Source organism: Podarcis erhardii (assembly GCF_964252035.2).
Source record: "Podarcis erhardii genome assembly, chromosome: 10".
Taxonomy (NCBI): domain Eukaryota; kingdom Metazoa; phylum Chordata; class Lepidosauria; order Squamata; family Lacertidae; genus Podarcis; species Podarcis erhardii.
Genome location: NC_138500.1, coordinates 5,810,253 through 5,868,842, shown reverse-complemented (window position 1 = coordinate 5,868,842; position 58,590 = coordinate 5,810,253). Strand labels below are relative to the sequence as shown.

Genomic DNA, 58,590 nt, shown 5'->3' with positions numbered 1-58,590 from the left:
CAGGCCTTTCCTAGGAGAGAATCTGCCCAGATTTCCAGTATGCTGTTTTCCAGGTGCAGCTCATCCCACAAGCTTTCCCCATGGACAAAGAGGATTCCATTAGATGTCCTAGGAGACACAGTCTTCCCTGGACACTCTCCATCCCTACCATTTAAAGCACTAAATTGTAGAATTGTCTCTGCCACATCAGTTGCATTTGTTGACCCCATACGGATATCGCACTTTGGCCTTGTTTCCGTTCTTCAGCTTTCCCCATATGGCATTGTCATAAAATAGCCCTGGAGCAGTCTCCCCCAATCTGGTGCCCTCCAGATGTTTCGGAACCATCGCTCCCATCATTCCTGACCACTGGCCAAGTCAGCTGGGGCTGATTGGAGCAGAAAGCCCCCAAACATTTGGGGAACATCAGCGTCTATTTCTTCTCAAGTTGTGACTGCAACTGTCAACTCTACAAGCTAGTTGTATCCCTGGTGGCGTTTAAACCCCTGTCTGCATTCATAAGCCCCTGGAAGCAACATTACAGCATCTCAGTTTCGCCCTGTACAAGGGATCTCAAATCTTAGAAGCAATGATCTCTCTAGGGGTTCCATGTGGCACACATGGGTTCCAGTCACATATATTTTTCTTCACCTCCAATTTGAAAAGCTGCCCTTTAGGGCTTTTCTTTTTATACAGATTTTTAAAAGAGCTCTATTTTTATATGAAACGAACTTTGCAAGGTTACAAAAAGTGACCACCAACCCCCGTAGCAACTAATGAGTTTGGCATTCATCAGCCACCTGGCTCTCTCTGGCGTTTTTCCTGCCCTTGCAGTTTCATCCTTGCCTTAGCTTTAACAATAGCCTGGAATTGCTCCTCCTCTGTAGACTGGGGGATGTTAAGATAGGCACGAGAGCGTTTCACTCCTCGGCTGTTTGTTGGACGTCATCTGCAATATCCTTAAGCTATTGTGGACATCTTGCTGAGCAGTTCTCCCATTTGATTTTTGTTCCTTTTGAGCGATCATCTTGAGCACTTGTAAAACTGATTGTCTGAGGGCAGCTGCTATTAAATAGGGTGGGGTCCAAGAATTGGGGGTGAATATTCTGTCTGACGTCTGGGTCAATCTGCAGTGTTGGCAAAGCCCTTCAGCTAAGCTTGTTTGCCTTACGTAACCAAGTCACAGAAGTCTTCTGTGCTTCCTCTTCCCCGTATTTATCCTGAACCCTGCCTTGCCTGGCAGTGATTTCCTGACCATTTGAAATGAGTTGTATTTAAATATCATGTATTTATTATAAATGGCGAGACCGATGGTTGGTTGATGTTAGCCCTTGGCATATGTGTTGCTCCCTCTTGGTCTGCGGTGATCGTCTCTTTTTTGCACAGTAGACTGATTGAGCTTTGTAGTGTTTTCCCTTTCCGTCTGCTTTTTTATTGGCTGGCAGTTCTTAGTCCTTTGTAAAACAAAAAGCTGAAGCCTATGGACACTGCCTGCTGCCTAAGGAATTCTGGAAATGGTACAAGTGAGCTAAGCATTCCAAGTAAACCTTTGCCAAAGTGCAATGTTCAGGATTCCTTGGGGAAACGCAGGAAGGCAAACTGGTTTGAGACCAAGTAAGTGTTTTTACAAGAAATGCAGGTACTACGTCTTTTTTCTTAAACCCAAATACCATTTTGTGCAACTGCATCAAGAGTCTGTTTAGTCAACAAACTACATGATTCCCCATTTCCACTGAGCATTAAATCAGAACCTCAGTTTCATCAAGCAGATGTTCCTTCAGTGTTGGATGCTTGTGTGTCTTTTTGTCCCAGTTTTGTTTCCGTTCCCCCAAGACTTGAGCTTTCTGGCCCTGGACTTTCAAATGCCATCTTGTGCATCAGAAAGGCAATCACATTCTGAATCCCGCAGTCTGAAGAGGAGCCTCTCTGAATCCTTGGCACTGGAAGAAGAGCAGCTCAACATTGATTTGATCCTCTTATTGGCTTTGTGGATTTTGTATATTTTGCCCATTAGGTTAATTATGTCAAACGGTTTGGCCGGTCCTGCTTTTTATGACGGGTGGATCAGATATTTCTGTGTATAGTTTTGCCTCTTACTTTGTTTTCCGCTCAATAAAATAAGAACCGTCCGCCATATCTACAAGATTCTTGCATGGGCTACCAGTCAAGTCACTGCAGGAGATTCACTGCAGAAATCATTTGAGTTGTTGTAGTCGTTGGCATCTGTCTCGGGAGAGAATGAAGTGTGTGCCTCCGGGAGTGAAGTCAAACCACCATGGTAGCAGCACCAAAGTGACCTTCCCAGGGTGTAAGCCTAGGCAGTGTGTATGGAGGTCCTGGGCTGCCCAGATGACAAGACAGGCCCCCCCCCCATTTCGCTGATGTGGTCCAAAATGTCTCTTGAGATGCATTTGTGTTTGGTAATATACAAAAAAAAAAATTAAAAATTGTCCAGTAGCACCTTAAGGTAAAGGTACCCCTGACCATTAAGTCCAGTCGTGGCCGACTCTGGGGTTGCGGCGCTCATCTCACTTTATTGGCCGGGGGAGCCGGCATACAGCTTCCGGGTCATGTGGCCAGCATGACTAAGCCGCTTCTGGAGAACCAGAGCAGCTCATGGAAACGCCGTTTACCTTCCCGCTGGAGCAGTACCTATTTATCTACTTGCACTTTGACGTGCTTTCGAACTGATAGGTTGACAGGAGCAGGGACCGAGCAACGGGAGCTCACCCCATTGCAGGGATTCGAACCGCCGACCTTCTGATCGGCAAGTCCTAGGCTCTGTGGTTTAACCCACAGTGCCACCCGCATCCCTAGTAGCACCTTAGAGACCAACTAAGTTTGTTCTTAGTATAAGCTTTCGTGTGCATGCACACTTCTTTAGATACACACTTCTTCAGATCTGAAGAGGTGTGCATGCACACGAAAGCTTATACAGTAGTACCTCGGGTAAAGAACTTAATTCGTTCTGGAGGTCCATTCTTAACCTGAAACTGTTCTTAACCTGAAGCACCACTTTAGCTAATGGGGCCTCCCGCTGCCACTGTGCGATTTCTGTTCTCATCCCGAAGCAAAGTTCTTAACCCAAGGTACTATTTCTGGGTTAGCGGAGTCTGTAACCTGAAGCATCTGTAACCTGAAGTGCCTGTAACCCAAGGTACCACTGTACCAAGAACAAACTTAGTTGGTCTCTAAGGTGCTACTGGACAATTTTTCTATTTTAATTTTTTATATATATTTCAACTGTGTCAGACCAACATGGCTATCTACCTTGTGTTTGGTAAAATAGGGATAGGGGTCCTCTTTGAATGACACCCACTTCTACACAAGCTGATAACCAAATGGTGCCTAAGTGTTGAGTGTTTGCAGACAGAAAACACCCCCCCCCCATTTGCAAGTTTTCCCAACAGTGACCATACACAGGTGGTCATGTAAAGGACTCCTGAGCCACTAGCCTGAAGTGGAACATCCTTTGGAGTTATCCAAGGCTTCTCTGAGTGAGGAGCTTTGCTTGCGAGCACAATAGCAAAGAAACTCTTTCATGGAAAAGTTTGAAAGGACATTCCTTTCTTGGCTATGATTCCTGCGTTGCAGGGAGTTGAACTAGATAGATGACTCTGGGTCCCTTCCAGCTGTACGATTCTATGATCACTCAAATTCTTTTGATTGAGAAAACTGAGAATTCAGAGCATGTGTGTAAATTGGAAGGGATTATTTGTGAGAGAAGGCTGATCGCCGAAGAATTGATGCTTTTGAATTATGGTGCTGGAGGAGACTCTTGAGAGTCCCATGGACTGCAAGAAGATCAAACCTCTCCATTCTGGAGGAAATCAGCCCTGAGTGCTCACTGGAAGGACAGATCCTGAAGCTGAGGCTCCAAGACTTTGGTCACCTCATGAGAAGAGAAGACTACCCTGATGTTGGGAAAGATGGAGGGCACAAGGAGATGGGGACGACAGAGGACGAGATGGTGGGACAGTGTTCTCGAAGTTACCAGCATGAGTCTGACCAAACTGCGGGAGGCAGTGGAAGACAGGAGGGCCTGGCGTGCTCTGGTCCAGGGGGTCACGAAGAGTCAGACATGACTAAACGACTAAACAACAACAACAAGGCAATGGAAAAGCTACTTCTGTACTCATTGCAAGTGTTTATTACATATTACCAAGGAGGCACCTGTGTGTTGGTTGCAAAGTTGTCTCCTGAGACAACAGCCTCCTACTTTTGATTCTAATAGGGATGATCTCGTGTGTGTTCCATGATGACCATCAGGGCCAGCCATGTCTCCTCAGCGGTGGGGATGATTTGGCTGGCAGGGAGCATGAACCCGTAACGGCCCGTGTCTCGCAGCTCAAAGGTGTAAGAGTATTTGATGCCTTGTTCGTAGGTCCAGTCGATGGTTCCACCACTTGCTTGGTCTAGATCAAGGAAATGGGTACACAAAAGAAAAACAGCCAGATCACATCTCTTCTATACAACTCTTGCTACTCTTCCCGTCTGGAATAGTTTAATTTCCGTCCTGTGCATGCTTTGAAACTCAGTGTTAGGGTTCTGGTTGAAAGTAAAGGGTAGACTCTGTTAATCCTCTTTAATAGGCAGCTTGGCATCCAAGCAGTTCACAGCAGACCTAAGGCTTGGACCCAGTTCAACACACCTGCTTAGAGGGGGGGACTCTGGGTTGTTTGCTATCCCATGTAGGAATACATTTGACTTCAGAAATAATAAAAGCACGATGCCTTCAGAAGCACGTTCAACATTCTAAAAAGCAAGTGGGTTTCTTGTCCCCATGGTTATGAAGCAAACCTGGATTGTGTACAAGAGACACTTAAGAGAAGCTCTTCAAAACCAGAGAAAGATGTTTCTGGTATCCAGAGGATGGGAATTTCTCTCTTGGGTCTTCTGTAATCCATCTCTCCCAACCAATTTCCCTGCACACACTCCTTCTAACCTCTTTTCTCCTAGCAAAATGTCAGCAAATTAAGCGTTACACAGGAATCTCTAGTTTTTCCACCTGTACAGAGAACCTGTCAGTCACATATGAATCTTGCAGGCATAGCCTAAATGAATGCTGTTGCATTTGGCCTAAAAAAAAAAAATTGTAGAAAAGACTTATGCCCAGGAAAGCCATATTTTGTGAATAGACCGTACTGTGTACTGTAAATACCAGATCTGTCCTGATTCCTGCCCATCCATGCTCAGCAACTGCTGCATCTACAACTGGCCCTGCCAGTCTTCAAGTAGCACAGCATATTATGGGTTCGATGGTATATCACCTGGATAGCTCAGTTGGTTAGAGCATGGTGCTGCTAATGGCAAGGTCGCAGGTTCGATTCCTGTAAGGGACAGCTGCCTATTCCTGCATTGCAGGGGGTTGAACTAGATGATTTTCAGGGTCCCTTCCAATTCTATGATTCTATGATGTGCATTGGAGCATCCCCAGTGCTGCAACCTCCATAGAAAACTATACTCTTAGAGAAGGTAGAGTTCAATTCAAAATAGTTGACTGCCCCCTGGCAGCTTGGAGGACCACATTTGTTTTCACAAGTTGGGTCACTTACAGATGGTGGTGATGATGCTACCATATCTGTATTTGGTTCCATGGAGAGAAGTAAGGGCTTCGACTGCCTTCTGAGCAAGAGCGTCCTGGAAGGGAACAAGGGGCAGAAGGAAAGGAAGAAAAAGTGAGATCTAGAAAGGTCAAGCGCATGGGATGAGAACTGCTACATAACAAAGGTGACCTAAGAGATGCAGGCTTGTAGGGAGAGAATTTACCGTCTTCAGCAGGTGGCGCTGTGGTCTAAACCACAGAGCCTAGTGCTTGCCGGTTAGAAGGTCGGTGGTTCGAATCCCCGCAACGGGGTGAGCTCCCGTCACTCAGTCCCTGCTCCTGCCAACCTAACAATTTGAAAGCACATCAAAGTGCATGTAGATAAATAGGTACCACTCCGGCGGGAAGGTAAACAGCATTTCCATGAGCTGCTCTGGTTTGCCAGAAGCGGCTTAGTCATGCTGGCCGCATGACCTGGAAGCTGTACGCCGGCTCCCTTGGCCAGTAAAATGAGATGAGCGCCGCAACCCCAGAGTCGTCTGCGACTGGGCCTAACGGTCAGGGGTCCCTTTACCTTTACAGCGGTACCTCAGTTTACATACGCTTCAGGTTACAGACGCTTCAGGTTACAGACTCCGCTAACCTCGAAATAGTACCTCAGGTTAATAACTTTGATTCAGGATGAGAACAAAAATCGTGCTCCGGCGGCGTGGTGGCAGCAGGAGGCCCCATTAGCTAAAGTGATGCTTCAGGTTAAGAACAGTTTCAGGTTAAGAACGGACCTCCGGAACAAATTAAGTTCTTAACCCGAGATACCACTGTATTTTAATTTCTGCACTTGTCGCTTTTTCCGTACACAGTTTTCTCCTGTCTCTGCTAGGCCAGCTCCTATTTCCCTACAGGAAATGTTTTCATGCTCGTGATCCCTATCTTTGTATGTCCTCCTGCTTTGGTGGTACTTCGCAAGAAAAAACACACCTTATATGCTGTCTCCCAGGTGTGCTTCTCTTTCTTCTTACCCCTCTTGTTCTAAAGAGGTCGCTCTAGAGATAGCCCCATCCCTTTGGGTTTCATTCACCTGCTGTCAAAAGTGACGGCTTTTTAGTAGTTCAGAATGGCCAGCTGAGGTTTTATCAGTGATGGGAGACGGTTCCCTGATAGCTTGGGATTCATTCTCCAGCTTTTGGAACGGGAAGTCCATCGGAGGACGTGGGGCAGTGACACACCTCCAGCTGAGTGGTGAGGTGGAGGAGTGATTTGATCTTACAAAGGCCGAGGGTTTGGGGTTGGGGTGTGGAGTTAGCTGAAATGGGGATTCAGCAGGAGCTGCACAGGTTGCCCCTTCTGGGGGCCTACTGCTGGTTCCTTACACACAGACACCGGGTCCCTAAGGGAGGGGACTGAGCCATGGAGTCCTACCAGCTCCGCCTGATCAGCAGCTTTCTTGCTGGTGTAGCCATAAGGATAAAGGAGAAGCTGAGAGTAGCTGTGGATGGAGACAAAGGCTTTGATGTTGCCGTGACTCTTCACAAAGTCCACGATGGCTTTCACTTCGGGCTCAGAGTTAGGGTAGGGTCCACGGTAGGTCTCGGTGCAAGGATTCCCGCTGGACCCAGCCTCTGTAATGCACAAAAACTGTTTCATTGGTTGCTGTAGATCAGGAACAATTCAGATAAGGCACTTTGGTGATGCAACCCTTCCATAACCTGCTGGTTTGGACATTAAAAACTCATGAATTGATAAGGGCAGGTCTATGCGATAAAGTTATATGCTGGTTTGAGACAATATCATGGCTCACTCATCCCCTCAGTGCTTTTTTTCTTATGAAATGTTTAGGGGGTACTCTCATTTTGACTCAAGAAAATCACCATTTTATAGTTCAAATCGGGAGAAAGAAATACAGTAAATGGACAAAAGTACAAAGATTCACAAAATGTTTAGGGCAGTCTTTCTTAGCCTATGGGTCCCCAGATGTTGTTGAACTACAACTCCCGTCACCCCTAGCTAGCAAGGCCAGAGCTCAGGGATGATGGGAGTTGTAGTCCAACAACATCTGGGGACCCACAGATTGAGAACCACTGGTTTAGGGGTCTGCGTACCCCCAGAAAAAAGCTCTGCATCCTCCCAATCACGCACACTTCAATTTTTGGTGGAGAATCATAGAACTACAGAGTTTGAAGGGACCCTGAGGGTCATCTAGTCCAACCCCCTGCAATGCAGGAATCTCAACTGAAACCTCCATGACAGATGACCACAAAGCTGGAGAACTCTAGCTCCAGTCTAGGAGTCTGGGGCTGGAAGTGTTGCATTTTGCCATAATGAGTTGACAGGAAACTGACTATGGTGAATGGTTGGACACAGAAGAATGGTGGAAGGAACCAACTGGGGAATCCCCAAGGGTGTTGGGTCATGCTTGAGGTTTTCCAGCAGGCATCTCAGTGGCTTCCATGAGAACAGGGTGCTGGACTAGATGGGCACTTGGCCTGATCCCACAAACTCTTCCTGTGTTCTTAACTGGAGGCTGGAATTGAAACGATGACCTTTGTGTGCCCCACCTCCAAGTGATAGCGCTCCACCCTACATCAGCATCCCCAATTAGGCACACATAATGATGTATGGAAGTGAGAGCTGGACCATAAAGAAGGCTGATCGCTGAAGAATGGATGCTTTTGAATTCTGGTGCTGGAGGAGACTCTTGAGAGTCCCATGGACTGCAAGAAGATCAAACGTATCCATTCTTAAGGAAATCAGTGCTGAGTGCTCACTGCAAGGACAGATCGTGAAGCTGAGGCTCCAATACTTTGGCCACCTCATGAGAAGAGAAGACTCCCTGGAAAAGACCCTGATGTTGGGAAAGATGGAGGGCACAAGGAGAAGGGGACGACAGAGGACGAGATGGTTGGACAGCATCATCGAAGCTACCAGCATGAGTCTGACCAAACTGCGGGAGGCAGTGGAAGACAGAAGTGCCTGGCGTGCTCTGGTCCATGGGGTCACGAAGAGTCGGACACGACTAAACGACTAAACAACAACAACAATGATGTAGGGAAGTGAGAGCTGGACCATAAAGAAGGCTGATCGCTGAAGAATGGATGCTTTAGAATTATGGTGCTGGAGGAGACTCTTGAGAGTCTCATGGACTGCAAGAAGATCAAACGTATCCATTCTTAAGGAAATCAGTGCTGAGTGCTCACTGGAAGGACAGATCGTGAAGCTGAGGCTCCAATACTTTGGCCACCTCATGAGAAGAGAAGACTCCCTGGAAAAGACCCTGATGTTGGAAAAGATGGAGGGCACAAGGAGAAGGGGACGACGGAGGACAAGATGGATGGACAGTGTTCTCGAAGCTACCAGCATGAGTTTTACCAAACCGCGGGAGGCAGTGGAAGACAGGAGGGCCTGGCGTGCTCTGGTCCAGGGGGGTCATGAAGAGTCGGACACGATTAAACAAAAACAAATCCTGTGCCATAGTGAATTGGATCCCTTCAGACAATCATATTCCGCTCGACCTCACAAAGGTACACGCCCCCCCCATCGGGGTGGGGGATGAGGAAGCAAAACCTTTTACCTCCAAATCCTGCGTCCCAATTCCTGTTGGGATCCACTCCGATGCAGGATGACCCGCTGTTCTTGGACCTTGTCTTCCTCCACATGCGGTTCTGCAACAGCCAGGAAAGGCCCATAAACAAAGTTCAGAACTTCCAGACCTGCTTCTGAAGCTAAATGCGTAATTCAATCTACCAGCTTCATTCTGAACACAGAGTCTTGAAAGGGAAAGAAATACCTTGGAGTGGGTGAAGGCAAACCCATCTGGGTTTGTGACAATTTCTAGGAAGATGTCGAAGTTGTCCAGGATGGAGGTCAGGGAGGCATCCTTGCCGTAGCCATCAAGGATCTGAACAGGATGAAAGAGAAGGGCTTAAGGACAGAGCCTTGGAGTCCGTCATCATTCGTAGACAGAGCTGTGTCTGGCTTCTTCAGACAAAAGCAAAGACACACTTCGTTTCCATCCTTCCTTCCATCTTTCCTTTATTTCATTAATAACCCACCATTTTTTCCTCCAAGGAGCTCAAGGTGGCACCACCATCTCATTTAATCCCAACAAGAGCCCTGTGAGGTTGGTTAGGCTGAGAGGCAGCGACTGGCCCAAGGTCATCCAATGAGCATCATAGCCGAGTGGGGAAATTTGAACCCTGGTCTCCCAGTTCCCAGGCCAGTGCTCTAACCATAGCTGTCAACCGTCCCTTATTTGTCGGGAAACTCCCTTATCCCAGCGCCGTGTCCCGCTGCTGCCCCTTATTGATGATGTCCCTTAAATTTCCCGCGTTTCAAAGGAAGCAGCTCCTCTCCCTCCCTCCCTCCCTCCCTCCCTGCCGGCCAGGGAGGAGGGAGGCTCCAACTGTGTTGCTTGGCTGCGTTGCTCACCCAATAAGGAGTCTAAGAACGACTGGGGGGTGGAGCTTGCATGCCTTGTGCCGATCAAACCGGCCGCGTTGCCTGGGGACTCGCCTTTGCTCAGCGCTTCCCAGCGGAGAGGGGACGGTGGTTTCCCTTCCTGTGTCCCCTTTGCCAGGTTGCTGCACTGTGGGAACCACCGCTTGAGGCTTCGTTTGGCTGCTGGCTGGGCTTTCTGCCTTTGGCTCGGAGGGGCTCAGAAGTTGAACCTACCTGTGCCCAGAAAATCCCTTATTTTGGCTGCTGATCCCTTATTTTCGAGGCTGCTGGTCCCTTATTTTCAAATCTGTAAGTTGACAGCTATGGCTCTAACCACTACACCACATTGGCCTTTGACACCTGACAGGTGCATTTTCAGGACCCACCCTATTCTTGAGACTGTTCTGGGGCTGTTTTTAATTCTGAATTTTACATTCTTGCGACCCACCCTGGGACCTGAGCAGGTAATAAATGTGGTAATTATAATAACAATAAGAATAAATAATATATTTTTCAATTTAGTCTGTGTTTGCTAAATAGTGAGCATCTCCTCTAGACAAGAAATGTGTTTGTTATGGTTAGGAGAAGGAAAACACAACGGCAGATGAGATCAATTTCTCCAGAAGACCTTTGATTTATTATTTTGATACTGCTTTTTTGACAGCACCACTAAGCTCAAAGGAGCTCAGAATGATAAGAGGGCATTAAAATTAGCAATCAGCATTCCCATAAATATAATCCTATCAATAAACACCACAGCATGCAAGTAAATCAAACCAAGCTGTTCAAGTAGTTCAATACAAACACATAATACTATTTTCATTATATGTTGCCTACGTATGTCAGTTGATGTCCTGGGCTCCTTCAGGAGGAAGAATGGGATATAAATTGAATGATTAAATAAATACAACTAATAATTTATCAGAGATCAAACAGGTCTGGAAGCCTTGAATCCTGTGATTGGCATAAATATAAACCAACCAAGATGTATTTGCACTTTTGGATAGCTAGCTTCACTCTAGATTCCCATGGGAAGGGACCGAGGCAATGCAAGACATGGAAGTTGCACTCCTTCTCTCTCAGAATCCTGGTGCCCCTCTCTGAGATTCCACACCAAGTCTAACTCAGCAGCTTTGAGGACTACAAACTTCTAGCAGAAAATAAACAATGACATTCTGAGGATGTTGGGTTCTGTGCCCCTAGTACATGGACACATTTGGGTGCATACACACCATTTAAAACCCACCCACCCCCAAGAATCTTGGGAACTGTAGTTTATGATGGTGCCAGGAATTGTAGCTCTAAGCGGGAGACTACAGTTCCCATGATTCTTTGGGAAGGGTGCTTTCAGTGGTGAATATGCAGCCATGAAGTTGTGAAATCCTTACAGCGTTGGCATCTCTGAACATGGGCGGTTCATTCTTGGCCGGCGGTTGCCGATGGAGCTCTGAGCCCTTCCTCCTGCGTGTGAAATGTGTGCCTCTGAGACTAAATTGCAGCCAATACCTTCTTTGCAAGGGACATGGGTGGCGCTGTGGGTTAAACCACAGAGCCTAGGACTTGCCGATCAGAAGGTCAGCGGTTCGAATCCCCGCGACGGGGTGAGCTCCCGTTGCTCGGTCCCTGCTCCTGCCAACCTAGCAGTTCGAAAGCACGTCAAAATCCAAGTAGATAAATAGGTACCGCTCTGGCGGGAAGGTAAACGGTGTTTCTGTGCGCTGCTCTGGTTCGCCAGAAGCGGCTTAGTTCTGCTGGCTACATGACCCGGAAGCTGTATGCCGGCTCCCTTGGCCAATAAAGCGAGATGAGCGCCGCAACCCCAGAGCCGGTCACGACTGGACCTAATGGTCAGGGGTCCCTTTACCTTACCTTCTTTGCAAAGTAGACTCCACTGGCTTGAGTGACCCATTCTCGGGAGTGGATACCGGTGTCGATCCAGATTGCTGGCCGGTTGCTTCCCCCTGTGCTGAACTGTGCAGAAAGAGGAGAAAGAGAAATCTGAATTCCTACCTTCTCCTCCGCAAGGCTGTCTCCAACCAAGTCTGATGGGCCTGCAAGCTCCCTATGAATGCCGGGTACTGAGAGTGGCATCTTAGCATCCAGGCCCATAAATCTGAGCACTTTGTTAAACCTCATAATTCCCTAAAGCAATTTCCCAGTTCTTTGGAGCCTGGGAGCACATTTGAAAAATCTAAGGAAATGTTACACATGCCACAAAATGCCCATTTCCCAGAAGGAGAATTGGTGGTGCTTGAAACACACACACAAACTCTCGAAACAACGGGGGACACACACCCAAAAACCAACTTCCCAAAAATCAATTTCTCAAAACATAAAAATTAGGAGGGATAAGGGTCCTATTGAATGCCAGAAGGAAGTGTTTGAAGAAGTCGGGGTGCCCACAGGTGCCATGTTGGAGACCCAATATTTAAAGGCCGAAATATTAACACATTATATCCATATGTGTTAGAGATGTGGGAGTTCCACCTCCTGCATGGCGTGGGAAAGTCAGGAGTGGAAATTGATGTTTGTCCAAATGCCCCAGAAATGAGTTACCTTCAAGATGTTGATTGGGCGGCCCTCGTAACTCTTCCCAATCTGGATTTTACTGACCAGTTTGGGGTTTTCACCCACCAGGAGGTCCATGAAATCGTAGATCTAGTGGAGAGAGAGAGAGAGGGCTGGAGTGAAGTATGTCTCTGTGTGTCTCACTAAGAGTCTGTGTTCTGAAATTCTGCCTCAAGAAAGCAACCGTCAAGACTTCAGGGGTCCCTGAAATGAGGGCTTTATTTTCCATTGTGAAATATACTCGGAGTCGAGAGTGGATTTCATGCTCTTTATTCAGCTCATAGTGGTGAGGAGGAATGGAAGTTCCCCCAGAATGTCTGCTTTATATACATTATTTACACAATGGGCCTCACGTGATTGGCTAATTCCAGGATTCACCTGTGGGCCAATCAGGTTGCGGGTTCACTTCCACCTGGAGCTGGATTGAGTGGCTCCTGTGGACCAGTCAGACTGCTGCATTCTGGGTCCTATTGTTCTAGCACCAATTAGACTGCTGCATTCTGGACCCTATTGTTCTAGGACCAATCAGGCTGCTGCATTCTGAATCCTATTGTTCTAGGACCAATCAGACTGCTGCTTTTTGGATCCTATTCAACTCAGTACATAACACATTGTGTTCTACATGGCAATGTTAGTCAATTAAATTGTGGAGTGGGCTAACTCACCTGAATTGCACATACCCTGTGCCGTGGAGTGGAGAGACCATTACTCACTCCCCCCCCCCAATTATGACAGCTGCAATCTCTTCTTATTTATTACATTTATATACCACTTATATCTTTCAATGAGTTCAAGGTGGGTGAGCCAGTTCTGCACACTTTCCCTCTGGACTATCCTCCGCAGCTTGAAAAGCATCCCCCTTGTTTGATGACATTTTAATAACACTTGCAAAAATGTCCACCTATCCACTACCATTGCCCTCGCTCGCTTGCTCTCTCAGTTGACTTTGCCCAAGGTGATGTCACGACATAACCACCCCTGATTGGCTATTTACACATCCTATTCACTGCGTGGTCTCTGATTGGCTTGGATTGGTGAAGTGATGAGCCCAGAATGCCCTCACTCCCAAGTGGCTTGGTTAACCCTCAGTATTGTCCCCACATTGGCAAACCTGTTTGACTATATACAGTAGCACAGGGGTCAGCAACTGTTTTCAGCCGTGGGCTGGTCCACCATCCCTCAGACCATGTGGTGGGCCGGACTATTTTTTTTTGGGGGGGGGGGAATGAAAGAATTCCTATGCCCCACAAATAACCCAGAGATGCATTTTAAATAAAAGGACACATTCTACTCGTGTAAAAACACGCGGATTCCCGGACTGTCTGTGGGCCGGATTGAGAAGGCGATTGGGCCACATCCAGCCCCCAGGCCTTAGGTTGCCTAGCCCTGATATAGCATAGTCATGACATCATCCCATCCCGTCCAATGAGATTACAAGTTCAGGAAGCAATAAACAGGAGAGGTGAAGTGTACCTAGAGCAGCAACAAAAAGTGATAAGTATTTCTGCTATCAAAGCATTAGCTGGAAAATATTTTTAGCTTCTCTCCTAAACCCATGTCTTTGCTCCCCATACAAAATAATCACATTGAAATGGGATATTTGCAGTTACAACAAGTATGCATTTATTTCACTCACCTCATCCAGATTGTGGTAAGAAGCATAGTTAAATGTCTCAATTGACCGGGGCATAAAATGTTGGCGGGACATGAAAAGCTTCTCCTCATCCACCAGTGACTGGAAGGGACAATGGGAAGAGTCAGGGAGGAGTGGGGGTTGTTGGAGAAAAGCACACTCCCTTTTCTTGAGTTTGTAGCTAATGCACATGTTACTTTAAACCACATGAGCCCATGGTCTGTCTAGCAACCTAGCCAGCACTTACTTGTGAAATCTGTAAGTTAACTCTGCCCCTAAAAGCTGAGCCATTTTGTGGTTCTCTCTTATAACCTTGAAATAGTTCCTGCTCCTGCATGAATAAAGCCTTTGAACTCTCCCAGTGAAAACGGGAGTGTGTGCACAGCATATATCTGAGGTGTCAATGATTTGGACAGCATACACATAATACTTTTAAAGCACACTTGAAACACATTTCCCCCCTCAAAAAATTCTAGGCACCATAGTTTGTTAAGGGTTGCTGGTGATAGATAAACTATTGTGCTCAGGATTCATTGCCGTGTGTACACAGCCTAGGTTAAAGAGGTTTGTCTCCAGCATGATAGTGGCGGTGAGAAGGTAGACTCAGTCAGGGAAAGGTGCCTGTGAGGGGAGGCTTCCCTGAGGTCCCTCAAGAACCTGACACCCTGGTGTCAGGTCTCAGAGCTGACAATACACAGGTTTATACAGCAGGGTCAACCCTACCATTAGACGGTGGTAGAAGTGAGGTCTTGAAGGACAGAACTGGGCCAGGCCTGCTTTGCAGGCCACACACACCTGCACCCGTTTCCCTTGTCACCTGTGCAGGTCACTGACCTGAAGGTCCTGGATCATGATGGAATAACGGATGCCATTGGATTCCAGGAACACCTTGACTCCTTGGAGGCTCTCGAATGGGACACGCACGTCTATGGGGAACTCGGAGTGAACTGGGTGGCGCCAGAAATCCAGCTGGAGGAGAAACGTATTAGTTTAATATATGTGTATGGCGTGCGTTTTACAATCTCTCCTGTGGTGCAATAATGTAAGAATTGCCTTGCTGGCTGTGGAACCTGGGGAGCTGCCTTATATTGAGTCACAGCATTGGTCCATCTAGGTCAGTATTGTCTGACACTGACTGGCAGCAGCTGCCCAGGGTTTCAGACGGGACATTCCTAGCCCTTCGTGGAGATGGTACTGAACCTGGGACCTTCTACTGAACCTGGGACCTTTTGCATGCAAGCAGATGTTCTGCTCACTGAGTTATGGCCCTTATCTACCTCCCCCCCCCCAAAAAAAACTCCGACAGTGAAAAGTTAAAGTATGGCTTAAATTCGCCACCTTACAAAAATTGGCTTTTACACCATTGCTGCTGAAACAGGCATACAGTAAAACGGAACAAAAAAAAAGTTTTATTGCCGATTTGCGAGAGTGAGACTGTTCATTTGCCATTTGCCGGTGTGAGTGCCTGAGGAATTGTAGCAATATGATTTGCGATTTTAGCGATTGTACTGTAATTTTTGCGGGCTTGCAAGTTCAAAGGCTTAAATTGGCTCAGAGTTACGATTCTACCAACTGCAGCGATTTTCAGCCTGTAACCCAATTTTAAGGGAGCAGCTTATATTTGGGTATTGTCTTTTTTTATTTCCCCACCACCACCTTTGAATTTCAAAGGTGCGGCTTATTTGCGGGTGCGGCTTATAATACGGTATCTCTCTGCCTATCCATCCATCCCTCCATTCAGCTGCCATTTGCTGTAAGGTCCCAGGGTGGGTGTCAAAAGCAGGAGCCAGGCAATAAATCACACGGCACCAGTGAAGCCAAGTCTTTATTCCTGAACACAAGGTCGACTCAGGAGCATAGCTGTCAACCATCCCTTCCCCTTTGGCGGGAAACTCCCTTATCCCAGCGCCGTGTCCCGCTGCTGTCCCTTATTGATGATGTCGCTTACATTTCCCGGGTTCCAGAGGAAGCAGCTCCTCTCCCTCCCTCCCTCCCTGCCGGCCAGGGAGGAGGGAGGCTCCAACTGGGTTGCTTGGCTGCGTTGCTCACCCAATAAGGAGTCTGAGAACAACTGGGGGGTGGAGCTTGCATGCCTTGTGCCAATCATATCGGCCGCGTTGCCTGGGGACTCGCCTTTGCTCAGCACTTCCCAGCGGAGAGGTGACAGTGGTTTCCCTTGCGGCATCCCCTTTGCCGGGTTGCTGCGTTGTGGGAACCACTGCTTGAGGCTTCGTTTGGCTGCTGGCTGGGCTTTCTGCCTTTGGCTCGGAGGGGCTCAGAAGTTGAACATACCTGTGCTGGGAAAATCCCTTATTTTGGCTGCTGATCCCTTATTTTCGAGGCTGCTGGTCCCTTATTTTCAAATCTCTAAGTTGACAGCTATGTTCAGGAGGCCAGGCCTAGTGAACACAGAAACTTGTCCCAGTAGATCTTGCTCCATGGGGCAGTTGTGGGGACTGAAGGTCCCCTCCTTCCCCCAGCTGCCTAGGTTAGGGTTACCAGTTGTCCCCGAGGACAGTCCCCGGATTTGCAAATCTGTCCCTGGTCAAATTCTATCCCCGGAATGTCCCCAGACATTCTGCAAATCTGTCCCCGGGAAAGGTGGCAGCGGCAGCCTCAGCAGCCCGGAGCCAGCCTGGTAGCGCAGTTGGCTCTGGCTGGCTTCAGGAGCTGCTCACTGCCATGGCACCCGCCATTTTTCCTCACTGGAAGTCCCCATATGATGTGTCTTGTGTGCAACACATCATATAGGGACTTCTGTAGAGGAAAAATGGTGGGCGCCACTCAGCGAGCAGCTCCTGAAGCCAGCCAGAGCCAACTGCACTACCAGGCTGGCTCCAGGCTGCTAACTGCCACTGCCGAAGGGGAACTGGGGACGTCTGGCGGTACAGATCTCCTGCCCCATTCTCCCTTTGTTTTGACTGATCGGGGGAAGCTCAGGAGTCGCGAGCGGCCAGCTGTTGCCCAGTTTTTAAAAAACTCTGCACATTTCTGTTTCACAGGGTGCGAAAGAAGGGCTTTGCATCTTTATACAATATGCATGTGTGCTTGGGCCCAGGGTCTTTTGCCTCACCGTCCCCACTACTGACTCCCTGTTGCTACTCAGCTTCAAAAAAGAAAAGAAAAAGTGTGTCCCCGGATTCATTGAAAAAAATCTGGTCTCCTCTTCCAGGTTGCTCCCAAGCAATTTGAGACTATGCCAGCATGCCTGCCTTTGCTCCTCTTACTTCATCCCTCTCCTGGTTCTGGGAGACCAGAGGTAGAGGAGCTGGTCGCAGCAGAAGGGGAGACTCCCTGTCTTCTTCCCCAGCCTGACTCATCTCTGCCTCTCAGCCCTCCTCCTCTCCAGCCTCTGATTCTACCACTGATTCTGGGCTGCTCTCTGCCACAGCCTCTCCCAGCTCACTAAGCCCTGTTGCCTCTTCAGCTTCTGACACCTCCTTCTCCCAGTTCTCCCTCTTCTCCCCCTGACCATTCATGGTCGTTCCACCACCATTCCCCACAGTGGCGTAGCATGGGTTGTCAGCACCCGGGGCAAGGCAAGTAATTTGCGCCCCCTAACCCTGGATTTGCGCCCCCTAACCCTATCCCTAACCCTAACCCCCAGATGTTGCGCCCGGTGCGGCCGGCACCCCCTGCACCCCCCACGCTACGCCACTGATTCCCCAGGCTCTGAGCCTTCTTCCCTTGGGGTTCCCCAACTGATGTCTCCCACCGCTCCCCTCTGTGATGGCCTGGGACTCAGGCTCAGACTCGGAGCCAGAGGAGTCTCAGTCCGCACCGGATCCTTTGCCTCAGGCGGCATCTGAACCAGGTCTGGGGCCTGATTCTGAAGAGCCCCAGTCTTCACAGGTTCCCCTGCAACGAACACCAGCTGGGCCGAGTCAGGGGCCTGAGCCTGCCCTGGCTCCAGATGCAGGGATTATCTTGTTGCCTCCAGCTGGGCCATCACTTACAGCTGCTCCACTACCAGTTTGGTCAGGGGAGGCTGAGGCGGCCTCTGGGTCTAGGATCCCACCGATGTCTCCCGAGCTGCAGAGACTGAGGTCTGAGAGAAGGAGAGACCTGAGTACTCGCAGGAGGAGTGCTCGCCTTCGGGTGAAACACGGAGGTGAGTCACCAGGGGATCAGGACCGGCCGTTACCCCAACAGAGATAAAAGGTTGTTGGACCCCACCCCAGGTTGCGGGAGCAACATTGCTGTTTGTCAGAACCTGCCTGTGATCCTGTGCCTGACCTTGCCTGGTTTCCTGCCTTGGCCCTGTCAGACTGACTCCTCGCGGAACCCTTGGATTCGGGACTGGACCTGGACCACGTTTCACGGGTTACCCCGGGGCCCAGCACACCCTGCATTCAATCGGTCCATGACGAGGTGTTACATCAAACAGAGATAAACAACCCCACCTGCATCTCTGCTCCAAGGCATTACCTGAAGATGCTCAAGAGCTTCTAGCTCCTTCACCTTCTCCACTTGGAACTCATCTGCAGCAAAGATCCTCAGCACCTGGTGACTGCAGAGACAAGTTATGTGAGCCTTTGCCGCCGTCAAATAGCACGCTTGACGATGGGCTTTCGTGAAGGATAAACGTGGTGGTCATTCTGTGGCTGGCTAGCTGAATTTCCCCCACAGGAATCTGTGCTTGCTGGTTGTCTAAGCAGGCAGCATTGGTAGAATGGGACAGAGGAATGTGTGTCCCCACGCCCCACCTCCCCAAAGCCCAATATACATGCGTTAGTTCAAGCATAGCCAAAGTTGGTCCTCCAGCTGTTTTGGGGCTACAACTCCCATCATCCCTAGCTAACAGAACCAGTGGTCAGGGATGATGGGCACTATAGTCCCAAGACATCTGGAGGGCCAAGTTTGCCTATGCTTGATTTAGTTAATGATTTAAATTAGAGCTGTAATACTTGTGTTCCGTCACTAGGTGCCGCTGTAGTGCTGCTCTCTTCAGCAGATGCAAAAGCTTTGGGCATAGAGCACAAGGTATCAAATAAATGCCTCCAACATAGCTGCTCCTTCAGTTATTACTTATGAAAGGGAGCAAGCAGGGCCGGATTAAGACCTTTAGAGGCCCTTAGCACTTTAAAGATTATAATAATATTATATTATATTACAATGGTACCTCGGGTTACAGACACTTCAGGTTACAGACTCTGCTAACCCAGAAATAGTACATAAGGTTAAGAACTTTGCTTCAGGATGAGAACAGAAATCGCGCGGCGGCAGCAGGAGGCCCCATTAGCTAAAGTGGTACCTCAGGTTAAGAACAGTTTCAGGTTAAGAACAGAGCTCCGGAACAAATTAAGTTCTTAACCAGAAGTACCACTGTATATCGAACTGGCTAGATTAACAGAGGCAATTAGAGATCACACTAGACAAGAGTTTCAAAAAGGATGGGGGAAATGCAGAGAATACTTCACAAAACAGTGCCCTAAAATACACACTTGGACTTGTTTCGACTAATGTCTGCAAGAGACTTTGTGGATATTTAAGTTATAATTAGAAAAATCTTAATAGGAGGATTGGTTTGAGAAGATATTGAATTATTTGAGTAAGTTTGAACAATTTGGGGCAATTAAAATGTCAAAAGTTAACATAAGAAACAAAAAATAAAGAAAAAATGAAATGAAATGTGGAAAACAAAACCTATAAAATAAAATGCAGAACCAGATGCAGGTTGGTGCAAGAAAAACCCCACAAAAAAACCCCACACAAAAAAACAAGTCATGCTTTTCCATTTCCCTGGACTATTCCATCTTTCTTTCTGTCTGTCTGTCTGTTTGTCTGTCTGTCTGTCTTTCTCTGTCCGTCTCTCTTTCTGCTACCTGGAGATGGAAAGTGGAGCTAGGTAAATCACGACGCGGACCCCCCAATCTTGTGTCTACGTACCCCACAAAGGTCTCGGTGCCGAGTGCAACAGCCACGAGGGCACCAAACCACAGGAGACTCCTCATTTTGGCCAAGACGGGATAGCCACTAGGAACTGGGGTGCCTCCCCAAGGCCTCTTATATTCCATCCACAGTGTAAACGCTGGCTGGAGCATGGACAGTGGCTACAGGGACCAGCCTTCCGCCAGCCGCCCTCCTTCCCACAGCTCTGTCGGGAAAAGGACTGACACTTCCAACCCCTTTTCCTGATTGATGTTCTGGGGAACATGGCACCTGCCTTGATAAGCGAGGAGGTCGGGGACCCACAAAGTTTCCTTTCGTCTCTGCCAAGCTTTTGTGCAATGCCAAGGGGTTGTTGAATCATCCGCACCACAGAGCTCAAACAGAGCAGAGGGCTTCAGATCCATGCCAGGGGTTCTGACCCAAATTAACCCCTCCAGACACACACACACCTGTAGTTGAAGGTGCTCCTAGATGGGTGTAGGGTGCTCTTTCTGTGTATAAATCATGGGTAAGTAAACTAAGGCCCAGGGGCCGGATCCGACCCAATCACCTTCTAAATCTGGCCCAGGAATCAGCAGGTTTTTCCTCCTGGGCCGTGTCCAGAAAGTGGTGTTGGGAGATGAGTGTTCAGACCCCTGGGCCCTCACTTGTGGGGTGCCTCAGGGTTCTGTCCTCTCCCCCATGCTTTTCAACATCTACATGCAGCCACTGGGAGAGATCATCAGGGGGTTTGGGCTGGGTGTTCATCAATATGCAGATGATACCCAGCTCTACCTCTCTTTTAAATCGGAACCAGTGAAGGCGGTGAAGGTCCTGTGTGAGTGTCTGGAGGCGGTTGGAGGATGGATGGCAGCTAACAGATTGAGGTTGAATCCTGACAAGACAGAAGTACGGTTTTGGAGGACAGGAGGCAGGCAGGTGTGGGGGACTCCCTGGTCCTGAATGGAGCAACTGTGCCCCTGAAGGACCAGGTGCACAGCCTGGGAGTCATTCTGGACTCACAGCTGTCCATGGAGGTGCAGGTCTATTCTGTGTCCAGGGTGGCTGTCTACCAGCTCCATCTGGTATGCAGGATGAGACCCTCCCCGCCCGCAGACTGTCTCACCAGAGTGGTGCATGCTCTAGTTATCTCCCGCTTGGACTACTGCAATGTGCTCTACGTGGGGCTACCTTTGAAGGTGATCCGGAAACTGCAGTTAATCCAGAATGCGGCAGCTAGACTGGTGACTGGGAGTGGCCGCCGGGTCCACATAACACTGGTCCTGAAAGGTCTACATTGGCTCCCAGTACGTTTCCGAGCACAATTCTAAGTGTTGGTGCTGACCTTTAAAGCCCTAAATGGCCTCGGTCCAGTATATCTGAAGGAGCATCTCCACCCCCATCATTCAGCCCGGACACTGAGGTCCAGCGCCGAGGGCCTTCTGGCGGTTTCCTCATTGTGAGAAGTGAGGTTACAGGGAACCAGGCAGAGGGCCTTCTCAGTGGTGCCGCTCGCCCTGAGGAGGCTGCCTGGGAGGGGGGAGGTAAAAGCCCATGGATCCTCAGGATTTTCGCATTGGGTCACCCCAAATTCACCATCAGATCACATAGCATGTCCATGGCTACAGCCTGCACCAAAAAAACACGCACCCACTGTTGTGTGGGGCCGCAATGGCGCAAAGCACGGATCCACATGGATCCTCAGGATTTTTGCATTGAGCTATCCCACACTCCCCGTCAAATCACATATCATGCCTGTGGCCACAGCATGAAGCACAAAAATCATACACCCACTGTTTCGTTCATAATATTTTTTCCCCTTGTTTTCCTCCTCTAAAAACTAGGTGTGTTTTATGGTCAGGTGCCTCTTATGGAGCAAAAAATACGGTATGTTGGTCACTGCCAGGAGGACTGGGGAAACCCAGTCAGATGGGTGAGGTAATAGGCATATCATTATTATTTCCATCTATCTCCACTGTGAAACATAGACAAAGAATCATAATTTGGAAGGGAACCTGAATAATAATAAATAATAATAATAGTTATTATATCAATATAATAATAATTATAATAATATAATATAATATAATATAATATAATATAATATAATATAATGATATGATAATGAAATTATTGTATATATAAATGTTGTTGTGTTGAATAGGACGTACTTATTTTCATCAGATAAATGTTGGTGGCTATGCACCTTTGGTTGGGCAAAATACTGGACAGGTCAGGGGAGGAATTCCACCAAGTAATTCCATTCTTCAGTAACTTTTTTCTCATTTTGTCCCTGTAATTTAGTCTTGCCCTGACAGCATATTCCATCATCTTCATAAGCCAGTCTTTTTCGTTGGGATTTTAATAGTCTCTCGGGTCAAAGTGAATATCTGATGTCCTCCACAGATTACATTTTTTCGTGTTCTAGTGAGTACCTCAGCAGCTGTTGCAACCAGGGAAGGACACAGAGAGATTAGCCACTAATGCTATTTTTGCCACTGTGCCAGAAGAAATGTTAACCTTCGGGATTAGATCATATATACCACCTTGGACTCCTTTGAGAAAAAGTACGCGGGTGGCGCTATGGGTTAAACCACAAAGCCTAGGGCTTGCCGATTAGAAGGTCAGCGGTTCGAATCCCCGCTGTGGGGTGAGCTCCCGTTGCTCGGTCCCAGCTCCTGCCAACCTAGCAGTTCGAAAGCACGTCAACGTGAAAGTAGATAAATAGGTACCGCTCCAGCGGGAAGGTAAACGGCGTTTCCATGCGCTGCTCTGGCTCCCTCGGCCAGTAAAGCGGCTCCCTCGGCCAGTAAAGCGAGATGAGCACCGCAACCCCAGAGTCGGCCACTACTGGACCTAATGGTCAGGGGTCCCTTTACCTTTACCTTTAATAATAAATAAATAAATAAATAAATAAATAAATAAATGTCCTGAGCTATTTTCCTTGGGAATTTGAGTAGCCTGCCTTGGACCCTCTCTTAAAGACAATCATTTTGCAGCCAAAACTTTTCCCAGCGCTGTATCTCCGTCCTAGAAAAAGCTACGGCTTTTTAATGTGGATGATCCAAGCAGCTAGTCCACAAGCATCTGAGCCTCACCAGAAGGCTGTGGTGTGTGGCCAACCCTGTGTCTTGGTTGTCAGGTACCCCAGGAGACCACGGATTTCATACGCTGATACAGAGGCCTGCAGAGCTCAGAGCTGGGACGAACGGCAGCCCCCCGCGCTCTAGAGACAAAGGCGATCACAACCCTTTGCCACAAGTCTGTGTGGTGAACGTGCAAAAGCTAGAGCATGAGAGTTTCCAGAGTTCAGCCCCATTCCATGGAATCAATTGCCTTCCTGCCTTGCTTTGTGGCATCTGGCTAGTCGCTGTTGAAAGCAGAATCATGCACGAGAATTTAACTTTTGGTACGGCCAGCGGTGAGGGATTTGTGGCCTTCTCGAGGCTGCTGGACTACAGTTCCCATAATCCTGCAACATCTATAATAGCCCTGCCACAAGGCAGAGTGACAGACTGCTTTATGGGGCAGAGACTGGCGGCTTGGGTTGCCACCAGCCTTCCATAATACAGTGGTACCTTGGTTCCCAAATGACTTGGCTCCTGAACGGTTTGGCTCCCGAACGCCGTGTCAGGGAACTGCCATCAGAGCCAGAGGCGAAGGGAAGGCTCCAGTGCGATGCCGGAGAGGGTCCCAGCAGGGAGAGAGGCAGCCTATCTGCTGGGGAAGGAAATCAGCGGGAGTACTCCACTGCCCACACCCTCCCTCAGCAGAAGACTTCTGCGCAGGGAGAGTAGGAGGAGACTTGGCGTCAAAGAACTTCTTTGCTGGAAGAAACGCCCACTGACGGATTCTGCCAGCGATTGAGACAGCCACGGAGGGGTGGCTGTCCGGACAGAAAGGGTTCACCCAGGTAACTTAGCCAGGTGTGGCGACGACTTACGCACGAGCAACCCCTAGAACCATTACACGCCGCAACCCCGGAAATGAGTGTTCTGGTTTGCAAATGTTTTTTGGAAGCCAAAAAGTCCGACGCAGTTTCTGCAGATTCCAGTTGAGTGCAGGAAGCCATGCCTTGGTTTTCGAACAGTTTTGGGAATCAAATGGATTCTCGAAACGGATTTAGTTCGAGAACCAAAGTACCACTGTACAGAGTTGTCCCTTATTAGAGTGTAAATTGCTGTCACCTATATTGATGCAATACAGGACGCAGTTTGTCCCTTATCTCCCGTATTTCATCTCTCTCCTGTGCTGGATTAAACTGTATGGAGCCCCCTAGGCAGTCAAAATCGGGAGAGGGGGCTCACCTCTCAAATTATCTCCCAATACATTTTTTATTTTACCATTTTAATAAACCAATTTTATTACACAAAACACTGGATGCAGAAAGCTTGGTTGTCATGTTCTTCCAATATCAAATCAATATTGTTTTGATCCATTGTCGCGGGGGCCCTAAAAGGCATGGGGCCCAATAAGCCGGTGCCCACTCTGCCTTTTTGGTAATCGGGAAAACTCCTCTCTCTCTTTCTCCACCCCTCACTTCTTTCCTTTTCTTTTTTCTCCTCACTGCCTCTTTTCATCCTTCTCCCAAGGAGCAGCAAAGCAGGGCAAGGCTTTTGTGTCAGTGCAGCCCAGAAGCCCCTATTCTGAATATACCGTATTTTTTGCTCTATAAGACTCACTTTTTCCCTCCTAAAAAGTAAGGGGAAATGTGTGTGTGTCTTATGGAGCGAATGCACGCTGTGCAGCTATCCCAGAAGCCAGAACAGCAAGAGGGATTGCTGCTTTCACTGCGCAGCGATCCCTCTTGCTGTTCTGGCTTCTGAGATTCAGAATATTTTTTTTCTTGTTTTTCTCCTCCAAAAACTAGGTGCATCTTGTGGTCTGGTGTGTCTTATAGAGCGAAAAATACAGTAGTTATCTGCATTATATTTGGGAGTGGGGTGGGAGAGAAGCAGCTCCCCACAAGGCTTATATTGAGCTGGCCCCGAACCGCAGGGGTCCCACATCTTTGCACTAGACCAGGGGTCAGCAAACTTTTTCAGCAGGGGGCCGGTCCACTGTCCCTTAGACCTTGTGGGGGGCCGGACTATATTTTGAAAAAAATATATGAACGAATTCCTATGCCCCACAAATAACCCAGAGATACATTTAAATAAAAGGACACGTTGTACTCATGTAAAAACACACTGATTCCCGGATCGCCTGCGGGCCGGATTGAGGAGATGATTGGGCCGGATCCGGCCCCCAGGCCTTAGTTTGCCTACCCATGCACTAGACCAGCGGTTCTCAACCTGTGGGTCCCCAGGTGTTGTTGGACCACAACTCCCATCATCCCTGAGCTCTGGTCTTGCTAGCTAAGGGTGATGGGAGTTGTAGTTCAACAACATCTGGGGACCCACAGGTTGTGAAAGGCTGCACTAGACCAAAAGTTTCAGACACTGGATGTTTCTGGGACACCACAAAACTTGCACTGCTTTTGAGAGACAAGATAGACCCTAAAATCTGGCATGGCTCCATGCTTTGTGGGGCCCTGGGAGCAAATTGCGGAGCAACGCAGTTTGTTTTCTGCGTATTCTTCTGCTTTGAGTGCATTATAATTCTATTTGTTGCTTTATTATTAAATATGCCGTGCGACTGTCCTTCAGTAATGAGCAGAGTGAAAGATTCAGAGTCATGGGGGTGGAGAGTGAGTGTGCTTAGTTTATTATTTTGCTCATACAGTGGTACCTCGGGTTAAGAACTTAATTCATTCCGGAGGTCTGTTCTTAACCTGAAACTGTTCTTAACCTGAAGCACCACTTTAGCTAATGGGGCCTCCCGCTGCTGCCGCACCGCCGGAGCCCGATTTCTGTTCTCATCCTGAAGCAAAGTTCTTAACCCGAGGTACTATTTCTGGGTTAGCAGAGTTTGTAACCTGAAGCATCTGTAACCAGAAGCGTTTGTAACCCGAGGGACCACTGTATTGTTAATATTGTTTTACAGATTATAAACGTACTGATTTGTTAATCATATAATAGGACTTTTGCCGCAATTGTGAGGTTTAGCTTATTTTTTAGCTTTTGCTTTGCTAACCATGTTTTACAGATTGTAATTGTTTCACTGATGATTTGTTAATTATTCTCTGTGCTGTATTTGTGATGATCCATTATGTTCTATCAGGTTGTTGTTGTTTATTGTTTGCAAGCTGCTTTGGGATTCAGCTGAACGAAAAGCGGCATAGAAACATAATTACCAATCAAATCAAATATTGCATTTGAATCCAAATGCAGACCTCAGTGCCCATAATATTGCATTCACTGGATTAATTTACAAGTCCCTTAACAGCCGGGGTCCAGGATACTTTAATAAATGTCTGCTTCCTTATATCCCTGAGGACTTTGGGGGGGGGGTCACTGTTAAAGATTTCCCACAGCACAGTTGCACAGAAGCCATTCATCTAGTACTGGGTGCCTCCCACATGAGACAAGACAGGCAGCCCTGTTGAACCTGCAATACTCGCTTCTTTTTCTTTCAATAGGTGTTTTAAAAAGCTTTCTGATGATGTGGTTAACTATTTTGTTTCTATCTATCGCAAATTTTACAGTACCCTGCTTAGAAACTGTGGCTGTGTACACACCTGTTGAAATATACTTAGAGTCGAGTGTGAATTTCATGCTCTTTATTCAGCTTATAGTAGCAATGAATGAATCTTTTCCCCCAAAACGTCTAGCTATATATACATTATTTACACAATGGGCCCCGCGTGATTGGCTAATTCCGGGCTGCTCCTGTAGGCCAATCAGGTTGCTGATTCACTTCCACCTGGAGCTGGATTGGGTGGCTCCTGCAGACCAATCAGACTGCTGCATTCTAGATCCTATTGTTCTAGGATTCAGCTCAGTACATAACAAATATATTTAAAGCGCCCCCCCTGCTCCCAATGAATCTTGGGAACTGTCATTTGTGAAGGGTACTGGGAACTCTAGTTTGAAGGGCTAAACTGTAATTTCCAGGGTTCTGGGAGGGCAGAGGAGTGCTTCAAATGTATGGTGTGTTTGTCAGGCTGTTAAGCTTTTATTATTCACTCATTTATCCCATCTAAGGTGATGATAAATGGCTGAAATAAATATACAGTGGTACCTTGGTTCTCAAATGCCTTGGTTCCCAAATGCCGAAAACCCAGAAGTACGGTAAGTGTTCCAGTTTTCGAACTTTTTTCGGAAGCCAAACATCTGATGCAGCTGTCGGCTATTGTTTCCCAGGCGCCTGCACCAATCAGAAGCTGCGCCTTGGTTTTCAAACATTTCAGAAGTCAAATAGACTTCCGGAATGGATTCAGTTCGGCGCTTTTAAGGACTTTTAAATTGCTGTTTTAGGGGTTGCTTTTAAAAGTCCGGAATGGATTAATTCATTTTGCATTACTTTCCATGGGAAAGTGCGCCTTGGTTTTGGAACGCTTTGGTTTTGGAACGGACTTCCGGAACGGATTACGTTTGAGAACTAAGGCACCATATCCAGTCTAAATTTGGGGCAGCAGTTCTGTGCAAAATGTTTCCTATTGAAATGACCTGGAAAACTTGCAAGTTCCCTTGCTATTTTCTTGCATTTCACGCCGGTCCCATTTAAAAAATATCGCCCAACCGTGGCGTTTGGCTTTTCCCCACTGCACCCCTTTTCTTATGAGACAACACAGCTCCTTTGGGATTTTTTTTTGAAGACGTCTTTATTCATCTTTAAACGGAAGCGTGTGGCTGATTTTTCTCCCTGTCCCTCTAGACTCCAAAATCCCTCCTCTCAGTATGGATGGTCCCTCACGTGCTCCATGATGGTTTTCAGAGCCAGCCAGGTCTCCTGGGCAGTCGGAATAATCTGGCTGGCGGGCAAGAGGAATCCGTACCGGCCGGTGTCTCTGAGTTCGAGACCAAAGGAGTATTTGATGCCTTGGTCGTAAGTCCAGTCGATGCTGCCTCCACTGGCTTGATCTGGAAGGAAGAAAAATGCTCAGGATGGAACAATCTGTACGAATAATAATAATAATAATAATAATAATAATTTATTTTTATTTATACCCCACCCTCCCCGGCCAGTGCCGGGCTCAGGGCGGCTAACACCAGTAAAATTACAATAAAAACATAATGGGGGGGAAACATTTTAAAATACAGGTTAAAAATACAATTATTTAAAATGCAGCCTCATTTTTATAATAGCCCATAGATCAGCAGTTCTCAACCTGTGGGACCCCAGATGTTGTTGGACTACAACTCCCATCATCCCTGAGCTCTGGCCTATTCCACAAAGTATTTAACATTTGCCGTGTTAAGGTGTCAAATAATATTGCTAAGCGTGTAAGCAGTTTATTGTTCAACCGAAAAACTGAAATATTTATCAGTGCTGGTAGCGAAACTTTGTTCTTGTTTAGTTGTTTAGTTGTGTCCGACTCTTCGTGGCCCCCTGGACCAGAGCACGCCAGGCCCTCCTGTCTTCCACTGCCTCCCGCAGTTTGGTCAAACTCATGCTGGTAGCTTTGAGAACACTGTCCCGCCATCTGGTCCTCTGTTGTCCCCTTCTCCTTGTGCCCTCCATCTTTCCCAACATCAGGGTCTTTTCCAGGGAGTCTTCTCTTCTCATGAGGTGGCCAAAGTCTTGGAGCCTCAGCTTCAGGATCTGTCCTTCCAGTGAGCACTCAGGGCTGATTTCCTTCAGAATGGAGAGGTTTGATCTTCTTGCGGTCCATGGGACTCTCAAGAGTCTCCTTCAGCACCAGAATTCAAAAGCATCCATTCTTCGGCGATCAGCCTTCTTTATGGTCCCGCTCTCACTTCCGTACATCACTACTGGGAAAACCATGGCTTTAACTATACGGACCTTGGTAGTGAAACTACAAAAAGCAACTGAGGTGGGTGTGGCCTCTGTGGCTCCACCCTCTTTCGCCTCGGGCTGAAAAGCCGCCCCCATCCTGAGCTGAGGAAGACCTCTGATGACCACAATACAGTATCAGGCATATATACTCACAGATAATGTTGCAAATGGGGCCAACTTTATATACGGTGCCGTAGAGAGAAGCAAGGGCATCGGCCGCCTTTTTTCCTAGTGCATCCTAGAAGGAAATCAAAAGTCAGTTGGCGGGAATCACAAAACAACCTTTGGGAGGACTTCCGGAGGCGGCGCCATCGGCAATGGCGGATTCCCTCTAGCTCTGAGGGAGGAAGCTCCGCAGAAATTGGGTCCTGCCACTACAGTGAAGCGGGGACCCTTGGAAAATCGCAGGCGGGTGAAGCCTGCAACCGTGGGGCTCGGCGGGCACCTTCAGCGCCCCCCCAATCTGTAACGGAACCCTGTAAAGGGCTCCGGAGTGGAACGGGGAGTCTGGCGCGGTGCTGAGAGTCAATCGCTACTTCTGCGGAGTGAAGCTGCACAGCCGTTGTCGGAGAGCGCTGACCTTTTTCCTGTGACAATTCGGCTTCTAAACAACAACCCGTGAGTAGGTCAAGTTAAGGATCGGGGAATTAAACGAACCAAAAATCAAGAATTTGGCACTGAAGCGGGAAGGTGTAAACAGGAAGTCCGCCTTCCTTTGGATCCCTGGAACATCTCCTACCAAAGGATTGATAAAACAAAGCTAGAGGTGTGGTTGGTTGGTTGGGTTTATTCTATGCATCGCTGGATGGTAAAACCACAATGACAACAACAACAACCACCTCGCAGCAGTTTGCAAGAGATAAAAACAGGAAAATCCAGACAGATTTACAACCCTGCTTTAAAACATACAAAAGTAAGAAAGAATGGGGAAAGCTTATAATTTATTTAGAAGACCACTGTAAACAGATGAAAACATTAGCAGGGTTTTAATCTCACCCGTAATGTAACAAATGCTATGGGCAATATGGATTGATATAAAATATAGATTACGAAACAATATGCGGTTGAAAATGTTGACAATAGGACCCATGGAGGGAGATTATATTTGTAAAATCAAATAAAAACCATTTCAAAAAAGCAAAACAAAACAAAACAAAACATGAAAAGGTAATGTGCTAAAACAGTTTAAAATCGTCTCGACTTTCTACAGATCTATGACAGATTCCTTTGTCCATTGCTCAGAAACGATGATATTAACCGGGTGAGTAAAGTATTAAAATGAATGGATTCTTAAAACAAATAAAGAATATGATAAATAAATTCAGGTAGGTAGCCGCGACGCAGTAGAAATATATAAATAATTTTTAAAAAGTCCAGTAGCACCTTAGAGACCAACTACCGTATTTTTCACTCTATAAGATGCACCAGACCCCAAGGCACACCTAGTTTACACACTCTATAAGATGCACACTCTATAAGATGCACACTCTATAAGATGCACCAGACCCCAAGGCACACCTAGGAGGAAAACAAGAAAAAAAAATTCTGAATCTCAGAAGCCAGAACAGCAAGAGGGATCGCTGCGCAGTGAAAGCAGCAATCCCTCTTGCTGTTCTGGCTTCTGTGATAGCTGCACAGCCTGCATTCGCTCCATAAGACGCACACACATTTCTCCTTACTTTTTAGGAGGGAAAAAGTGAGTCTTATAGAGCAAAAAATATGGTAGGTTTGTTCTTGGTATGAGCTTTTGTGTGCATGCACACTTCTTCAGATATTTCGTGCATGCACACAAAAGCTCATACCAAGAACAAACTTAGTTGGTCTCTAAGGTGCTACTGGAGAAATAAATTGGGACCTAAGAGGAGTCTGGCTGTGCTTATCTCTGAGCTGCAGGTCCAGCATCCTTTTCTCACTGTGGCCAACCAGATACCTATGGAAACCCAAAGCAGGACCTGGGTGCAAGGGCAAGACTCTTCCAGACCTGTGATTTGCAGCAACTGGCATACAGTGGCACAGTTGTCTCCACCAGCGGAAGCAAACACTGCCATTGCGGCTAGGAGCATTCTCCTCTGTGATTTTCACCTAATCCTTTTTCTTTTTTTAGCCATCTGAGTTGGTGGCTGTCCTGTGGCAATGAGTTCCACCTCTACCTCTAGCCACTGGAGACATAACCTTCGCCACTGTCATCGAGCAGCCGGCCAGCAGAGGGTGTTGTTAAGTTGTGGGTGAAGATATCAGATTCTTCAGACAGCTCTTGTTTATTCACAGGCCAGAACAGAACTGAACTGAAGGGTTCAGCCAACCTGCTTATATAGAGCTCAACTACATAGCAACAGTAACAACTTTCTGTAACTATCCAATCACTGAACGTCACTTTCGATTCCTTATTTGCATATGTGGACCTGAGTGAAAACTATCTACAGTATCCCCCTGCTGGCCCAGGGTGAGAACTTCGGTCCATAACAGGCGTCTCTGCTAGTCCAGCCAAGTCCAGCCTGGGGCCTTACCAGTTCTTCGTAATCCTTGATGGCGGCGGCGCAATTGTAGCCGTAGGGGAACATCAGGAGTTGGGAGTAGCTGTGGATGCTGATGAAGGCCTTGAGGTTTCCGTGGCTCCTCACGAAATCCACAACGGACCTCACTTCCACCTCGGAGTTGGCGCTGGGGCCGTGGTAGGAGTCTGAGCAGGGGTTGTTGCTGGCTCCGGGTCCTGCAAAGGCGGGAAGCCCAAGGAACAAGGTCAAAACGAAAGCTCACCACGAGGCTGGGACTGCAGGCCCTCCGAGGGTCCCTATTTTCCAGGGACAGACCCGGATTTACAAAAAACCGTCCCGGTTTCTGAATTGATCCCGGAATGTCCTGCTTTTCCTTAGGATGTCCCTATTTTCGTTGGAGAAATGTTGGAGGTATGGTAAAAGTAAAGGTAAAATGACCCCTGACCATTAGATCCAGTCGTGGATGACTCTGGGGTTGCAGCGCTCATCTCGCTTTACTGGCCAAGGGAGCTGGTGTACAGCTTCCGGGTCACGTGGCCAGCATGTCTAAGCCGCTTCTGGCGAAGCAGAGCAGCGCACAGAAATGCCGTTTACCTTCCCGCCAGAGCGGTACCTATTTATCTACTTGCACTTTGACGCTTTTGAACTTCTAGGTTGGCAGGAGCAGGGACCGAGCAACGGGAGCTCACCCCGTCGCGGGGATTCAAACCACCGACCTTCTGATTGGCGAGTCCTAGGCTCTGTGGTTTAACCCACAGTGCCACCCACGTCCCGCCCACTTTTCCTTAGGAAGTCCCTATTTTCATCAGAGAAATGTTGGAAGGAGTTATGTGATCCCTGAGCCAAAGAGATGAGTAACTAACTATACAACATTTGGAAAATATCGGAAGGCCAGCATGTGTGCAGATATGGAAGTTGTTTAATGTTCAACGTTTTATTGTGCTTTTATACATGTTGGAAGCCACCCAGAGGGGCTGGGGCAACCCAGTGTGATGGGTGGGGTATAAATAATAAAAATATGATGATGGTTATGGAATAAGACGTCCCTGTTTTCATCGGAGAAATGTCGGAGGGTATATGCTGCACTTAAGGCCTCTCCTTGCTCCCACAACAGCTGCCAATGGCCTAGTGGTTAGGGCAGAAAGCGACAGTTTTAATATGTTTTATATGTTCTATAAGCTGCCCAGAGTGGCTGGGGAAACCCAGCCAGGTGGGTGGGGTCTAAATAATAAAATTACTATTAGTAGTATTAAGGAGAACTAGAATCTTGGCACTACCGTGGAAAAGGGCTGGGAGCCAAACTGATGGTCTCATGGAGGATAAATAAGAGCAGAATCCTTTGGGAATTTTGAAAGGGATTTGCACATCAAATAGACACCGTCTTCGTGGACTATCGAGGACTATTTCAGTAAGCCTTTCTTTCTGTTTGTATTGGAATTTGTTTTTAATTTTTGTATGTGGGATTTGTCCTTATTTGTTTTTCGCTCCATAGGACGCACTTTTCCCCTCCAAAAATAAAGGGGAAATGTTTGTGCGTCCTATAGAGTAAATGCAGGCTCCTTGGCTTCAGCGAAAGCAATGCGAAGCCTCCAAAGCGCAGAGGGAGCGCTCCCTCCGCGCTCTGGAGGCTACGCGTTGCTTTCGCTGAAGCCTGGAGAGCGAGAGGGGTCGGTGCGCACCAGCCCCTCTCGCTCTCCAGGCTTCTCCAGCGCTCCCTCTAGCTATTCTGGCTTTTGGATGGCCCCGCGAAGCCTCCGCAGGGCACAGGGATGAAAGCTAGACCAGCTATCCCAGCTGCTATCCCAGAAGCCAGATCCCTCTTGCTGTTCTGGCTTCTGGGATTCAGATTTTTTTTTTCTTGTTTCCTCTCCCCCAAACTAGGTGCGTCCTATCGTCTGGTGCATCCTATAGAGTGAAAAGTATATATTTTATTTTTAAACTGTTGATGTTTTGCCCTGTGTAATGGCTTCAAGATATTTTATGGAGGATGATTCATAAATGGAATCAGTCGAGCAAAGCATCGTGCCCTGTTGCGTCAGCTCAATATTAAATCCTTCTGCCTACCTACCTCCAAAGCCGGCGTCCCAGTTCCTGTTTGGATCAGCCCCAAAACATAAGCTGCCAGGAATCTTGGAGCGGGTCTTCCTCCACATACGATTCTGAAAGTCAGAGAGAAGAATGGCGCCGTTGGAAAAACCCTCCACAAAACACCAGGAGAGCAGCGAGAAAGGACCGCAATGGCTGAAAAGCTTCCCAGTTTGAATGGGAAGAGAAGGTGGTAGGTTTTCAAGGACTCACTTTGGTTTGAGAGAAGACGTATCCATCCGGATTTGCAACAGGCATCAGAAAAACATCCATTGCGTTTAACAGGGAAGTTACTGACGGATCGTTCCCATAGTCACTGGCAATCTGGAGAGGGCAGGAGAGGTCACAGGGCTATTTTTGTCTCAATCTGTATATTATTATTATTATTATTATTATTATTATTATTACTTGTATACCACCCTTCATTCACACAGATCTCAGGGCAGTTCAGAACATAAAAATCACAATAGAAAAACCACAAAATACCTAGTGAAAATAAGAACAGCAACCCAATAATCACCCCCTCCCACAATACATTTAAAAGGGCATTGGATGTTCCTTTTCAGCTGAAAAGGAACATTTTTACCCTGCTGCGTAAAGATGTATAATGAAGGTGCCAGGCAAACCTCCCTAGGGGGAGCGTGCCACAAACGGGGAGCCACCACAGAAAAGGCCCTGCTTTCGTGTTGCTGCCCTCTGTACATCTCATGTGAGGAGGCACACAAAGAAGGGCCTCAGATAATGATCACGGGGTCCAGTTCTGTCGGTTCCTATGGAGAGCGGTGGTCCTGGAGGTATCGTGTCCCTGGAGCATTTAAGCCTTTATAGTATGTGCACATATTCCCGTTTACTCTGCATGCAGCACACTCTCACGGCTGGTGTGGGAAGCGATGGAGACACAGTGTTAGCCACAGTCCATATTTATCCTGTCTCTCTCGTTTTGTATCTAATCCAAGGGACAGCTCAGTCGGTAGAGCACGAGACTTAGAATCATAGAATCATAGAGTTGGAAGAGACCACAAAGGCCATCGAGTCCAACCCCCTGCCAAGCAGGAAACACCATCAGAGCACTCCTGACATATGGTTGTCAAGCCTCTGCTTAAAGACCTCCAAAGAAGGAGACTCCACCACACTCCTTGGCAGCAAATTCCACTGTCGAACAGCTCTTACTGTCAGGAAGTTCTTCCTAATGTTTAGGTGGAATCTTCTTTCTTGTAGTTTGGAACCATTGCTCCGTGTCCGCTTCTCTGGAGCAGCAGAAAACAACCTTTCTCCCTCCTCTATGATTTGAACATGGCTATCATATCACCCCTTAACCTCCTCTTCTCCAGGCTAAACATGCCCAGCTCCCTTAGCCGTTCCTCATAAGGCATCGTTTCCAGGCCTTTGACCATTTTGGTTGCCCTCCTCTGGACCCGTTCCAGTTTGTCAGTGTCCTTCTTGAACTGTGATGCCCAGAACTGGACACAGTACTCCAGTTCTGGGCACCACAGTTCTGGGCACCTGAGACTTAATCTCAGGGTCATGAGTTCAAGTCTCACGTTGGGTGAAGAATTCCTACATTGCAGGGGGTCAGACTAGATGACCCTTGGGTTCCCTTCCAACTTTGCAATTCTATGATTCTTAGGGAAAACTTCACTTAGATGCATTTTTCTCCAAAACAGCTTTGAGCATAGCTGTCAACATTTCCCTTTTCTTGCAAGGAATCCTATTTGGAATAAGGGAAATTCCCTTTAAAAAGGGGGAAAGTTGACAGCTATGGCTTAGGGAGGAGGGAAAACAGCCGTTCTGTGTTTTCAGCTGGTAATCCTCTTCACCTACAGATGGCCAGCTTGAGTCGGACCTGAGTTTTGGTGGAACTCCAGGCCAAAAGGGTTGCAGTGGAACCTCTTTCTGAGAAATAGTTCTGCTCCCTTTTATCCTCCAGCGGTATGTTTATGAGCATGGGTCTCACTCATTTTGGCCATGCTCACTGCTGGCATGCGGCCCGCAGAGGCACGCCGAAGGCTCAATGCGGCCCTTAGGCAAAAAGGGATTAGCCATAGTTCAGTCGGAAAGAACAGCCAACCTTCTTCGCAGTCCAAAGGGCAGTAGCTTGCGTGACCCATTCTCGAGCGTGGATGCCGGCATCGATCCAGATCGCAGGACGGCCCCTTCCTCCGGTGCTGAACTATTGGACGGAAAGGGATGTTTAAGGGATGTTTACTTGCTGGATCTGCACCCTGCCTTTGCACCAAAATGTGTGCAGGGTGGCTAACAGGAGCAAAATACAACCATCGAAACTGTTGGGATACTGCCAGGGAGACAGTCATCTCCCAACGATCCATCTGTCTCCTGTAGAACATCAGTCAGTTAGCGACACGAGCCTCAGACACATTCCAGGACTCATGCATGCCCTTGCAGCAGACTCCGCAACAGAAGATGCACCCAGAAGAGCATATTTACAACATTATTCAGCGTTGGTCAGAACCAAGGAAAAACATGACTGCCTGCCTTCGTGTCGAGGCAACAGAGAGAAACAAAAGCTATATACAAAACGGAAGCATCCTGTGAGCAGGAAGTATGCAGGCTTGTGACACACAACACAAATATCCTAACATCTTCCCCCTTTCCATGTAACCTGTAGTACCTGTGGTTCAATCCAATTGCAACCTCTGTACATAAACCTGAAGTTGTTCTCTGTTAACAACCTTAGACAACAGATCAGCAGGAATTTCATTTCCTGGCATGTAGGACACCTGAATGAGTCCTTTCTGAATACACTCTCTTGCACGATGTAGCTTAATCTGCAAGTACTTGGTTCTTTGCTTGCAACTCTCTGAGTTCAGCAAAGCCAAACAGGATCTATTGTCTTGATACACCTGTATAGGACATTTCACAGAAACCCCAATGTCCTTAAACAGTTGCATCAACCATTCACAATCCATGAGTGAAAATGACAGAGCATTCTGTTAGGAAATATCCTAACAGAAACATGGCAGCAGGCTGATTAAATTGTTGGGATACTGCCGGGAAGATGGGGGAATCAGGCAGGCCCCCAGCTGGCTCCAGCCACCAGCCGGCAGCCGGTCTCCCTTGGAACACCATCAATCAGCGACACGAGTCTCAGATACGTTTAGAGACTTGTGCACGCTCCATCAGCAGAGTGTGCAAATCTTCTCACAGCAGAAGAGGCGGACAGAGAGATGTGCAAGCATGATGTACAGCATTTTATTCAGCATAGTTCAGGAACAGAAGAAAACATGTCTGCTTCCCTTTGTCTCCAGCAAAACAGCAGTAACACAAAAGCTATATACAAACGGAAGTTCCCAGCGAGAGCCGGAAGTAAACAGGCGTGTGACACACAACAGCCTGTTCCCTTTTAAGGTGGAACGGAACTATATCCTAACATAAATAGGCAAGAAGCAGCTAGCTGGGGGAGAAATTGCACCATTTGCAGTTAGATAATGATGTAGTAGTTAACATGAAATTGGCGTACCTTGAGGACGAAGAGGGGTCGTTTTTCATAAGACTCCCCAATCTGATGTTTGCTCACAAGCTGGGGGTATTCAGCCACAATATCATCCATAGCGCTGTAAATCTAAAATACAACATTGTGTGTTTTATACCGCTGTCAGAGAGAGGAATGTTTATGGGGGGGGGGGAGAAGGAGAGGGAATGTTGTATCTGGGGACAAGTGTTGGGTGTAAAGCGACAACGCTTGCAGTAAGTATTTTGCCTGTGTTATCCTGGCTGCTGCATGGAACAATGCATGACTGAGACCTTGAATCTGTAAGTAAAGCATGTTTAACTTACTTCGCAGTATGTGGTCCGTTCCTTGCAAAAGAGGGGAGTGTTGTAATGGGATAAGAAAGGTCTAACAAATTATATTTCTAACGTGACACCATTGGGCAACTTTTATGAGTTTAATTCTCTACCACTGGGGCTCTCTGTGTGCTAGCCCTTTCAAATCCAGGTGCCCAGCCCTTTCCTTTTGCTGTTCATCCACCCACACAAGTCCATTCAATTATTTAATTCCCCAGAAATACCGACTTAGGCAAGGCAACAACATCTGGCTCAGCACGAGGCATCTTCCTAACATCTCTTCATCTTACAGACGAGTGACAGCACGTCGCCCTCGCTGTAACAGCGCGGCAGATTTGGCACGCCAGGCCAGGGCACAGGACTGGCTCTCTGGGCCCCCCTGACTGCCAGGATCAACTACCTGCAGTTGAAATGGCCATTTGGTGCAAGAGCAGGTCCATAGGTCTCTGCCTGTGATGGCCTGGGAATCAGATTTGGAACCTGAGGAATCCCAGCCTGCACAGGAGTCCCCGCCTCCAGTGGCTTGAACCTGTGCTGGATCCTCAGGTGCAGGCACCAGCTGAGTCTGCTCTGGCCCCTGAGGTGATGGAGGACCCACTGCCTGCAGGTGCTCCACTCTCAGCCCAGTCAGGTGAAGAGGAGATTGCCTCTGGGTCCGGTAACCCTCCAGCCTCTCTTGAGCTGCAGAGGCACAGGGCAGAGAGGCGGAGGGAACTAAGTTCCCGCAGGAGGAGTGCTCACCTCCAGGCCAGGAGAGGCGGGTCACCTGTGGACCGGGGCCACCCTATGCCTCAGAGGAGATAAAGGCCAGTCAGCCCAGTCCCAGGTTGCGGGAGCAACATCGTTGGTAGCCTGTTCCTGCCTGCACCCTGTCCTGCTCTTCTGCCAGAGTTCCTGACCTTACCCGACTCCCTACCTTGGACCCCGCTTCAGCCTCGGACCAGACACGGACCATGCCGCACGGTAACCGCCCCCCCCAGGACCAGCACACTGCCTCTCCACCATCTCCATCTTGAGTTTGAAGAGAAAGACAAAAGCGGCGGGTTAGAGGAGGTGATCAAATCTTTATCCCACTTACGGATTCCAAGGGGTGATATGCGGCGTAGTTGAAACTGTTGCTGCCACGCTCTTTCCGCGCGTTGAGGTTCATCTCTCGGGCTTCTTCATCCACGATAGCCTAGAGCAAGAACCAGTGCTGGATTTACGTATAAGCTAAACAGGCTATAGTTTAGGGCCCCACTCTCTTGGAGGGCCCCAAAAAAATTTGAAGGAAAAAACTGGATGTACATTTCCAAGATATAAGATAAAAAAAGAAATAAAATAAAACCTACATACAGCAACAGTGTTTTGTGTTGTGTAGGCTCCTATTAGGTCCATCAATCATCATATAGCATATATTCAACATGAAAAACAGTGACAATTTGTTGTTGACAAAGGACAGCTGGACATATCAAGGGCCCCATTACCTTCAGTAGCTTAGGGCCTCATCAGACCTAAATAAAACCTACACACAGCAACAGTGTTTTGTGTTGTGTATGGACCTAGGCTCCTGTGGCGCTGTGGGTTAAACCACAGAGCCTAGGACTTGCCGATCAGAAGGTCAGCGGTTTGAATCCCTGCAATGGGCTGAGCTCCCATTGCTCGGTCCCTGCTCCTGCCAACCTAGCAGTTCGAAAGCACGTCAAAGTGCAAGTAGATAAATAGGTACTGCTCCGGCGGGAAGGTAAATGGAGTTTCCGTGCGCTGCTCTGGTTCGCCAGAAGCGGCTGAGTCATGCTGGCCACATGACCCGGAAGCTGTACTCCGGCTCCCTCAGCCAATAAAGCGAGATGAGTGCCGCAACCCCAGAGTCGTTCACGACTGGACTTAACTGTCAGGGGTCCTTTACCCTTTTTTTTAAAGGTCAAATCCACACCATACTTTTAAAGCATTCTCAACAGCCTTAATAAGGCTTCATGGTAGATTTCCTCCCAGCTCTTTCCCCCCCTTTTCCTACCTGGACATCCTCAATCAGGACGGAGTACTTGATTTGATGGGACTCCAGGAAGGCTTTGACATCTTGCAAGCAGGCAAAGGGGACCTGGACATCTGCCGGGCGACCAGGATATGAAGGGAAACGCCAGAAATCCAGCTGACAAGCAAAGATAAGCAAAAAAACATGAGTCAATGAATCGTCGAAAGAAATGTCATTGGCTCCGATGCCCCTGAAAATGCCGGGAACGTCGCAAAACCCTGAAGCCATCGCAGCGTCTCACAGCAACGGAAAACCCCAAATCCCCATCTTTGTTGAGTACGCTAGCCAGAAACAGTGTCATGATGGTGGGGGAGCGTGGGGTGGGGGCAGGGAGAGAGTTTCCTCCTTTGCCACCACTCCTGGGAGTCAGAGAAGCCAGTCAAGTCGAACCCAACATGGAAGGGACATTTGGACCTGCAGGGACTGTGTACCTGCTTGTAATAAACAGAAATCTGCCCTGATTCCCTTATGAGGGACACAAGAGCCCTTACAGAGTCCTTTGCAGGTTCTCCATCGGTTGGAGAGAATAACTGAGGCCAAGCAGAGAATATTGAGAAGCAACAAAGCAGCAAGAATACTCATCGCAAAGTACTGGAAGACACAAGATCTACCCACCCGGGAAGAATGGCAGATGAAGATGATGGACTTCATGGAATTGGCAGAAATGACTGGCAGAATCCGAGACCAGGGAGAAGAGTTGGTGGAAGAAGATTGGAAGAAATTGAAAGATTATCTACAGAAATATTGTAAAACTAAGGAATGTTAGAAAAATGTTGGAATGAAGTTACATGGCTTTAGCAGAAATGTTATAAAGAATTAAGTATAAGAGATTGTAATTGGATTAAAGGAAAAAAATAATGTCAGAATTTGTTAAGTTAAATGATAGGACAGAAATTTGAGGAAGATGGAAAGGATTTGCTGAAACAATTAATCGAAGTGGAATACAAAAAAAGGGAGGTGTGAGGAGGTCGCTGAAACAAGTAAAAGAAAGTTAATATCATTGAAAGTATTGGTTGTGTTTCTTTTTTCTCTTTTTTAAATTGTTTTTGTTTTATTTTTGTTATGTATATGTAATATGTTTGTCTTTGTATTGTATTGTATGGTTTTGTTATGTTTAATTCTTTTTCTTTTTTCTTTCTGTAACTTTCAAAACTTTAATAAATATTATTTTTAAAAAAGAGAGAATATTGAGAAGCAAAGCAGCTGGTAAGCCTGATCGTTATTGAACTGTTGCAACAGGGTGCTCCCCTCACACGTAGGAAAAGGAGGAGGAACCCAGAACCCAGGTGTGTCCGCCCTTATATAGACATTTTAAATTGCCTGCCCTGGAGTCCAAGACCACCCCCAGAAACATCATACATACATCACAGAAAGGGTGGTCTACAACAGAAATCTGAGTGTGTTGTTTACCTCCTGCCTGGCAGGTTACCCGTTAATGCTCACTTGACTGGATACCCTGGGGAGCCTGGCCATTCTTTTGTAATGATAAATACTTAGTTCCTGAGCCAGGTCACAGGCTCACCCTATTCAAACACAGGCATACCCTTAAGACAGGATTTGTGAAAGAAAAGACAATGGGGAGGCTTTTCCATTTCCTTCGACCTTGCAGAGAAAACATTTGGTCAGTTTGGGAGTCAAAATGGTTTCATGGCTGTCTTCCTGTGCTGCTTCAGACATGTGGTTTGTATATTTATGTACGTGTTTGCTTGGTACATTTATGAACATTTATTTTATATATATAAGACCTTTTTTTTTTAAAAAAATTTCATGCTGATTTCAGATCCAGTATAATCAGGACTCTGAGCAGGAACCGGGACTGCCGTACGCACCTAAGCATCTCCCTAATTACAGCCTCCCTCTTTGCGTGGAGCTTGTGAATGCCTTGGAGAAGCAGCCCAAGATAAAAATGAAGTATAACAAGCAAAGGAAGAAACAGGTGCTCCTCTGTGGAAGCTGGTGCAATTATAAGCATTATTACTTGTGCAACTTTTAAAGAACTGCAGTTATGCATAGCGTAGCCTGAGCTTCTGAGCTGAGCTTCCAGGGTATTCTTTTTCCAGAGGCTCTGTCAGTCTCCGAACAAGCTGTCTCCAAAGGGGTCCAAACTTCAATGTCTAAAACTCCTGGTAGAGGACAAGGATCTAGAGATCACGCTAAGGGTGGCCAAATTCTGTGCAACTGCCATAAAACTTAGGGAACAAGCTGTACTACCAAAATGATTAAGGTTTTAAATGACAATTTTAGGTTATATTTTAGTGATCAAGATTTATTTATTTATTTTATATATAATTTTTATTAATTTTTCCATTTTAACAATCCAATCAAATCACATTAAATACTCCAAACTATACAAATACATATCATATAGTCCAAATATTCTGCCAAATTATAAATTTTTGTTGGGGCTTCCCATGCTTCAAGTTCGGTGGGGCTCTAATCATCTGATGTTTCTACTGCCTTGAGTTTCCAATAGTTCCTTCTTTAAATCTTCCTGTTGTTATCCTTCCTTCTAGTGATCAATATTTAATATATATTTTTAACTGATGCTATAACTGAATTGTCTCTGTTCTACCCAATTGCAATCCAATGTGTTCCTGTAGTGTTTTATGATTTTTCTGATATTGTAAGCGAGCCGGAACTGGTCTGTGACCTTAGTAATAAAATTCAATTCAACCATTCACATTCAGGACGGAGAATTAGCCAACACCCCCAAGAGGAAAAACCACATACCTGGAGAGGTTCCAAAGCTTCAAGCTGCTTCAAGATGCGGACCTGTTCGTTGTTGCTTGGCTCCAGCCGAAGAACTTGATCTCTACAAGATTTTAAAAATGGTACTTAGCTCAGCTCTCTGCTGCACTGCAATTTTATCCAAGGTAGATTTACCACACAGGAAAGCCAATGTGAGCTTTGGGATGGGAGGAGACATTTTGATGTGAACCTACCAAGTCCGATACAGTGGTACCTCGGGTTACAGACGCTTCAGGTTACAGACTCCGCTAACCCAGAAATAGTACCTCGGGTTAAGAACTTTGCTTCAGGATGAGAACAGAAATTGTGCGGCGGCAGCGGGAGGCCCCATTAGCTAAAGTGGTACCTCAGGTTAAGCACAGTTTCAGGTTAAGAACGGACCTCCGGAATGAATTAAGTTCTTAACCTGAAGTACCACTGTATTCTCAAAACACGAACCTGGACCAAAATGCAAATTTCCCCAAAATTTGCAGTTCTCTGAATTCTGCGGAATTCTGACCAGACAACATGTACAAAAATGTGCTATTTTTCTAGAAAATGAGGTGCTGGAACTCAGTGTTCTCTTATAATGACACCTGAGAGGTGCCAGAACTGAGCTCTGGTGAGTTTTGGCTGAAAAAAAGCCCGGTTGTGTGGTGTGCTGAAAAATGTGCGTGGCTGAGAAAATCACACAGACAAATGCATTATATAAGGGAACCTTCATCTAAACGTGTTGTGCTTGAGGAAAAATGCACAGAAAGACGCTGACCGATTTCCATGGGGCCTTGTCAAAGAAACAGTCACAAACAACTTGCAAACTGGAATGCTTTTTTGCTGCTTTTCAAAGCAGACAGAGCAGGAGATCCCTCCCTCAAAGAGAGAGAGAGAGAGAGAGAGAGAGAGATCTGTCCTCGGACGTTTACCCATGAGATCGCCCACTTCACCACTTCATTTGGCGGAACTGGCACTGCTACAGGTCCATAACTCCTGTGCCACATTTGTAAGAACTAACGTATTTTTCGCTCCATAGGACGCGCTTTCCCCCCTCTTAAAAACTAAGGGGGAAAGTCTGTGCGTCCTATGGAGCGAATGCAAGGGGGAGGCAGGCAAGGAAAGCCCCCAAGAGCTTCGCGCGACTCTTGCGGGCTTTTCCCCAGGAGGGAGAAGGGACTGACGCAGCCAGTCAGTCAGGGATGGATTGCGCTCGTTGCCTTGGCTTCTTTAGCCGCGCTGGAGAGGTTGCGCAGCTATGGCAGAAGCCAAGACAGCCAGCGAGATGGATCCTGCTCGCTGTCTTGGCTTTTTTGCTCTTTGGGGCTGGGGGGGGGGATAATATTTTTTTTCTTGATTTCCCCCTCTAAAAACTAGGTGCATCTTGTGATCCGGTGCATCCTCTAGAGCGAAAAATATGGTATTTTAGTATGGTAGCACCTGCCCTTTGGAACTCCCTGCTACTTGAAAACCAGGCAGGTGCCTTCGCTGTGCTCTTTTCAGAGCTTGCTAAAACCATTTTTTATTCAGACAGGCCTACTCAGGAGTTTACAAAGCTGGTGCGAGTTTTATTCCTTTTTCATTCTCTTGCCATCTTGGCTTTTTGAAAGGCTGCTCATTCTTCTCATCGATAATTTTTCTCGTTTTGAGGTTTGTTTGCTGAAATCGAGCTGTGTATAAACCTTGGAAAATAAATAAGTATCAGAGTAAAATAAATAAGTACTGTATCAGTAACTCTCCTGGATCCCCAAACCCTCCTGATCCTTTGACGCACAACAAGAGCGGTGGGTAAACCCGAAAGCTCATACCTAGAACTAACTTAGTTGGTCTTTAAGGTGCTACTGGAAGGATTTTTTTTATTTTGTTTTGACTATGGCAGACCAACACGGCTACCTATCTGCCTTTGAAACCTGTTTTTCTTTTTTGCAATATTTCTTTAACTTTTACAGAGCTTCTTTAAATGCCACTAACGTTCAGAGAAATATTTGAGGTCAATTTGGGAGGGATAAAATGGTTTCAGGACTTTTTCTGTGGGGTTATATATATATATTTCTGTGGTTTATATATTCATTTATGAATACTTATCTTTTATACAGGTGTGTGTGTGTGTGTGTGTGTGTGTGTGTGTGTGTGTACCGGTATAAATATATATATATATATATATATAACCTTAATTTTTTTATTTCAGCAGCAATGCCAGTGATGCACATTAGAGCAGTGTAAAGATAAGCATTATTAAACCTGCCCCATTGTGGGATAAACGAATAATGAATGAATAAATCAGAGCAGGAACGACCATGTCTTGCCTTGAGAAACTGAGTAACCTTTTGGCTCAAAGGTTCACAAATAGTAAAACTCTTTGTTGTAAGTAAGGAACAAACACCTGACACAGAAGGATGCTGCTAGAAGTAAAGATATGCCTTAGAAATTCCTCTCTTTGTTAGTGGTGCAATTCAGACTAGGAACAGTGTGTTAGAAGTGGTTTGTGACTCTGGACACTTGGCAGATTTATAGTTTCAAGCTATAACTAGAAATGGCAGAGACAGGTTAGAGGGCTAAGGTAAAGGGTAAAGGGACCCCTGACCATTGGGTCCAGTCGTGGCCGACTCTGGGGTTGCGGCGCTCATCTCGCTTTACTGGCCGAGGGAGCCGGCGTACTGCTTCCGGGTCATGTGGCCAGCAGGACTAAGCCGCTTCTGGCGAACCAGAGCAGCGCACGGAAATGCCGTTTACCTTCCCGCTGGAGCGGTACCTATTTATCTACTTGCACTTTGACGTGCTTTCACACTGCTAGGTTGGCAGGAGCAGGGACCGAGCAACGGGAGCTCACCCCATCGCAGGGATTTGAACTGCCAACCTTCTGATTGGCAAGTCCTAGGCTCTGTGGTTTAACCCACAGCGCCACCCGCGTCCCTGGTTAGAGGGCTAGCGCAGGCGTAAAAGGCTTATGAATATTGGCAAGACGGCCCTTGAAGAAGATAAAGTTAATTAGCATGAACATGCGATGTATGTAAATGGACATGGGATGTATGTTAACGGTTGGGGGCACATATCAAGGAGAAAATGTAAAGGAGGCGTGTCGGAAAAGTCTGTAACTGCAGTTTCCTGACCATTAGGCGATTGTAGGAAGGAATTTCGGACTAGGTAGGATATAAATTATATGTGATGTAAACTGGAATGTATGCTGTCCTCTTTACAGCACAAGCTGGGTTGGGGCGGGTCTCCCTTACATCGCTGTTCGACAATAAATCTGGTTATGCCTGATCTTTTGTGTAAGACTCCTTTTTCTCACAGAGAAACCTGAATCTTTCTGGGGAAGATCCCTGGGTCATTTTTGTCTGACACCCATATCTGATCTATGGTGGAACCCAGGGAGACAAAACTGTCCACCACCTCAAGTGTGTGTCAGGAGCAATGCTTCAATGCCTCCCACATGTGGCTTTGGCTATCACATGGCAGCACAGAACTCCATACAAAGATGCAGTGCCGTCTTACCCATAGGCGCTAGGGGTGCGGGGCACCTGGGCACCGGGCTCTCAGGGGTGCCAGGCCGAGAGTCCGGGGCCCGAGAGTTGAGTCCGGGGAAGAGCTTGCCCATCTTTCAGAGCGCCGCTCTTCTGCTGCCGTGAGCTCAGGGGCGACCGAGCCAGCAAGACGCTGAGGCGGCCGGCCAGCTCTGGCCTCCTGCGCACCTGGGACTGGGCAACCTGGGGAGGGGGCGCCGGGAAAATCTTTGCACCCTGGAGCCACATATGCATAATAATAATAATAATAATAATAATAATAATAATAATAATAATAATATTTGGGGGGAGTTGCGCGATTCAGATTGTGCAACTAGAGTTGATTCCGAGCTTTCGCAGAACAAACCTGCACCCCCTCCACTTTTTGGGAGTGTTGGGGAAATACCCCGGAAAGTGTGAGATGATATTTGCTAAGTCGTCCCTGTAAATGAATCAGGACGGATGCTTGCCGAACTAAGAAGCAATCTTCCTGAGGGCATAGGAAGGAATTTTGAGGTTGCCCCAAACACAAACATACTCCAATCTCTAGACGAACTACAAAACTGCAGGCTCATCACAGCTATCTGCCAATCACCCATTCCCACCACCCTTCTGAGTAATACCCCTCCCCACCTTCTCACTATATAGAAGGGTCTGGAAACTTCTGTTTCAGTGTATCTGAAGAAGTGTGCATGCACACGAAAGCTCATACCAAGAACTGACTTAGTTGGTCTTTAAGGTGCTACTGGAAGGAATTTGTTTTGTTTTGACTATGGCAGACCAACACGGCTACCTATCTCTATCTGTACAAAACTGCCATCAGCCAGCAGGGTCACCCTGAGCCCCGAAGTCTGCTGGTATTGCAGTGTTTGAGAACCACATACCCTCCAACGTTCCCCTGATGAAAACTGGGAGGCACACCTTTTGGCGCTGCCCAAGTCAGCTGGCTTGCATGGAAGAGTGTGACCAAAAGACATGCGTCTTTTGCAAGCGCCAGAGACAACACTGGCTCATCTCAGATCAGAAGCCGGCTTCTGTGATTCCAGGAATTTCCTGGGAAAATAAGGGGCGGTTGGAGGATACGAAAGCAGCAAAGAAAGCGTTTCAAAAACAGTGGGGTCCAAAGGAGAACTCACCCAGCAAATGTCTGCAGTCCCTGGGAAGCCCCAACAAGGGCTGCAAGAAGCAGAAAGAGCCTCATATTTGGAAAGTTGTTCAGAAGCTGGAGAACGACGATTCAACGAGGCTGTATTTAAGCTGCGTCTAAGCCTTTCCAAAGTGGCTGCATGTGTTTAAATTCCCATGTCATGTCTGAAAGGTTTGAAGCACCTTGGTAGATAAGGGAGTATCTCTCCCTTGGAAAGTCTTGCTTGCCTTGATGTAATCATATAATTAATGGGTGGACCTTGATCAGCAAGGCTGGGACGCAGGAGGCCTTGGGGCATGGTAGTAAACAGCAAAATTGCAGAATTGTCCAAGCAACTGGATGTGGCCCAGATATTCCAGAGACAGCCTATTCACAGGTGAGTCAGAGTGCTGGGGCAGCTAACCCTGGTGCGGGGAATCCAAACGTTCCTGAACTACAACCAGCTCCATCTGGTACGCAGGATGAGACCCTCCCTGCCCGCAGACTGTCTCGCCAGAGTGGTGCATGCTCTAGTTATCTCCTGCTTGGACTACTGCAATGCGCTCTATGTGGGGCTACTTTTGAAGGTGACTCAGAAACTGCAACTAAATGGCCTCGGGCCAGTATACCTGAAGGAGCGTCTCCAACCCCATCGTTCTGCTCGGACACTGAGGTCCAGCTCCGAGGGCCTTCTGGCGGTTCCCTTGCTGCGAGAAGTGAGGTTACAGGGAACCAGGCAGAGGGCCTTCTTGGTGGTGGCGCCCGCCCTGTGGAACGCCCTTCCATCAGATGTCAAAGAGAAAAACTATCTGACTTTCAGAAGACATCTGAAGGCAACCCTGTTTAGGGAAGTTTTTAAGGTGTGACATTTTAATGTAGTTTTAATCTTTGTTGGAAGCCGCCCAGAGTGGCTGGGGAAACCCAGCCAGATGGACGGGGTACAAATAATAAATTATTATTATGATTACAACGCCCATCATCCCTAGCCACTGGTCATTATTGCTGGGGCTGATGGGAGCTGTAGTTCTGCAACCTCTGGAGGGCCAAATGTTCCCCACCCAGAGGTAGCTCCAAATTGTCTGCACTGACTGGCAGCAGATCTCTGGGGCTTTGGGCAGGAATCTGTACCAGCCCTACCTGGCAATGCCAGGGATTTGAACCCATGACCTTCTGCATTCAAAATAGTGATGCTTTGTGCACCCATGTCTAGTCTTCCTCCTATCTAAAATTTATTATTGGTGTGCGTTTTCCTTTCTGTAAATCTACCAAAGAATAAAATAAAATAAAATCGGAATTAAGGGGTTTTCTCAGGACGATGGGGGAACTTGCCCTTATTCTGCCAGGCACCCTCCAGAACTTGGTGTGATGGCCTGGGATTTGGACTCGGAGGCTAAACCTGAGGAATCCCAGCCTGCACAGGAGTCCCCGCCTCCAGAACCAGCTGAGCCGGGGCTGGGGCTTGAGCCTGAAGGGTCCTCACCTGTGCTGGATCCTCAGGTGCAGGCACCAGCTGAGTCTGCTCTGGCCCCTGAGGGGATGGAGGACCCATTGCCTGCAGGTGTTCCACTCTCAGCCCCGTCAGAGGAAGCTGAGGTTGCCTCTGGGTCCAGTAACCCTCCAGCCTCTCCTGAGCTGCAGAGGCTCAGGGCAGAGAGGCAGAGGGAACTAAGTTCCCACAGGAGGAGGGCTCGCCTCCAGGCCAGGAGAGGCGGGTCACCTGTGGACCGGGGCCGCCCTATGCCTCGGGGCATATAAAAGCCAGCCAGCCCCAGTTCCAAGTTGCAGGAGCAACATTGGTGGTTGTCAGTCTCTGCCTGAACCCTGCCCTGCACCCAGCTTTGACGTTTACGGACTGCCTTCATGTTGCTTCATCGACCACAGACTGGACTTGGACCTCGCCTCTTGATTAACCCCCAGGACCAGCACGCTTGGTGCCACTCACCTCTATGGGTAAGACGCCCCTGAGGGGACCCTCCCTCCCCAAGAACTAGGAGATCCGTCCGTATTAGAGAACAAAGAATGCAGAGAGGAGAAGGAACTTCCCTTTTGCGCCCAGGATGTTGCTAGAGACAGAAGGGGGAGGATTTAGAATAGCCAACTCTAAATGTGGAGAGATGTCGATTTTTGCTTGCAACCAGATGACTGAATCAGAAAGACTATTGTCAGGGAACTGCCATCGGAACAGGGGAGGGAGGTCTTAGTTTCTGTTTGCCACTGAGCAGTGCTTTGGAGTCACAAGGCTCTGTTTACATTCCAGAGACAGTCCAGGCTATTGGAAGCCTCACAGGAGACGGGAGACGGATGTGACGGTTTCCTGTTCTTTGTTTCAGTTGCTCTCTGCTCTCACAGAGAGAGGATATATTTTTCTGTCTGCGTAGCTTAGTAATAAAGCATAGCAATGATGTAGCCATAAATCTCATCACTGTTTGGATTCTCTGCTGAATGGCATGTGCCTGGAGCCTTATCAGAGGCTCAGGTTGTCAATCGCATCGGGGGCGATTGGACTCGGAGGCTGGAGGAAGATGAGCTTTATCAGCTTGGTCGAACACAGATCCCAACAGGAGGCAGGGAGATACAGAGAGCCTCTGACGCTTCTGAGGAGCAGCGTCTAGTCCAGCGGTGGTGAATGCCACACCTCCAGTGGAGCAGAGGGGGAAAGGCCAAGCGAGGGGAGGGCTTGAAGATGCTACTGAGAGCCCAAGCGCCTCACCTAGTCCAGCTGACCAGGAGGCAGACACGCTGTTTCCGTCACCCAGCTTACGCAGAGGGGTGAAACATAAGGAGGTTTGGGGTGTCTAAGTTCTTATGTTGGGGGAGAAACCGGAAGGGGCCACCCGGAATCTGCAAGTGACTAAGACAGATGTGAACTTTGTGGTTCTGCCCTGTAAATAGTTTGCACCAAATAAAACCTGTTAAAGACACGTCGGAGTCCTGCCTGGTTACTCATGAGAAACCACCACCAGAACCTGACAACTATAAAATATAAACCGCTCGTTAATTCTTGTCTGTGAAGTTACCAAAGCGAGGGGAGGACTCTCCACGCCTGACACAGCGCGGCTTCTCATGGACGCACCATTCAGTCGGCAAATGGCGTTCCAACAAGCCGGCCGCCTTCCCAGCACGTTGCAAAGAGGAGAACGCTATGTGGTATGTTGTTGTTGTTTAGTCATTTAGTCGTGTCCGACTCTTCGTGACCCCCTGGACCAGAGCACACCAGGCACTCCTGTCTTCCACTGCCTCCCGCAGTTTGGTCAGAATCATGTTGGTCTCTTCGAGAACACTGTCCAACCATCTTGTCCTCTGTCGTCCCCTTCTCCTTGTGCCCTCCATCTTTCCCAACATCAGGGTCTTTTCCAGGGAGTCTTCTCTTCTCATGAGGTGGCCAAAGTATTGGAGCCTCAGCTTCAGGATCTGTCCTTCCAGTGAGCACTCAGGGCTGATTTCCTTCAGAATGGATCGGTTTGATCTTCTTGCAGTCCATGGGACTCTCAAGAGTCTCCTCCAGCACCAGAATTCAAAAGCATCCATTCTTCGGCCTTGCCGTGGCGAAGGGGCTTGAATAACTCAGAGAAGCTATGAGCTATGCCATGCAGGGCCACCCAAGATGGACAGGTCATAGTGGAGAGTTTTGACCAAACGATATCCACCTGGAGCAGGAACCGGCAAGCCACTCCAGTATCCCTGCCAAGAAAACTCCATGGACAAAGACAACAGGCATATGTGTTATAGGAGCTTTATTGACACGACTCAGCCCTCAGTCACCTCTCAGAGGTGCGAGTCGCCCATCTTACCCTCCTCGCCCAGGCCAACAACCCTTGAAGGAAGCCTGGGCGAAAGCGGGTTGTGTGTGGACATGGTTTCCCTTCCCCGGAAGGGACTCCCCTCAGGATCAGTTGCGCTTTCCTGGAGAACACCATTCTGGGTCAAGGAAGTGCTGGGCCAGCCATTCTCTGGTCCTCTTGGCTTTGCAGCGGGGACACGGTTCCTCGGGCATCCAGGGCACTCGCCTGGGGCTCCTCTGCCTCACCGCCATCTTCCTCTCTTTTGTGCTGGAGGCGCTGCCGTCCGTATCACCTGTCTGGCTGCCTTTCCACGAGGACACCTGCGATTCTGAAGTGCCCACGGAGTCGCTGTCGCAGAAGGTTTGCTGGCTGAGCTTGGAGAGGCGCTCTGTCGTCTCCTTCCTGGGAGGAGGAGAGCTGGGGGACGCCTCGTCCTCAGCGACGTCCCTGTCACACTCTCCTGTAAACAGCTTCCTCAGGCACCCCAGGATGCCACACACGCTGTCTTGACACCTGTCGGTGGGGTCCTGGCAACCTAGCAGGCATCAGGGGAGAGAGAGAGAGAGAGAGAGAGGGAGAGGGAGAGAGAGAGAGATATGAGGGGGTTATTTTTGCGGTGGGTGGAGAAATAGCGAGGCTGCCATCCACTTTCGTCTGAGCTCAGTGGTTCTCAAAGAGCATCGCAACCATGCTGCCATACCCTCCAACGTATCTCCAATGAAAAGAGGGACATCCTATATATTTACACAAAGGCATCCATTTACAACATACCATGTTATTATTTGTGGGGCAAAAATTGTTAAGAAAAATTCTAGCCCCAAAGGGGGGATATTGTGATAGGAATTTTGAGGTCTTAGATATATGGTCATGTTGATAACCGCACGTACATAGATCAGCCCAGGAAGACCGACCTGAAGCCATTTTGATTCCTAAACTGAGCAAATGTTTTCTCTGCATGGTCAAAGAAAAGCCTCCCCATTGTCATTTCCTTCACAAATCCTGTCTTAAGGGCACATTTAAGATATGAATAGGGTGTGAGCCTGTGACCTGGCCCAGGAACTATGGTAAGTATTTATCACTACAAAAGACTAGCCAGGCTCCCCAGGAAATCCAATTAAGTAACCTGCCAGAGATGAGATAAACAAGGACAAGAGTGAAACAACATTCAAATTTCTGTTTTAGACCGCCTTTTCTGTGATGTAGGTGTGATGTATCTGAGGGGTGGTCTTAGGTTCCACCCCTTCTGTGATGTATGTATGATGTTTCTGGGGGTGGTCTTGATCTACAGGGTGGCAATTTCAAAAGTCTTTATAAGGCACACCATTTTTCTAGGTCCCTCTTCTCTCCTGCGGGTGAGGGGAGCACCCTGTTGCAACTGTTCAATAAAGATCAAGCTTACTAGCTCCTTTGCTTCTCAATAGTCTCTCTTTGGCCTCTATTATTCTCTCCTACCAATAGGGAACCTATGTAAGGACTCTATATGGGCTCTTGGATACCCCATAAGGGAAAAGGGCAATTTTTGTTTACAACACTAGCAGGCATCAGGTGAGAGAGAGAGAGAGAGAGAGAGAGAGAGAGAGAGAGAGAGAGAGATGAGGGGGTTATTTTTGCGGTGGAGAAATAGCAAGCTTGCCATCCACTTTCGCCTGAGCTCAGTGGTTCTCAAAGAGCATCACGACCATGCTGCCATACCCTCCAACGTATCTCCAATGAAAAGAGGGACATCCTATTCCGTGCCCTCCTCCATTTCTCCGGTGAAAACAGGGACACCCCAGCGGGGGACGTTCCGGGATCAAAATAGAAACTGGTTCAATCAATCGACCGGTTGGACATCCCTAAAATAACTCAAAAACAACTTTGGCCTAAACTAAAAAAAAGTTCTAGAATTTTGGCAAAAAAATAAAAAAACAAATTGGAACAGCTTTGCCCCCAAAAAAGTTCAACAACTTTTCTGTCTGGATATGGCAACCCCAGTTTAATCCACCTATTAAATAGATCACTGTTTTGTACTTGATCCCTTGCCTATTATAAACTCACTGGGTGACAGTGGAGAGCGACGCTCTCTCAGTCATTGCCTCACAACTTGATCTATTCTTATTTAATATATTTCTTTCAGCTTACACACCATTTGATGGCAAAAAAACGACCCTCAAAGCAGGTTATAAAAGAACAAAGCAATAATGGGTTAAAATGATTATTTTGAACATTCAAGATAAGATTCTGTGATTCCGGGATGTCCTGCTTAAAACGGGACAGCTGGGTATGCGGCAATCGTCTCCTCCAAAGCAAACAGCAGGTTGTTTTTAAACTCTGAGTTCCTGCTTGACTTTTGCTTAATAAGAAATGTTTGGTTTTTGTTTTTTTGTTTTTTTTTTGCAGCAAATGAATTAAATTTTACCTTTTGTATATCTAACCTTCTTGCATGGCTGAATTCCACCACCGCATTTCGGGACGATCTGTTCTCGGAAAATATGGGAAAAAATTCTATTTAGAACCCGATGCATATGATTGGGGCTAAGTTTACATGCACACCAAGCCATTTGTAGCACAAATACACAGCTTTTCTCAATCTGGAACCGTTTGTGCTTGTCCTCAATGTGCCGCTTTCAGTCTAGAATCATTCCATTCCCAAAGGGTTAGGCTTCACACCTCAACCACCCCCTTCTATAGCCCCCTCACAGCTTGCTCCAATCCCAAATCCCTTTTAAAGGGAGGTGGGAGGTGCTTCATGTTGGAGTTGTAGCAAACCATAGTGCCTTAAGCAAATGGTAGCTTTGCGAAGGGAAAGGTACCATTTCCAGGAATCTTTGGGATAAGGCATCTCCCATTCTTCAGCCCGGTCACTGAGGTGCAGCTCTGAGGGTCTTCTACTGGTTCCCTCACTGCAAGAAGCCAAGTTACAGGGAACCAGGCAAAGGGCCTTCTCAGTGGTGGCACCTTCCCTGTAGAATGCCCTCCAGATGTCAAGGAGATAAAGAACTACGCGACTTTTAGAAGACATCTGAAGGCAGCTCTGCATCGGGAGGTTTTTAATGTATTTTTAATCTTTGTTGGAAGCCGCCCAGAGTGGCTGGGGAAACCCAACCAGATGGGCGGGGTACGGATAATAAATTATTATTATTATTATTATTATTATTATTATTATTATTATTATTATTATATGTTTGATGTTTTTATATGTGCTGGAAGCCGCCCAGAGTGGCTGGGGTGTAAAAAATGTGCGGGGTGTAAAAAAATAAAATTATTATTATTATTATTATTATTATTATTATTATTATTATTATGTGCTTTACAGTGGTGCCCCGCAAGACAAATGCCTCGCAAGACGGAAAACCCGCTAGACGAAAGGGTTTTCCGTTTTGGAGGTGCTTCGCAAAATGAATTTCCTATGGGCTTGCTTCGCAAGACGAAAATGTCTTGCGAGTTCCTGCGGGTTTTTTCCCCTTTCCCCCCCTTTTTCTAAGCCGCTTATCCACTAAGCCGCTAAAAGCCGCTAAACCGCTAATAGCGCTAATCCGCTAAGCTGTCAATGGGCTTGCTTCGCAAGACGAAAAAACCGCTAGACGAAGAGACTCGCGGAACGGATTCTTTTCGTCTTGCGAGGCACCACTGTATTTGTGCAATGAATAGATGCTTTGAATGCTCAGTTTTATCTGCTGGCTGTTATGGTGGTAATCGCGTGTATGTGCGTTTTGGCATGATGTTTCCATTGTTCGTGCCAGCCTTTGCCAGGCCCCTCAGATATTTTGGGGTACAGCTCCCATCAGACTCAGCCAGCACATGTGTTGTTGTTTTTAATCATCAGCTGGTTTGGAGTCTGCTGAAGCCGTTACCTTTACCTAAAAGTTCTGGACACCCAGCTGGCCGCTGTTGGAAGCCAAAGGTTCAACAAGACAGCGCTTTGGGCTCCCCTTCTGTCCTCCAGCCGCACACAAGAGGAATACGGCTAATAAAAGACTATTACCTGAGATAGTTAAAAGGAATATGCAAAAATGTTTTAAAAGAAAAGGGTGAAAAGACCAGAGTAATATTATGTCAAATTTAAACAAAATGATACAAGGGATTAAGTTATAAAGAACATGTAAAAATGGATTTAAAAAGAAAGGAAAAACCGGAGACATAATAGGTTGAAATGTATAATATTGAATAAGATTTGAAAGAGGGTAAGGAATTGCTGAATTTGATTGTGTAAAGGGGAACACAGAAAAGGGAGATGCGAGGAAGTCAGGAAAGAGGGTTATAAAGATAATAAGTAAAAAACTAGATTTTCTTTGTTTTTTGTTTTTTCTTACTTTTTCTATGTTTTTTATTGTATTTTTCTGTTTTGTTTGATTGTGCTGTTTTTTATTGTCTTTCTCTTTTCCGTTTGATTGTGATGCTTGTTTTATTATACAAAATCTTAATAAATATCTTTTAAAAAAATAAAAATAAAAGACTATTACCCAGTCTGCACCAATGTAGATGATCCTTATAGCAGCTACAGCCAGGCAGTAATAAAGCAAGATTTCTCCCAGGGCCCAGCAGACATCGTCTTCCTCGGGTACCTCCTCCTCGCACTCGAATTCCTCCAGGGAGCCGGTCTCGACGGGGTCTCTGGTCCGTGAATAAATCCACCACAGGAATGGGAAAGGGAATGCCATGGACCGCGAGGGGCCAAAATGTCAGGCGAGGAAGCGAAGAGTTTGAAGAGGCAGCGGCAACATGGTACCCTGGCAACTGATTGTTGACAGGAGTTTGCCTCACAAGCCGTGGGCCAGGACCCAACAGAACCTTTTTCTCGCATCATTCTCAGAACCGTGGCGATAGGAAATGGTCCAGGGCAGCGGCACCCTTCTCCCATTTCTGTTAGCACGCCATCGAGAACGCTTGCTTGCTTGTCTGTTGCATTTATTAAATAATAATAATAATAATAATAATAATAATAATAATAATAATAATAATAATAATATATTATTATTTATACCCCACCCATCTGGCTCAGTTTCCCAAGCCACTCTGGGCGGCTCATAATTGAGTGTTGAAAACAATACAGCATTAAATATTAAAAACTTCCCTCAACAGGGCTGCCTTCAGATGTCTTTTAAAGATAAGATAGCTGCTTATTTCCTTCACATTTGAAGGGAGGGTGTTCCACAGGGTGGGTGCCACCACCGAGAAGGCCCTCTGCCTGGTTCTCTGTAACCTCACTTCTCGCAGGGAGGGAACCGCCAGAAGGCCCTCAGAGCTGGATCTCAGTGTCCGGGCAGAACGATGGGGGTGGAGACGCTTCTTCAGGTATATTGGGCCAAGGCCGTTTAGGGCTTTCAAGGTCAGCACCAACACTTTGAATTGTGCTCGGAAACGTACTGGGAGCCAGTGCAGATCTCTCAGAACCGGTGTTATGTGGTCCCGGCGGCCGCTCCCAGTCACCAGTCTAGCTGCCGCATTCTGGATTAATTGCAGTTTCCGGGTCACCTTCAAAGGTAGCCCCACGTAGAGCGCATTGCAGTAGTCCAAGCGGGAGATAACTAGAGCATGCCCCACTCTGGCGAGACAGTCCACGGCCAGGTAGGGTCTCATCCTGCATACCAGATGGACCTGGTAGACAGCTGCCCTGGACACAGAATTAACCAGTGCCTCCATGGACAGCTGTGAGTCCAAAATGACTCCCAGGCTGCACACCTGGTCCTTCAGGGACACAGTTACCCCATTCAGGACCAGGGAGTCCCCCACACCCGCCCGCCCCCTGGCCCCCCCAAAGCAGTACTTCTGTCTTGTCAGGATTCAACCTCAATCTGTTTGCCATCATCCATCCTCCAACCGCCTCCAGGCACCCTCACAGGCTCCTGGAGCTCTTCAGATGTTGTTGGGCCTCCAAGTCCCAGCATGGCACGCGGTTAAGAATGACAGGAGCCTTTTTGCCATATGTGGTGGGAATGTAGAGAAGTTAAAAAACTTTTGGGAAATGATATATAATGAATTGAAAAAAATAAATAAATTGACATTCGTCAAAAACAAAACAAAACACAACCAGAAGCATTTTTGCTTGGGTTTGTAGGACAAGACCTGCCAAGAAAAATAAAGAACTTATTTATGTCTGCTACAACAGCGGCAAGAGTCTTGATAGCACAAGGATGGAAGAATGAGGAAACTCCAACGACAGAACAGTGGCACGAGAAATTGATGAGTTATGCAGAACTGGCCAAACTGACATATAAACTGCGTGACTTCAAGGAAGAATGGAAACTTTTTACAAACTATCTAAAATGACAACAAAATAAACTGGACTCTTTGGCAGGGTTTGAATAAACATTCACAAATTTATTAGTTGAACATATGATAGGTAAAGCAAGGATATGTACCATTTTATAACATGCAGAGAACAAGATATGTGAAAAAATCAGGGAGGGGAGCTGAGGAAAGTCCTTGGTGGGGGGGAGAGGGAGGGTTGGGGAGGAATAAAGGGGGGGGGATAATGTAACTGATTATGAGGATTGATAAATTGCTACACTGAAATTGGTTAATAAAAATATTTTTTAAAAAAATGAATGACGGGAGACGCCACGAAAGATTCCTGCATTTTCAGGGGGCTGGACTAGAGGATCTTTGTGGTCCAGTCCAGCTCTACAATTCTGTGATGCTATGATTCTGCAACATCTGGGGGCCACAGGTCTGCCTACCCCTTCAACGCCATTTGCATTCCCAGGGGTTGCATTATGAAGATATTCAGAGGGCAATATACAACAAATAGCAATGAACAGCAAAACAGCAGCACAACGCAGGTGATTCTGGAACATGTCATATGAGGGGTTTTGAAATATGCTCACAAACGTCAGTTGGTCCATAAAATACGTAACCAAACAAACCCCTGTGTTGCAAAAAACGTCAGCAATGTCTAGGCAACACGATGACCATGTACATACGCAATAGACAATCTTTATAGAATTCCTTCAAACCATAACAAGGACAAGATGAAATCTTTAGTCTCGAAGTCTCTGAAAATCTTTAAATGAAGCGAGGCACCAGACTTTGTACGATGAAAGACAAGCTGTGAAGCTTTGTGTATTCGGCAAATATGATGTCCAACGCTGAACAGTGATTCCGGATATTGACTACTGTTTCGTAGAATTCTTCATCAGAGTGGTGGGAGGATATAGAATTGATTCATAAACTGGAAATAAAATTTTACAGTCGCTTTACAAAAATTATAAACTATAATACAAACAGTAATGAAAAGGGTACATACCCCATCTTATATTGAATGAATGTGTATATCGTATCTGTCCAGCTTCATACCAGATTCCTATATTTCCTGGGCCCAGCTCAAAGTACTGGTCTTAAACCTTTCAGGCTCCAAATCAGCTTTCCCTAGCCTCCAGATGTTTTAGGCTACACTTCCATAAGCTCCAGCCGCCACACCAGGTTGGCAAGGACACCTCTGCAGCCAGGCCTTACGACAGCTGTTCAGATTCATCATCAGAGACCCAGGTTACGATTCGGCACGTCTGCGCATGCGCAAAGCGTGATTTAGCGCTTCTGCACATGCACGACCACCAAAACCCAGAAGTAACCCGTTCTGGTACTTCCGGATTTCAGCTGTCCGTAACCCGAAGCATCTGTAACCCAAGGTATGACTGTATTTCAATATGAGTAGGAAAATGAGAGTACTGTACCCCTAAACATTTTTTTGGGGGGGGGAAATGTTCAAAGATCTCTGTGATCTCCAGAACATCCTAGATCAGTGGTTCTCCAAGGGAGTGGAGGACCACCCTGGGGTGCCAGTAGTGGATGGCAAGTGTGGAGTGAAGATTCGAGGACAATCAAAAGAAACATTTAAACATTTCAGTGTAGCATGGTATAGCACTGTATCAAAATGGTTTTCTCTTTATTTTCAGAATAGGGATAGGTATCTTTTCAAAAGGAGAGCAAGAGCATCGAGTGAAAGTGTTACATACTAAAGGCACATATGTAAGAGGCGTGTTTATAATCATATTTTGGGAATGCTTCGTGTTCTGATGGAGCTGCCTTGTTTTAAACTCTCTGAATGTCCCATATTATAAAGCAGTTCTGTTCTGTGTTGCAAATCAAGCACTGCTAGGAGTTGTTCCTTTTTGTTTTCTAATGTCTTTCTGAAAACTAAGATGACCAAAAGTGCTTCATTGTTTTTTAAGGATTCTTTCAGCTGTTCCCATTTTTTTTAAATGATATTTTAT

At 47.1% G+C, this 58,590-nt stretch overlaps 3 protein-coding genes across 3 annotated transcripts; all 3 read right to left on the bottom strand.

The window, feature by feature from the left end:
- Positions 1-4,092: 4,092 nt before the first annotated feature.
- On the bottom strand, positions 4,093-20,113 carry LOC309351904 (carboxypeptidase A1-like; the record flags this gene model as incomplete). The annotated part of the gene is made up of 11 exons (XM_081880086.1): positions 4,093-4,394; positions 5,535-5,619; positions 6,944-7,143; positions 9,093-9,183; positions 9,309-9,419; positions 11,828-11,929; positions 12,515-12,616; positions 14,163-14,261; positions 14,994-15,128; positions 18,588-18,669; positions 20,049-20,113. The coding sequence occupies 11 exons, from the start codon at positions 20,111-20,113 to the stop codon at positions 4,207-4,209; spliced, it is 1,260 nt and encodes a 419-aa protein (XP_081736212.1). The 3' UTR covers positions 4,093-4,206.
- Positions 20,114-27,762: 7,649 nt separating this feature from the next.
- On the bottom strand, positions 27,763-46,792 carry CPA2 (carboxypeptidase A2). The gene is made up of 11 exons (XM_081880085.1): positions 46,627-46,792; positions 42,000-42,081; positions 39,252-39,386; positions 38,334-38,432; positions 36,930-37,031; positions 35,520-35,621; positions 33,665-33,775; positions 33,435-33,525; positions 31,379-31,581; positions 29,025-29,109; positions 27,763-27,994 (listed from the first exon to the last, which is right to left on the bottom strand). Exons 1-11 carry the CDS (start codon positions 46,689-46,691, stop codon positions 27,807-27,809), a joined length of 1,263 nt encoding a protein of 420 aa, XP_081736211.1. The 5' UTR covers positions 46,692-46,792; the 3' UTR covers positions 27,763-27,806.
- A 3,543-nt stretch (positions 46,793-50,335) lies between these two features.
- SSMEM1 (serine rich single-pass membrane protein 1) lies at positions 50,336-55,174 on the bottom strand. The gene is made up of 3 exons (XM_081879556.1): positions 54,841-55,174; positions 52,797-52,854; positions 50,336-50,933 (listed from the first exon to the last, which is right to left on the bottom strand). Exons 1-3 carry the CDS (start codon positions 55,036-55,038, stop codon positions 50,506-50,508), a joined length of 684 nt encoding a protein of 227 aa, XP_081735682.1. The 5' UTR covers positions 55,039-55,174; the 3' UTR covers positions 50,336-50,505.
- Between the last annotated feature and the right edge of the window lie 3,416 nt (positions 55,175-58,590).

Bases quoted from the DNA above. Each gene is read 5' to 3' on its own strand.
- CPA2 (XM_081880085.1), bottom strand. From the start codon at position 46,691: ATGAGGCTCTTTCTGCTTCTTGCAGCCCTTGTTGGGGCTTCCCAGGGA. The intron at 39,387-41,999 runs GTATGTGGTTTT...TTTGCTTGTCAG, and splicing joins AAGCTTTGGAACCTCTCCAG to CTGGATTTCTGGCGTTTCCC. The intron at 33,776-35,519 runs GTTGGCTGTTCT...TGCCCTCTCCAG, and splicing joins CCCTTTGGACTGCGAAGAAG to ATTGCCAGTGACTATGGGAA.
- SSMEM1 (XM_081879556.1), bottom strand. From the start codon at position 55,038: ATGGCATTCCCTTTCCCATTCCTGTGGTGGATTTATTCACGGACCAGA. The intron at 52,855-54,840 runs GTAATAGTCTTT...TTCCGAGAACAG, and splicing joins TCTACATTGGTGCAGACTGG to ATCGTCCCGAAATGCGGTGG. The intron at 50,934-52,796 runs GTAAAATTTAAT...GATGCCTGCTAG, and splicing joins GAAGGTTAGATATACAAAAG to GTTGCCAGGACCCCACCGAC.